The following is a 72,089-nucleotide window of genomic DNA, read 5'->3' as shown; positions in this document are numbered from 1 at the left end:
TGTAATATGTGAGCGAAAGCTTATATATTTGAGGCTTTTAACTGAGAATAATTACAAAGTCTTAAGCAACTTTTGCCATTTTTTATCATTTTTTCTTTGATTTTGCAGTAGAAGCCAAGATGTAAGAGAACCTAAAAGAATGGAAGCAAAAAAGTTGAAATTTGAAGCAAATAGAAGAGAAGTGTGGCTGACGACATTCCTGATAAGTCGTCATCACTCTGATAAGTTATCAGCTTCATCGTCAACCTTAGATAGAGATTGGTATATGGCTGGTGTTCATGATAACATTCTTGATAAGTCATCATCCCTATGATAAGTTATCAGAGACACTATCAACCTTAGAGAGAGAATGGACCTCAGCTGAAAGTTATGATGATATTTCCTGATAAGTCGTCAAAGAGTTGATAAGTCATCAGGTTTCGTCATCAACCTTAACCAGGAAGTGCTAAAACTAAAGAAGGAGGTGATGAAATTTATGGTTAGTCGTCAGACTCCTGATAAGGTGTCCTGGTAATCGGTTGTCCTTCCTACTATGATAATCTTGAATCACTGTTAGCATCTATCAAGTACTAAAACCCATAGTGAACATAATTTTGGTTTTCCATAAACTCTTGATTACAAACACTGAAACTAAAGTGACCAACATTTATTGGCTAATCTCCAAAACCCCCATTCAGGAAACATCCAACTATCAATTGATTAAATCGCAAACAACTTAAGTTCACACCATATTCCCTGTGGGATTCAACCCAAACCTAGTTGGTTTATATATTGACAATGATAGATTACATTCTCATTAGAGAGATGTAGTTTGAGCATTATCAAAAATAGAGTCGTTGCCGGGGAATACGATTGTAATTGAAGTTTGTGTGCACTAATTGACTGTTAGTCAAGTTTCATAGTTTTACGTTTATTTGTTGTTTTTATTTATTGCAGGATCTTTGTATAGTATGCCAAGAACTAGAAGTTCTAGAAAACTATTATTACCATTTAATCCAGAACCACAACGAATTAGAAGAATGGTAGACCAGTAGGAGGCTGGCAGGTTAGCAGCCTCAACTAGAGCTCAGGTGAATGTGCAGAATGTCTCTTAACAAGTAAGGCATCCAAATCCTGACGATGAATATTTGGGAGACGGAGAGTTGTTAAATCCTAGTAACCCAAGGCATGCAAAGCAAGTAGCTGCACCAGTATAGCATAATGCTAATAGGAATCGTTCGTTTCAAGGCAAGCAATATTACCATCCCGTCTAGTATAGCCTTAATGATGATGATGATGGAATGGATGGAGAAGGTGCAACAGGTCCAATTATTCCTCCACCATTGGCACCTGGGGCAAAATTCAACATTATGAGTACTATGATTCAAGTCCTTAATCTAAAAGGGTTGTTTGATGGCCTTCCTGGGGATGACCCCAACTTGCATCTGGTAAACTTTGTCACCATCTGTAAATCTTTTGATAACCCAGGAGTGGGTCAGAATTCCATTCAATTGAGATTATTTCTATTTTCTCTGTCTGGGGAGCCAACTTATGGCTTAATGAGATGACACCCGATTCTATAACCAATAGAGGCAGTTAAAAGGAGCTTTCCTAGAAAGGTTCTTTTCTCTTTCCACGAGGGTACATTTGAGGGATGAGATCAGCAAATTTAGGAATCTCCCAACTAAAGCCTTGAATAAAACCTAGGGGAGATTCAAAAAGAAGCTGACGCAGTGTCCGAACCATAATATGACGGACATACACTTGAAGGAGACTTTGTACATGGCTCTTAACTTTGTGACAAAACCAATTGTAAATAATGCTTATGGTGGTTCATTTGTTGATCTTACATTCCCATATGCTTTAGAAATGCTGGAGAGAATGACCAAATAGAGTCAGGCATGCCATACCAGAGACTCTATGGTAGCCAGCCCCACTATTTCTATAGGTATGATTGTGGAACAACACAGAAGAGACGAGGAGCATGACTAAGACATGGCTTACCAAAAAACACAGATGGACTTGGTCTATATATCCCTCCTAGAAATTGTGAGGCTGCTTCAACAAGTTCTAAAAATATGTCCATGGAGGACACGATGGCTAAGTTACTGAAGGGAGTGGAGGCTACCAACTCTGGTGTGACCACCATAAAGACCGATCTGTTATCTATGAGTCAGTTGGTAAAATCAAACTCCACCATAATCAAATAGTTAGAGCAGTAGATAAGCCAACTCTCTGTAGTATTTAACCAGAGGATAAGTGGAATGTTACCAAGTAATACGATCCATAATCTATAGAATGATGGCTAATGTATGGAGATTACCACTAGAAGTGGTAAGATATTACCTGGCCCTTCTGTGGGCAAAATTTTAGTTAAAGATGTGACTGAGGCAGAGAATGAACCCAAAGAAGAATGTCCAGTAGAGTCTGAGAAGCTAGATGGTTTTGATGATGCTCCAAAAAAAGGGAAAGAGGAGGAGAAGGAGGTAGTGCTGAAAACTCTTCCAAGACCACTACCTCCCTTTCCTCAATGATTGATGCAAAAAATTGAAGATGCAAAATTCAAAAAGTTCATGGCAATGCTCAGAAAATTAATGGTGAATGTGCCATTGGTTAAGGCACTGGAGAAAATCCTTGGATATGCCAAATTCATGAAGAATCTAGTAACAAAGAAGTGGGCAGCATGCTATGAACCGGTGGATAATCTCTACCATTGTAGTGCCATTTCTAAATAATTCTTAGTATAGAAGAAGGCCGACCCTGGAGCATTCACTATTCCATGTGCAATAAGGTCTCTAAATTTTGCTAAGGCCTTATGTGATCTAGGGGAAACTATAAACCTAATGTCACTCGCTATGTACAAGAAGTTGGGTATGGGGGATCCTACCCCAATGAATATATGGTTGGCGGTGATGGATAGGTCGATAAAGCGGTCGGTGTGCATATTATATGATGTATTGGTAAGGGTGGCCAACTTTATACTTTCTGCTGATTTTGTAGTCCTAGATTGTGAGGTGGACTTTAAAGTGCCCATCATCCTGGGTAGACCATTCCTTACAACTAGGAGAGTGATAGTGGACATGGAGCTGAATGAGCTAAAGTTCAGGCTAAATGACAAAGAAGCAAGATTCATAATACACTCATCCATGACACAGAAAAAAGAGATGAGTGTTTTCTGAATCATGGATGTATTCTATGAAGATGGTAAAGAGGTATCAGCAGTTTGTCTTGGCGAAGTCTAAAGTAATCGGATACCTGATTCGATTCACGGCATCAAATTAGGTGCTACATAGGAGGCAACCCATGATCCCAATGCTTGATCTACTCTAGGTATACACTAACCCTTAGTTCAATTTTAGATTTATTTAAATTTGAGGATGTAGGGTAAATTATTGTTGTAAAATTTTGTAACTGACTAAGAGAAATATAAGTAAATAAGGTAGTTAACTTGTTTTTGTGATTTTTCAGCTCCTCTCTAATGGTCTGAAGGTTTAAATGTGTGATTTTCATCTAAGTGTGACCTCTGTGAATCGTTGTACGGAATTAGTTCTAGTAATGCAACAATCATTGCTAAACAGCTACATGAACTGCATGAGCAGTAACTTGTGATATACTTGTGTGCCATGTGTGTGTGAGATCTTACTTAATCCATTCTGTACATTGAATCCAAAACTTACCCGGTTAGTCTTACCTAAGTTGAAGGATAGGGGTTAGGAAAGGATCATAGGTCGTTTCGATATTAGCCCACTTTTAGTCTAAATGACCTTCCCTATATATAGAATATCCCTTGATCCCTAATTTGAGCCTGATTAGACTATTTCTTTTTATGACACCTGATACCTTCCCGTTTATATCACAATGAACCTATTTTGTCCCTAGTCCTCCTTGGACATTATGAACCTTGACATAGAAAAATGGCCTAATTTGAGGGTGGCTGTCATAGAGGTGCGTAATGTCAAATGAGTATGAAGAAAGGTAGAACAAAATAAAAGAATAAAAATTTAGGTGTAGTGGAAAAGAACAAGAAAAGAAAATTTGTGAAAAAAAAAGAAGTGATTGTAGAAAAGATAGCACCCTTACATAATAAGAGTGATCAAGAAAAGAGAAGAATAGAAAAAGGCTAATAAGTGAATCCCAGGAGCTAGTGTAGTGTGAAGGAGGCTTAGTCACTTTAAATATCATCAAGTATCATAACATCCCTAGCTTGCATTACAAGCCAAAGAGAAGACCTATAGTGATCTTAGCTGACCTGTCTGAAAACTTTGGTAATGAAAATAAGGGCAAGCCTATGGTACTTGACATACATTGATTTGAACTTTATTCTGAGAGTGAGTGTCTTTTGATTGTCCCCATGGTTACATATATGATTGGTAATATGAGAAAAAGGGGATTTCATTGTTGTGAGGGCACACCAGATATGTTGCTAGTTGCTAACTTGTTCGGATAGTTTAATACTGGTCTATGTATGGTTGTTATAGCTGAATTAATGTCGTATCTGGATTCCTATTTGTTGCACTTTTGTTCTTCAATAATATACACAGTTGTTCTTAAATTGACTTACCTTGGAGATGGTAAAGATGTTTTGAGATAATATGGATAATTGACGCCCGAACGTACTTTGTATCCTCTCAGTTGTGTTTAGGTTGCTTGAGGACAAGCAATTATTTTAAGTTGAGGGTGTTGATGTGTGAGCAAATGCTAACACATTTGAGGCTTTTAACTGAGAATAATTGCCAACTCTTAAGCAACTTTTGCCATTTTTTATCGTTTTATCTCTGATTTTGCAACAGATGCCAAGATACAAAAGAACCAACAAGGATGGAAGCAAAAGAGTTAAAATCTAAAGAAAATAGAATAGAAGTATGGCTAACGACATTCCTGATAAGTCGTCAACACTCTGATAAGTTATTATCTTCATCGTCAGCCTTAGGCAGAGATTGATTTTCAGCTGGAGTTCGTGACGGCATTCCTGATAAGTCATTAGCCCTATGATAAGTTATCAAAGACATTGTCAACCTTAGATAGAGAATGGACCTCATCTGAAAGTTATCACGACATTTCCTGATAATTCATCAAAGAGTTGATAAGTTGTCAGGTTTAATCATCAACCTTAAGAAGGAAGTGCTAAACATGAAGAAGAAGCTGACGATATTTGTGATAAGTCGTCAGAATCCTGATAAGGTGTCACAAATACCGTCATCTAATCTGAGAAATTTCTAAACTCTGTGATTTAGTTTCCATAATTAGGGTGAACTATTTAAAGTATAGTTTAGGGTTTTCTAAGGGTCCGAAACCTGTTTTGGGGATACACGTATTTTGTTATTTTTCTCTCTAGTTTTTTGGCTTGAAAAACAATAACTTTGAAGAGATTTTCATTAATATTTTGGTATTTCTATTGTGATCTAATCTGAGAATCACTAGTTACTATTCATCTTGTGGTAAGTTCATCTATCAAATTATGAATACATCTAGTTGTTTCGCTTATTACATTATAAGTCTATAAATCTCTTTAACCTGAATTATAGGATCTATGGGTTAAGTCTTGGTAAGATGCTATGTGTTTAATATTCTAAAGGTAATAGGACTCCTTGATAATTTTGAGATTTTAATTATTGTTTATTAGTTGCAAACGACAGATAGCACCTGTTTTGATTTGCTTGAGATAAGAAATCAAATATAGTAGGAAGTGAATTATTGACAGGGACTTGGAAACACTAAAATTCCATTTAATAATTGACGTTGTAATAGGGTTGATTAACCTGAGGTGAAGTCTGGTTAGTAAATATAAATTCCCTAAGTCGGAGAAGATTAGGTAATTAAATTCTTAAGTAGGTCGAGATACAGTTAGGCATAACTTTGATAAAGATAATCTGTTGTCCTACCCACTTTGAGAATCTTGAATCATTGTTAACATCTGTCAAGTACTAAAACCTATAGTGAACATAATTCTTATTTTTCATAAACTCTTGATTACAAACACTGAAAGTAAAGTGACCAAAATTTATTTGCTAATCTCCAAAACCCCCATTTTAGGAAACATCAAACTATCAGTTGATTAAATTGCAAACAACTTAAGTTCACACCATATTCTCTGTGGGATTTGATCCTAATCTAGTTGGGTTATATATTGACAACGATCGCTTAAATTCTTATTAGAGAGGTGTAGTTTGAGCATTATCACCGTGCACCATTCTTCTCATCAAGAATTTGTCGCCTCAAGTCATCTACACTTGGAACACAGAGTCGACCGTGGCAGCTCAACACATTATCTCCCCCTTGTGAGAAAACCTCTATCTTCTGATCTTTGACTGATTCCTTCAACTTGACTAGACTGGGATGCCAATCCTTCTTTTCCTTTACCTCAGAAACTAAGGATGATTCTAAACTAATTTGCACCCTTACACTACCTTCTGAAGAATCGACTAAGCGAACACCTTATCGGACAAGCTGATGAACTTCCTGAGCTAACTTCTTCTTACCATCCTCTAATTGAAAACCACTCCCCATAGACATCCTACTAAGAGTATCAGCCACTACATTGGGTTTACCTAGATGATACAGGACACTCATGTCGTAATCCTTTAACAACTCCAACCACCTTCTCTGACAGAGGTTTAGGTCTTCTTGAGAGAACACATACTACAGGATCTTATGGTCAGTGAACACATCAACGTGCACCCCAAACAAATAGTGCCTCCAATTTTTAAGGAAAAAACTATTACTACTAACTCAAGATCATGAGTAGGATATTTCTTTTCATGAGGCTTAAGCTGTCTAGAAGAGTAAGCTATGACCTTCTCTCTCTACATCAAAACACACCCTAAACCAACTCTGGAGACATCATAATAGACCACAAACCCATCTGAACCATCTGGTAGTGTCAAAATTAAAGTTGTTATGAGTCGAATCTTCAACTCCTAAAAACTCTTTTCACAAGAATCTGACCACTGGAATTTCGCTTTCTTCTAAGTCAATATGGACATAGGGGATGCAATAGATGAAAATCCCACAACAAACCATAGATAATAACCAGCCAAGCCCAAGAAACTCCTGATATCTGATAGAGAGATAGGTCTAGGCTAGTTTCTCACTACTTTGGTCTTTTGGGGATCTACTCTAGTGCCATCACCAAAAATGATATGGCCATGGAAGGCTACTGACCTTAGACAAAATTTGCCATTACCAAACTTGGTGAATAGCTGATGATTTCTTAGAGTCTATAACACTATTCTGAGATGGTCTGCATGATCATACTCACTGCGGGAGTAGACAAGAATGTCATCTATGAAGACTATAATGAACATTTCCCAGTACTGCTTGAACACATGGTTCATCAAGTCCATGAAAGCTATTGGGGAATTGGTAAGACCAAAGGACATAACTAAGAATTCAAAGTGACCATACCAAGTTTTGAAGGATTTCTTTGGGATGTCACATTCTATGACTCTGAGCTGATGATAGCCTGATCTTAGGTCTATCTTAGAAAAGTAACTTGCACCCTGGACGTGGTCAAACAAGTCATCAATTCTGGGAAGTGGATACTTGTTCTTGATCGTGAATTTATTTAGTTGATGATAATAAATACACATTTTGAGAGAACCATCATTCTTACGCACAAATAAAATTGGAGCACCTTATGGGGACACACTGGGTACGATGAATCACTTATCTAGGAGATCCTATATCTATTCTTTTAATTCTGTGAGTTCTACTGGAGCCATTCTGTATGGCGGAATAGATATGGGTTGAGTATCTGAAAGAAGGTCTATTCCAAAGTCCATTTCCCTTTTGAGAGGAACTCTGCAAAGATCTTCGGTAAACACATCTATGAATTAACATTCTACTGGCATTGATTTAAGAGAAGGGGTTTCTGAAATAGAGTACTGGAATCAAATGATATGGTATACACATCCCTTAGATATCATTTTTCTTGCCCTTAGGTAAGAATCAATCTGACCCCTAAGTGCTAAAATACTAATTCTCCACTCAAGAATAAGTTCATTCAAAAACTGAAACTAGACAATTCTATTTCTAAAGTTGACTGAGGCATAGAAGGAATGGAGCCAATCTATGCTAAGAATGACATCAAAATCAGTCATCTTTAATTCGACTAAGTCTACTAAAGTGACTTTCTGAGATACCATAACCAAATAGTTCCTGTATACCCACTGAAATATGATAGATTTATCCACTGAGGTAGAGATGGAGAAAGGCTCTGCTAGAATTTCAGGACTGACTCCAAAGTCCACAGTTATATAAGGAGTAACAAAGGACAAAGAAGCTCCTGGGTCTAGCAAAGCATAAACATGCAAATGATAAACTTATAACGTACCAATGACCACATTAGTAGAACTCTTCTAATCCTTTCGAGACTGAAGTACGTAGAGTCTATTTGGGCACTACCCCCTGGTGGCACTGGTGTGTCACCCTACTTATTTGGGCGATTGGACTAAGCTGGGGGCGGTTATACTGACTCTAAGAACCCACCTGAGGACACTGTCTAACCTTGTGGCCTGACTTGCCACATTCGAAACACACATCACAGCCAGCTCTGCAGATACCCTGGTGGTTTCTACCATACTAATGACAAAGTTGATTGGTTTGGGCACTACTAATGCTACTCTAGGGTTTAGGGCCTGATGCCCAATCTCTGTTTCCATCTCTATATTTTGATATAGAAGCATTGGCTGAGGACAAAGCTAGAACTGAGGAGTTTGGGCAGAACAAAGAACGATTCCCACTCTCTGACTTAGGATGAGTGAAGTCGAAATTGCTTGTCCTCGCTCTCTTTTTCTCCCTCTCCTTCTTTTTATTCTTAAATTTCTCTATTTGCTGAGCATGGACCATGAACCAGGATATGTCTACTTCCTTAATCAACATTGTGGTCCTACACTCCTTAACTAGACTATTAAATACGCTAGACATAAACTTACTCATCTTAGATCTGCTATCTGCTACCACATGAGGAGCGTATCTGTGTAATTGAGTAAACTTAAGAGAATACACTTGTACCATCATGTTGTCCTGCTTTAGATTTATAAACTCCAAAACCTTTGCTTCCCTCAACTATATCGGCAAGAACCTATCTAGAAAAGCAACAACAAACTCCTCCCATGCTATGGGCCTTGCATCTGCGGGCCTTTCTGCTTTCTATTTAAACCATGAGTGTTCCACATCCTATAACTGATATGCCAATAACTTATCACTCTCAATAGTCATCACTCCCATAATGTTTGTACCTTTCAGCACATAATCAAGAATTTCTTGAGGGTCCTTATCTGACTAACTCCACACTACTAAAATAAGCTGAACTACTAAAATAATCATCATGTCATCAAAACTAAGGGGACTCACCACTAACTCTATCAGCTGAATATCTGAATTGCTAAATATGATTGGTGGCCCGCACGTCTGAACCTATGATGTAAAACATCATTGCGCAAAAGAAAGGTATGTATCGGTACTTTGAATTTACTAGTATGCAATTTGAGGTAGGCTAAAATGCATGGATTCATACTCATGAACTATATTGACTGAAAGACAAGAATATAACTAAATAGGAGTACATACGGAAATATGCATAATGTAATCTGAGGTCATGATAAAACTGGATACTGAGTTTTGAATTACTGATTTACTGATATCTAAGTTTACTAATACTGTGTAACTTATAACTGAGTGATTGTATCTGACAGTCTTGATCCTGTGGAACTATACTGAGTTCCGTACTAAACAGAATGACTTTATCTGACAGATCTAAATTTGTAGAACTGAACTGAGTTCTATTCTGAGGTTGGAACTGAAACTGAGACTATAGGAGGTAATCATCTAATCGACATGCCCCTTTATGAATAGATTAGGGTCCAATCTGTAACTCCATTTAGAAGGATGTTAGTACCAGGCCACGGATAAAGACAACTGTAAGTTAACCCTCTTTGACACGAACCTCTTTCATCAACCCTCGCTGGAAGGAAAACTCATATGAGATGTATCAACGCTATTATGGTAAAAAGATATGACAACCTACGCTGGCTATGTAGTTCTATTATGCATAGATTGTTATGAAGGGTCAAACCCTCTGCTGGTAGGAATGCCCCAATCCCTGGGTTCGCCCGGTGCTGAATCCTACTACCAATGGAATAGACACTGAAATGATTCCTGGTTTATAATAGGCTTGACTAAACTTTTACTGATTATACTGTTTAACTGAATTGAACTAAGTTCACTAAGTTCCATTGACTGATGGAATACTACTAAATTCTATTAACTGACTGAATTTATTGGGGTCTGAACTAAATTTTGAACTAGACTGGACTGATACTGAGTCTACAGAGTTTTTCCTAAGTTCTGTAACCGACTCAGAGTACTACTGATCATGACATGATAGATACTATCCTAAGACTCACCATGGCTCTAGGTAATCAGCTACATTGTCAGGTAGTAATACCCCAAGGACTTAATAGCATAAATTATAAGACATGGCACAATCTTGAAACATGATAAATAACTACTTGATCATCATTCATTCATTGGGACAATCTAGCAAATACTTGCATGACATAAACTTGAAAACATGCTAACATGATATAATTTCATTATTGGGACAAGAAATCAAACACTTGGAATGCATTGTATATGCACATAGTACTAACCAATATATGAGCATCACAATGTCTAGGTTTTAACATGAATTCATAGGATACTATATACATAATAGTTGTTTTTACATAAATCTTGCACTTAATCATGGAAAAGAAATCCAATCAACATTATAATCATGAATACACTTTAATCCAAATCATGGAACACATGAAATCAAGCTACTTGAAGTTTAAAAAAGTTTCTTGGACTCCAAGGGTGGAAGGAACCCCTACAAGAACACTTGACATACCTTTATTGCTAAATTCTTGAAGAAAAATTATGAAACCTTGAGCCTTGTCTTTGAAATTAAATCACCTAGGGTTCTTCTTCTTGAGCAATTTTAGAGAAAGTGAGTATATTTTGTGCAATGTTGGTTGAATCTCGTGTTTTAAGGATGAATAGGGGTGGGAAAAAGATCCTAATACCCCTGAGGATGCAACTTTTTAATTGCTGAAAACTGGACAGTTGAGGCGCAGGATGACGCGCTGCATTATTAGAATCGATGTGATAGCCAACGCACTACGTTGAGTCTGCATTAGTTCACTTGAAATTACCATTGGGATTCAAGAAAAATATTGATCAACCCGATGGCTGACGCATTGCACCGAGATCTCGTCGATCCACTATTTTGGGTTCCCAAACATGGTTCAAACGAGGTTCGAAAAATACAAAACTCGTCCGGGAACACCTACTGACATTCTTGATCATGAATCAACCTAAATATTGACAATTTAAGGCCATAGAGGCTGCAAACTAGAGTTTCCAACTTACGAAGGCCAAAATAATACTAAGTCAGAATACTTAGCTTGAATTTTCTAAGTATGGGACCCCTTACCAAGCTTAAAATACTGAGTTGAGCATAGGAATTTGTGGGGTCTTACAATATCTCTTCCTTGGGAATAGTCATCCTCGATTGAGACTCATTAAATAGAGAATACTGATAGACTAGATTTAGATACTGTACATGCACAACTGAAGCATAATTTTATGACTAAAATTACTGATATACTAAATTATCATACTGAACATGCATATCTGATACATGAGTGTATAGCTAAACATGATTCATAATTGTATGTCTGGGATTACTGATAAGGTGAGTTTATATACTGAACATGCATGTCTGATGCATGAGTACATGATTGAACTAATCCATTAATGCATGACTGAGTATGCAATGTTAATTGATAACAAGTTGGCAACTATATCAAAACATAAGACTGAGTAAATTCTAAGGAAAACTGTTACCTTGAGCTGAGTCTGAATTTGCAGAAAAAAGGTGAGGATACTTGGTCTGTATGTCTACCTCTGCTTCCTAAGTAGCTCCCTCAATGGACTGATTCTACCATAGAACTTGGACAGAGGGACTTCTTTGTTCCCCAGTCTCTGAATCTGATAATTAAGGATTTTGATTGGGATCTCCTCATAAGAGAGGGTGTTCTAAATATCTATGCCCTCTATTGGGACTACAACTGCTAGATCACCTATGCATTTTTTTAGCAAAGAGACATAGAACACAGGATGCACTGAAGCTAAGTCTGAAAGCAACTTAAGCTCGTAAGCTACCTTTCCAAAACAGCTGAGAATTCAGTAAGGAACAACATATCAGGGATGGAGTTTCCCCTTCTTTCAAAACCTCTTCACTCCTTTCATAAGAGAGATTTTAAAATATATAAAATCACTAATCTCAAACTCGAGATTCTTTCTACATACAGCTGCATAAGATTTCTGTCGGCTCTGAGCTGTTTTAAGTCTCTCCCAGATTAACTGAACTTTCTCTAGGGTATCAAATACCAATTAGGCCCTACCACTGTGGTGTTACCCACTTTAAACCAACTGATGGGAGATCTACACCTCTTTCCATAAAGTGCTTCAAACAGAGCCATCTAAATATTGGAATAATAGTTGTTGTTATAAGAGAATTCAATCAAAGGCAAGTGGTCATCCCAACTACCTTTAAAGTCTATCGCACACACTCGTAGCATATTTTCTAAAGTATGAATGGTCCTTTCTACTTGACCATCTTTCTGAGGGTAAAAGGTTATGCTAAAATAAACTCGGGTACCAAGACACTTTTGGAATGCCTTCCAGAAATGAGAGGTGAACTGGGTACCTCTATCTGAGATAATGGACAGCATAACAAACACCATGCAATCTGATCAACTCCCTGATATAGAGTTTGGTCTAATCCTCAACTGAATAAGAGGTATGGACTTGTAAGAAATGAGCTGAGTTGGTCATCCTATCTACAATGAACGAAACTGAATCATGTTGACGACAAGTATGAGGCAAACTCGTTGCAAAGCCCATGTTCACTTCTTACCATTTCCAGGTGGGAATGCTGAACTCCTACATAAACCCACTAGGCTTCTGATGCTAAATGTTAACCTGCTAACATATTGAGCACCTATCCACAAACACTTCAAAATCTCTCTTTATCCTACTCCACTAATAGATCTCCTACAAATCACGGTATATCTTAGTGGCCCCTGGATGAATAGAGTAGCATGCATCATGCGCCTCTACAAAAATTTGCTGCCTCAAGTCATCTACACCTGGTGAACATTGCCTACCCTAGCAGTGTAACACACTATCCCACCTTAGAAGAAAACCTCTATCTTCTGATCTCTGACTAATTCCTTCAAATTGACTAGACTGGGATCTCTATCCTACTTTTTCTTTATCTCAAAAACTAGGGTTAATTCTGATCTACTCTGTACCCATATACTACCTTTTGATGAATCAACTTAGCGAATACCTAGTCGGTTAAACTGATGAACGTCCTGAGCTAACTTTTTCTTACCATTCTCCACATGAGCAACAATCCCATAGACATCCTACTAAGAGCATCAACCACAACATTAGCTTTACCCCGATGATACAAGATAATCAAGGACGGGTTTATTAAAAAATTAAAACTGAACAATTCTATTTCTACAGTCGACTGAGGCATAGCAGGAATGAAGCTAATCCATGTCGAGAATGATATTAAAATTAGTCATCTCTAATTCAACTAAGTCTGTTGAAGTGACATTCTAAGATACCATAATTGGATAGTTCCTGTATACCTATCGGGATATGATAGATTTACCCACTAGGGTAGAGACTGAGAAAGGTTCTACTAGGATTATAGGTTTGACTCCAAAGTCAACAGCTGTATAAGGAGTAACAAAAGACAAAGAAGCTCCTGGGACTGGCAAAGCATAAATATGTAAATGATCAACTTATAACGTTCCAGTGACCACCTCAGGAGAACTCTACTAATCCTATCGGGATTGGAGTATGTAGAGTCTATTTGGGTATTGCCCACTGATGGCACTAGATGCGGCACCCTACTAATTTGGGAAACTGGAGTGAGCTGGAGGACGGTTATGCTGACTCTAAGAACCCACCTAAGGACACTATCTAACACTGTGTCCTCGCTTGCCACATCTAAAACACACATCACTGCCAGCTCTAAAGATACCATGGTGATTTTTTCCATACTTCTGACAAAGAGGATTAGTTCGATCACTGCTAACACTACCCTGGGATTTAGGGCCTAACACCTTATCTTTGTTGCTGTTTCTAAATTTTGGCATAGGAACACTGGCTGAGGATAGAGCTGGAACTAAGGATTTTGGGCAGAAATGAGAATGATTCCCACCCTCTGAATAAGGCTGAGCGAAGTTAAAACTAACTATCTTCGTTATTTTGTTCTCCTTCTTCTTTTCTTTATTCTTAGCCTCCTCTATCTGTTAAGCATAGGCCATGAACCTAGATATGTCCATCTTCTTAATCAACATTGCATTCATACACTCCTTGACCATACTATTAGACATGTTGACATAAATGTACTCATCTTAGATCTGCTATTGGCTACCACATGAGGAGCGTATCTGGTTAATTCAAAAATCTTAAGAGAATACTCTTGTACCATCATATTACCCTACTTTAGATTTATAAACTCCAAAACCTTTGCTTTTCTCAACTCTAGCAAGAAGAACCTACTAAAAAAGCAATAACAAACTCCTCTCATTCTATGAGCCCTACATTTGTGGCCCTTTCTGCTTTTTGATATTTAAACCATGGTTGTGCCATATCCTGTAATTGATATGTGACCAACTCATCCCTCTCAATAACCATCACACCTAAAATATCTGTAAATTTCTGCATCTGATCAAGAAACTCCTAAAGGTCTTCATTTGACTTAGACCCAATAAAATATGGCAGGTTCATTCGGGTGAAATCCCAAATCTTGGCTATAGTAGCACTGGCCACTGATTTGTCCAAAACAAAAGTTGGTTATTTATTCTGGGCTGCCACAGAGTGAGCTAGGGTGGTGAAAGTGCTCTGAATTTTGCATGGGAGATGTGTTCATCCAGAGGATATGGCTGGACGGGCGGGGGTTCTGGCTGGTCTCTCATTCCTCTTCCCTTAGTCCTCTTTGGAGTCACATTCTATAAATAGAAGATAAATTTGGAATAAACAGGGATTTTAACTGGAGCTCATGCTCACTCGCACGACATCAATACTGAAAAAAGGGAAACTTTTCCTAAAACACCTCACAGCCTCCTATCTATAAATGTAACGCACTACAAACCCATGCACAAGATTCTACTAGATGTGCTTTCAGACTTCCTAGGACTCTGTTGAACCTTAGGCTCTGATACCAAGTTTGTAACACCCCAATTCTGAATGCTGGACACTACACGATGCTCATAATCCTGAAGGATAACAAGCTATCTTATGACTGGTACCTATTGTAATAACTAAATAATAATATTGTAATTATGTATAAATTAGGTAGAAAAGTTTAATACTATAATAATACTGAATACGATATAAAAAATACCAAATCTGATACATTTGTGTGGAAATACTCTACTCTGAAAAAGCCTCTAAAGTTTCTAAACTATGGAGTTAATGGGAAAAATCCCCAACTAACTCTGAAATACTGAAATACTAAAATAATCATTATGTTCTCAAAACTAAAAGGACTCACTACTAGCTCTATCAGCTGAATATCTGAACTGCTAAGTATGATCGGGAGCCTGTGCGTCTGAACCTATGATATATAACATCATAGCGCAAAAGAAAGTTATATGTCAGTACTTTGAATCTACTGGTATGGAAAGTGAGGTAAGTTAAAATGCATGGGTTCATATGCATAAACAATACTAAATGAATGACATGAATATTTACTGAATAGGATTACATGTAAGAATACATATACTATAATATGAGGTCGTGATAACACTAGATACTGAGATCTAAATTAGTCATTTACTGATATCTGAGTTTACTAATATTGTATAGCTAATAACTGAGTGACTGCATCTGAGAGTCTTGATCCTATAGAACTGTACTGAGTTTTGTACTGAACTAAGTGACTGTATCAGACAGTCCTTAATCTGTAGAATTGAACTGAGTTATATTTTGAGACTGGAATTGAAATTGATACTATGGGAGGTAATCATCTAACCGACATGCCCCTTTATAAATAAATTAACCAGAGTTGGAAGAGTGTCAATACTATGCCACGGGTAAAGACAACTTTGAGTTAACCCTCTCGAATAGGAAGCTTTTTCGTCAACCCTCGCTGGTAGGAAAACTCATCCGAGATGTATCAACCATAATATGGAAAGAGGATATCTCAACCTACACTGGCTATGTAGTTCTGTAATATAGGGAGTTCTACTGAGGGTCAAACCCTCTACTGGAAGGAATGCCCCTATCCTTGGGTTTGCTCGGTGCTAAATCCTACTCCCACCTAAATAGACACTGAACTAATTCCTAGTTCACACTAGGCTTGACTGAAATATTACTGATTATACTATCTAACAAAACTGAATTGAGTTCACTGAGTTGATTTGACGGTTGAAATACTACTGAATTCCGTTAACTAACTAAATTTACTGAGGTTTGAACTGAATACTGAACTGGACTGTACTGATACTGAGTCTACTAAGTTTTTTCTGAGTTTTGTAACTGACTGAGAGTGCTACTGATTGTGACATGACTGATACTATCCTAAGAATCACCATGGCTTTAGGTATGCTAAATTGTTGAGTATTAAATACCCTCAAGACTCTATAGCATAAATAATAAGACATGGCATAATCTTGAAATACGATAAATAACTACTTGATCGTCATTCATTCATTGAGACATTCTAGAAAACACTTGTGTGACATGAATTTGAATACACTCTAACATGATATAATTTCATTCTTTAATTCTCATGAACAAGTCATCAAACACTTGGAAGGCATTGTATATGCACATAGTACTAATCAACACATAAGCATCACAATGTCAAGGGTTTAACATGATACTACATACATAATAGTTGTTTTTACTTAAATCTTGCACTTAATTATGGAAAAGAAATCCAATCAACATTATAATCATGAATACACTAGAATCCTAATCATGCAAAGCATAAAATCAAGCTACATGAAGTTTAAAAGAGTTTCTCAGACTCCAAGGGTAGAAGTAACCCTTGGAAGAACACTTGACATACCTTTATTACTAAATTCTTGAAGAAAAATTGTGAAACCTTGAGCCTTGGCTTTGAAATTAAATCACCTAGGGTTCTTATTCTTGAGCAATTTGAGAGAAAGTGAGTATATTTTGCTCAATATTGGTTGAATCTCGTGTTTTTGGGATGAATAGGGGTTGGAAAAGAACCTAATACCCCTGAGGATGTAGCTTTTTAATTACCGAAACCCAGAATGTCGACACAGGATGACGTGCTGCATTATTGGAATCAATGTGTTAGTCAATGTGCCGCGTCGAGTCCACGTCAGTTTGCTAGAAATTTCCACTGGGATTCAAGGAAAATATTGATCGACGTGATGACCGATGCTCCACGCTGAGATCGCATCGATCCACTATTTTGGGTTCCTAAACAAGGTTCAAACGAAGTTCAAAAATATAAAACTCATCCAGGAACACCTACTGACATTCCTGATCATGAATCAACCTAAAATTTGATAATTTAAGGCCATATAGGCTGCAAAGTAGAGGGTCCAACTTACGAAGGCCAAAATAATACTAAGTCTAAATACTTAGCTAGAATTTTCCAAGTCTGGGACCCCTTGCAAGCTTAAAACACTTAGTTGAGCTTATGATTTTGTGGGGTCTTACATGTACTATGCATTAGATTGAAACATGGTGCTAACACTGGCTTGGATATTTTGGGTATTACATAGTATCCACTAAATTAAATATAATAGAATTATATTTACAAATCTACCAACATTTGATAAATCTAATGTTGGAGTAAAATGTTATGGCCATTTTACTAAAGCACTATCAAAGTGGTTAATGGAGATGACTCAGACCCTATCAGTCATAAGGTGACCCTACAAGTCCTAAAGATACCCTATAATTCTTAGGTTGACTTGTTGGGAAGGATTTTGGCTGTTAAAATTGATTCTAAGGTGATGACTCAAGCTACAACTCATAACAGACCCTACAAGTCATTGGTACTAATACCAACAACTTTTTAGATGATTTTAATAGGTTTGTTTAGTCTTTTTCCACTCTTTTAAAAACAAAATTATGTTTTATAAGATATCCTAAGGCGGATTAATAAGCCTAAACTGCATCAATACCACAATTTACTAAAATATTAGGACACTTAGAATATTAAAGCAAACATGGGATTTTTCTTTGCCAAGGCAAAAATAAGGATTCTTCGACTTCAGGACCCATGTCCAAAAATTTTACTATGGATTTAATTCAAGAATGTGGAATTAATATCTAAATTTCCTTTCACCCATTGAGTCCCAAAATTATATTAAAATGTCAGATTAGTTCACTCTTCAAGCTTAGGGTTTTTCATGAGAAGTGTGAATTCTATTATCTTTTAGTTTCTTTCCTTGACTAAACCATCAATATATGTTTTTCCATAAAATTGAGAAGCTTTACATACTCATGAATATGAACACTTATCATATTAATAAATAACCAATTTTAGACTTGAGTTATAAAATTCCTTATTACGTTCAAATTACAAAATTGACATTAGTAGTTGCATGCTTCAAAGACAATGGTTTATAAAATCTATATGACCTTGGATTTCTTGCATATGTTTAAGAATACTTAGTCCTCCATGTTTACATGATGCAGAATGTTTTTCAGATAAAGTGTCTACTACTCCAGTCTCAAATAAAAGTATTATGAGTTTGTCAGTTTTTCATTCTAAATGAATAATCCTCTTATTAGTGGCAATAGCTTACAGTGGTGTTTAGGTAATAAAATTATGTATTTGGATGACTTCTATATTGATTTCTTATAATCCGTCTATGAAGATAATATTGGTGTCATTAATTACAAGTGAGTGCAACTATAGTGTTACAAAAAATTAGGTGGGATTTGAGAAAATTCTAGCTATGTATTCAGACTTACTGATATTTTAGCCTTCGTAAGTTGGTGACTCTACTTCACGGCCCTTATGACCTTAAAGTATCAATCTTTAGGTTGATTCATGATTAAGATTGTCAGTAGGTGGTCTTGGTCAAGTTTTGGGTTTTTTAAAATTCATTTGAAGCACCTTTAGAAGCCCAAACCAGTGAATAAATATGATCTCAATGTGCCACTTCACATATTGCATTGATAAATATTTTCCACAGCTCTCAGTGTTAATTTCCAGTGAGCCAACACGGCGCGTCGGCTATAGCATCGACCCCATCGACGCGATGCATCTATCTACGCGTTGCTGGCCATGTTTTCAGTCTTTTGAAAACTCATGTCCAGAGGGGTAAATAGGTCCTTTTCCCACCTTATATGAACCGCAAAACATATAATTAAGCCATTCGCAAGGAAAAATTTACTCATTCTCTCAACATTACTAAAGAGAAAACCTTAGGATACTCAATTTGAAGATCCAATCTCCAAGAACACACCATCAAGTCTCAAGGATTTGATTTCCAAGGTATGTAAAGTGTTCATCCAAGGGTTTACATCCACCCTTGAAATTCAAGAAACTCTTTTAAAATACAAGTTAATTGATTTCATGGATTTTATGTTGGATCTTGAATGTATTCATGATTATGATGTTAATGGTGATCTAATTCCATGATTTGTCACAAGTTTCATGCAAATTAGTTAATTGTGAATTGAATTTTGTGAACTTTATGTTGAACACTAGAATTGCAAGTTGAATGTAGAATCCATCCTATTACTATATGTTTATTGATATGTGAAATACCTATGCTCCCCAAGTGTTTGTCAAAATGCTCATGTGAATTGAGTAGTCTAAGCATAACATGTTATGTGATTTCAATCATGCACAAGTTCATGTATATCAAGTGTATGACAAAAATTTCTAAGTGAATGTATTATTAGCAAGCTAGTACCATTATGCTACTAAAGTCATGCAGTGATTTACTTTACATGCTATCGAGTCCTGGAGGGAATTGAATACCCAACAATTTAGTTATATAGGTAAAGCTAGTGTCAGCTACAGAATACTATCAGTCATATCACGATTAGTAGTTCAGTAATCAGTTCTGAACTTAATCATTAATTAGTTTAGAGCTCAGTCAGTAATCAGTTCATAACTCAGTTAGTAATCAGTTTAGAACCCAGTGAACTTAGTTCAGTTTAGTCAGTTAGTAGAATTAATAACAATTTAGTCCAGCCTAAAATAGTTTAGAAATTATTCCAGTGTCTATCCAATTGGGAGTAGGATTCAGCACCGAGATATCCCAAGGATGGGGACATACCTGCCAGTAGAGAGTGATCCTTAGAACCAGTCCTTCCAATCCAGAACTACGTAGCTAGCGTAGGTTGAAACATCAACCTATCAGTTGAGGATTGATGAGGTATTTTAACCTGCCAATTAAGGGTACCACCATTCTCATTCATGGCACCTGCCAGATAAGGGTGACTCAACTTGTCTTTACCCGTGGCATGGTACTGACACCATTTCAGCTAGGGCTACAAGTTGGAACCCAATCAGCTCAGAGAGGGGCATGTCGATTAGATGATTACCTCCCATAGTCTCAGTTTTAGTTCCAATCTCTGTATAGAACTCAATTCAGTACTACAAAAATTAGGGCAGTCAGACACAGTCACTAAGCACAGTACCAGTCATACGTTAACTTATGGTCCCTCGGGATTATAATCTTTGTGTATCATCTAGAGTACATACTTGGGGCATTACAAACTTTGTATCAGAGCCTAAGGCTCAGTAAAGTCCTAGAAAGTCTGAAAGTTATATCTAGTAGAGTCTTGTACATGGGTGTATAGCGTGCCATACTTATGGACAGGAGGCTACGAGATATTTTAGGAAAATTTTTCCTTCTTTCAGTAATTATGTCATGTAAGTGAGTATGAGCTCAAGTTAAACTCTCAGTCTAATTCATCTCTTCCTTATGCTTCCAGAACATGCCTTCAAGAGAGGCTAACGAAAGAAGTAAAGAAAACCAGTTAGCCTTTCTGCATGTTCAAGCAAATCTCCTAAATGAGCATATTTCTCATGCTAAGTTTAAAGGTATTTTCACCGTCTTAGCTTATTTAATAGTTGCTCAAAATAATCAGTTGGCTGTTATCCTATCTAGGCTTATGGCTTATGCTCTATAGAGTAAGGAGGAGAGGCATAGAAAAAAGGGGAGAAAGAATAAGAGGGCCATAAAATCTAGGCCAAAGAGTGGTCGAACCAATCCCCTTTGTCTGAAATATGGCAAAAACCACTAGGGTATCTGCAGAGTTGGTAGTGATGTATGTTTTGAGTATGGTAATCCAGGTCATAGAGTCAGTGATTGTTCCCCAGCTCAGTCCAGTCGCAAGAATCAGTAGGGTGCTAGTTCTAATGCTACCAGTGGGCAATGCCCAAATAGACTCTATTCACTTCAGTCCCGACAGGATCGGTAAAGTTCTCCTGGTCTGGTCACTGGTACGTTACAAGTCAATCATCCACATGTTTATGCTTTGCTAGATCCAGGAGCTTCTTTGTCCTTTATGAGCCCTTACAAAGCTTTTAATTTTGAAATCAGTCTTGAAATCCTAGCAGGGTCTTTATTAGTCTCTACCCAAGTGGATAACTCTATCATAGTCCGAGGGTATACAGGAACTGTCCAATTATGGTATCTCAAAAAGTCACTACAGCGGACTTAGTATAATTAGAGGTGACTAATTTTGATGTCATTCTCAACATAGATTGGCAATATTCCTGCTATGCCTCAGTTGACTATAGATACAGAATTGTCCAGTTTCAGTTTCAAAGTGATCCCGTCCTAGAGTGAAGGGGTAGTACTTCAGCACTTAGGGGTCACCTTGTTTCCTACCTAAGGGTAAGAAAAAATGATATCGAAGGGGTTTATTTATCATCTCGTTTGATTCCAAGACTCTAGTTCAAAAACCCCTAATCTTAAGACAATATCAGTAGTATTTGAGCTCCCAGATGTATTTCTCGAAGATCTTCCTGGAGTTCCTTCCGAAGGGAAATCAACTTCAGAATAAACCTTCTTTCTAATACTCAGCCCATATATATTCTGCCATACAGAATGGCTCCAGCAGAACTCAAAGAGCTAAAAGAGTAGTCGAAGGATCTCATAGATAAGGGATTCATCAGACCAAGTGTATCCCCGTAGGATGCACCAGTTCTATTCATGCGAAAGAAAGATGGTTTCCTCAAAATGTGTATTGACTATCGTCAGCTAAATAAAGTGATGGTTAAGAACGAGTATCTACTTCCAAGAATTGATGAACTTTTTGGCCAATTTCTAGGAGTCAGTTACTTTTCTAAGATAGACCTCGGATCAGGCTATCATCAGCTCAGAGTTAGAGACTGTGACATTTTAAAGATAGCTTTCAGAACTCGGTATGGTAACTTTGAATTCTTAGTCATGTCATTTGATCTTACCAATGCCCCAATAGCTTTCATGGACTTGATGAACCGCGTGTTCAAGTAGTACTTGGAAATGTTTGTCATAGCCTTCAGTAATGACACTCATCTATTCCCATAGCGAGAATGATCACATAGATCATCTTAGAATCATATTCTAGACTCGCGAAACTCATTAGTTATCATGATATCTATTCATATCTTATATGTCAGCTCTATGATCATATCCTATACTTGTGCACGTTAGCAATCATGCACGCTTATAGTTTCTAGTATATGGAGTTAAAGTTCACTCAATGTTACGAATCATGTTCCATGATTATATAAACTCTAGAATCAGGTCATGCATCTTATGACCCATGTACTCATGTTATGATTTATAGTATTTTCAGTTCCCATGACTCAGTTATACCCCTAACAATCAGCTAAATTCAAATTATGTCATGTATATCCTCAGTTTAGGTCTCTTGGTGCATCTATGATGTTTTCATTCTCTTTCTTAGACCTCAATTGGGTGTCGAATTTGGTATAACATTCATTCATGCTTTAGGTCCTCATGTTTTAACCCTTCAGTGAACTCTTCTTATGAAATGATGTAGTGATGAGCAATCTCTTAGGTGGGAGAGAATAAATGTTTCATGTTAAGAAAATATCTTTGCATACTTGTGTTACACGAGGCTGTAGTCATGAAGATGGGCTTTTATTCTAGGTTAGTATCCATGTAAATGGCTAGCAAGAAATCGTATTTAGTTGCTAAAGAAAAAGAAGGAATTCAAATTTTGATGAGACGAAAAGTTGAGAAAATATAGAGTGTGAGTGTCTATACAGATCCTCGATTTATATCAATCTTCATCGCATAGTTATCAGAACTCAACATTTAGTTCTAGAATGAGTCTCAGTTACAGCCTCAATTATCGTCTTAGTTACAGTCTCAGTCACAGTCCCAGTCTAGTAATCATATCAGTAACTTAGTTCAGTTTTAGATTTGCTTGACCATAATGTATAGTTATCAATATTGCAGTACCTCATTTTTTAGACTATTTTGAAGTCATGTTATACGCTTGGTCTTGCATTCTCAAATAATGCAGTTTTCACGTATCCATGCTCAGTATCTTTTGTTGCTTAGTTATCCCATACCTCATACATAAAATACTTTATAGTTTTAGTCCAGGCTAAGTACAGTTCAATCTTACATGACCAGTGTTCAGCTATTATCCATTTAGCTAATTAGATGAGTTAGTATGTTTATCCATTCGTGGCCAACGCCCATGTGAATATTTTTAGTAGTCTCAGGTGAAGTGTCATAATGAGGTGGAGGGTAAAGTTGAGACAGTATTTGAGGAATATGTCTAAGCTTGAAAATTTATAGTTGTAGTGCACAAGGCTTAGTCACTCTATCTTAGATAATGATTCGTAGTCCTCGCCTCATATTACAAAATTTTAGCCAGGATGTAATTTTTTATTCAATTGTTTTATTCAGCCCAAGAAACGATTCCTTGCTCCCTGGAGTCACTAGAACTCCATAGAAGAGTGTCAAGGAGATGCTCTAGTCGAGTATTAGTTTTCAGAATGAGTTAGTCTGTAAAGCCAATAATTCAGTTTAGCAGTCAGGTAGACAAGTTCGTATGGTTTGGTTTCCTATCTTTCCATCTAGTTGCACTATCCAAAGCCTTATAAATGTAACTATTCAAAGATGGAGCAACCAGGTAGTTGTGTGTTCAACTCAATTCAAGTATCATGTCCAAGTTTTAGATCCCAGATACTCAATCACGATTCAGTTCGGAGGTGCCTTGTGCATCGCTCTAATTTTTCCTCAGTATCTCAGCCAAGTCAAAATTCTTCGAGGGACACAATATCCCAAGGGCTAGATTCACCATAACCCTTAAAAATTAATGTCATAAATCTCCCAATATCTCTTCACATAACAAATCCAGTTTGGAGTAGTGGGTACTCATGAGTGGACCCTCAAGTTCCAATCTCAACCATAAGCCATGTATTCAAGGGGCTCCATTCAGTTAATGATATTTAGTTTATGTGTCACATTTCAGGCTCAGTCATGTTCTCATGTTCCCATTCATATGTGTTCATTAACTGATGTCGAGTAGAGATCGTTGATTTTGAGTTCTTGAAAATTAATCCAATGAAAAGAGTGAAGAGGTTCTGCAAGAAAGGAAAAGTTCAGTTATTGTAGCAGGTACCACTCATGGGTTAGCTTGTGGTTCCTTGGGATTATGAGCACCGTGTAGCGTCTGGAGTACAGACTTCGGGCGTTACACCTTTATTTTACATCTTTTATTTTTTCCCTTTTTGCTCTACTATTTATCTTTGGTAGTAATTTTCTTATTTGCTCCTTTATATAATCTCTTTATTTCTTTCATTTTTCCTCCTCTATATCCACTTTATTTCATTCCATATTTGCAACAATATTTATCCTCTTTATTTCTTTCATTCTCATCTCCAATTTTCCATATTTGTACATGATGTCTTTGTGCATAAATACTGAACCATTTTCACTATGTCATTCATCAAAACTAAAAACACATTCTTCTTTTTCCCCAACAAATAACTTATATGTGATGTTTGAAGAAAAATCTAAAATTGTTAATGGAATAGATAATTCAGTGGAGGGTTCTTTTATTGTGTGATAGTAGAACTTTGTGAGATGCAATAGATCATGACAAAGAGTTTATTTCTTTGATGATTGATTTGTCAGAGTCATTTGAATATTAATGTGACATATTTTTTGAGATTTCAACTTTTATTCGTAAGACTTTGCTAATCAAGCATCTTAGTAACAAAAATATTTGTCAATTTCTACTAGCATTGTACCAACTTGTTTTACCACATCGTAATTGGGATCTGCCATTGAATCATATATGCCTTTTGAAGTTTGAGAATTCTTGTATTTTCTTAAACGAAAATGTTTAATTTACCTAAGAAATTCTCAACTCTTTATACGTTTGTTTATTGAATCTATAATACAATGTTCATTTAACTATACTTGCGAATTAACATGTTTAGTGTTTTCCAACATTAGCATGTTTAATTTTAGTGATAAATTTTTTTTGACCTATTTTTCTTTATTTTTTTCTTTCTTTCTTTCTGTAAAGATAATGGTAAACTTTTGGGTTTTTTCTTTAAAATTTAGTTTAATATGGTGGGCAATCTTTTCTTGATAAAATCATTATCAGTGTGTAGTAACTTAAACAGATTTTTCAAGAAATGTGTTGCAGTCTAAAGAAAAAAATGACTTATCCCACTTATGAGATCTAAATGAGCACATAAAGAAAATCATAGTTATGTTCTTACTTTTTCTCAATTGTTTCAAGTAATACTTACATATTATTATCAATAATTAATACTTAGAAAAGTCATAACATCATTATCTCTCTATCATATGCTCCAAATTATCCTATAAATATACTTTGAAATAATATAGAAAATATTTTTCCTTAATAAAATATTTTTTATATTCTCTAATATCATTCACAATGATGGCTGGTGAAATGCTCATATATTCAGGAATAATTTACTTAAATTTTATATTTTGTATTGCTATTATGAAGATGTTAGGATATTTGTTTCACTTGATTTAAATTTATTTAAGGCAGAAGATTAATTTAAGGTGAAAAGAAGTGAAATGGGACAAAATAAAAGCTATAATGGGCTGAAAATTGAAAAAAAAAAGAGAAGATATTTGGTCTCGATTATCACAAATATCAACAAAGACTAGCAAAACCAAGATTTATAGGAAAGAGAAACAAATGAAAGTAAAAGTCAAAAACTAAATTCCTATATTGCAAAATTGATACCTGGCAGATAACAAAAGTCATAATTGCGAGCCCGATGTTTGCATAAGAAAACTCAGTGAAGTGTCGTGAATGAATAGGATTTAAATTAGTTCTCATTCTTACCTCTATATAAGGTGACCTAAATTCCTACAGAATAGATATTTTACATATTTTGAGAAAACCTTACACATTTGAAGGTTTAGGACATAAGAATTAGAGAAAAGACAAGTCTTGAATAATGGATTCTACAAAATCTTAGAGATTAATTGTTATCTTTATTTCCATGACACTTTTAAATTATAAATTTTTAGTATTGATTTTTTCTTTTCAACTTGAATCTTGTCTGTGAGTTTTCTTATTTGGATTATAACTCTTGTTATATTGTTGCTTCCATGGTTATTATTTAGTATTTAGTATATTATTTACATCTTTAAGTTAATCTCATCCTTGAATTATTCCAAGGAGAGTATATAATCCAAGAACTCACTCGTCTACTTTAGGTTATGATCAAGAGATACAACATGTGGATGAGAAGATTCATTAATATGAATTTGGAGCACTAACCCTCATCTAATATTTTCTATTATGATTGTGAATTTACTTGAAATAATGGTTCCCTCTTATGTTATCCATACACACATACATATATATGTCTGTATATATATCTCCTTAACTAACATAGTCGTTCTACACTCTTTGACCATATACTTAGATACACCTGACACAAATTTGCTCATTCGGTCCCTAGAGTCCGCAAACATGGCAGGAGTAGACCTTGATAACTTAGTAAACTTAAGAGAATACTCTTTCACACTCAAATTTCCCTGCTTCAGGTTTATGAATTCTTGAACCTTGACTTCCTTTAAATCAACTGTGAAGAACTTATCAAGAAATGCAGCAACAAAATCATCCTACTCTATAGACCCTGTATCTGCACCTCTATCATCTTTTCATTGGTTGAAACATGTGTGAGACACTCCTTGCAATTGATAAGCATCCAAATTAGCACTTTCTCATGAAGTGACACCCATGATTTTAGTAACTTTCTGAATGCTATCCAAGAACTCCTATGGATTCTCTATAGACTTAGTCCGAAAGAATACTAGAGGATTTATCAGAGTGAAGTCTCAAGCTCTAGTTTCTTCCATATTCATATTTGGAATGGATGGTATGACAACCTGTTGATTATTCTTGGTGGTCATAGACTTGGCTAATGCTATGAAAGCAGCCTGAAACTCATCATGAGAAACATATTCACTTAGAGGGTTTCCTAGAGCTAGTTGGGGTGCTTGCTGATTCCCATTCCTCCTTCTGTTAGTTCTCTTGAGAGGCATTTTTTGTAAATGTGTAGAGAATGAATTATAACAAGATTTTAATAGAGTCCACACTCTATCACATGACATGAATATGAAAGAAGTGAAACTTTTCCTAAAAATTTTCATATTCTCTAGCTCATAAGTATGGCGCGCTTTACACCAATGACAAAAATCTACCTAACACAGCTTTCAGACACCCTCGGAAACCTTAAATTTGATGCTCTGATAAGAAGTTTGCCAAAACTCGACACTGCCCTTTGTCGTAACATGGTGCTCAGAGTCACAAGTTATCTGAAGATAACCCTGGCTTGGCAAAACACTAAGAATATTAAAGAAAATAATGAGATACTGAGTGGAAACTAAATTTAAATGACCTGATTATAGTAAAAATCAAAATCAAGACTAGATATCAAAACCAGGACTGTCTGACATAATTAACATACTGAAAATATAACAGTCTAAAAGACCCTAAATTATATGAGTTATTGGGACAAACACCCAACGAACTCCAAATGTTTAAAACTAGAAAAAAATATTGAAAAAATTCTAATAATTGGCCCTCGAATGATGAGGATTCACCAATCGTTGCGGCTGATATTATGCAGAATCGTACTAAGTGTAATCTAAATATTGAGTGTTAGAACCTATATTATGATACACTATAGAACAAAAAAAGTATGTAATCAGTACTTTTAATGTACTGAGTATATAAGATGGGAAAATAACTGATATAGGCTAAAATTATGCATGTGACATGATAAACTGATATAAGACCAAGTATTAAACATGTACTATATGATAAGTTGAACAACTGAATACAAGGTCATTGTAACACCCCAAAAATACACCCTGAATGCCACACGGTGCTTACGGTCCTAAAAGACCACAAGCTAAGCCATAAGCTAGTACCTTTTGGGAGCACTCAATAACAATAATAAAATGCACATGTGAGGAATAATTGAATACGCCATAAGGTTTTCAGTACTAAAACATTTCAGAATCATAAGTCTAAAAATAACTGCCTAAAAATTGATAAAAGAAATAACAAAATGACTGACTGCCTGAAGTGTCCAAAAGTCTCAAAAACTAAATGAATAAGAGTTAATGGGACATGCCCCAACTAACTCCAGTTGACTCCTAAATTAAAAAAACTAAAATAAACATAATCGGTCCTCAAAATATAAGGACTCGCCACTGTTGTTGATGCTGGTGTGCTGGGATGTCTATGTGTGGTTAGGAACCTGAGTATTCGAATCTATGATATGAGATATCATAGCGCAAGAAACAAGTATGCGGTAAGTACATTAAATGTCCTAGTATGATAGATGAGTTTAGAATGATATGCATGGGTTATGTGCATGAGTAATAACTGATTAAATAAATAGCATGAGGTAACTGAATAACTGATAAGAATGAGTAAATGCAATAAAATCTAAGAATATATGACCAAGCATTATAACATGATTCTGAAATAGTTTGTCCACTAAAATACTAAAAACTGATAACTAAATATTTGATTATTGTATGCTATTTTGAATGTAAACCTGAACTGAATCATATTGAATACTGTACGTAGATTGTAGGACATATCATCTAACCGACATGCCCCAATATAAGCTAATTGGAGTCCAACCTTTAACCTTGATTGGAATAGTTTCAGTACCATGCCACGAGTACTGACAATGGTTGTGTGGATCCACTAAACTGGTGTCCTGAAGGACTAAAGAGTCACCCTAATCTGAGAGGAGCACTCATAAGATTTGAGTCAACCCTAAACAGGAGGAAGACATCTCAACCTTTGCTGGCTATGTAGTTCCGTAACTCAGGGATTGCTACTAAGGGTCACACCATAACCTAGAAGGAATGCCCCCATCCCTAGGTTTGCTCAGTGATGAATCCTACTCCCAACTAAACTGTCACTAAACACTAGATTGGACCAAGCTTAACTGAACCAACAACTGACTGAATGTTATTGCTCATAGTATGACTGAAATCATTTTGTACATATTGAAAACTAGGTAAACAACTAAATTTTGGGTATTCATAACCCCCATGACTCAATAACAATTATAATAGGACATACTAAAGCTTTGAAAAGACATAATAAGTAGTCATTGTTCAAACTCAATCGTTTAGGCATTTCATCAACCATTAGGAATTCATGGGCTTAAGCATGGGAATAGTTCAAATATGAAATAATAGCATCATTGCAATACTAAAATCATTGATAGAGATTTAACAAGCGAATAAGCACCATTCAAATTTGTCAAGGCTAATTCCAACGAAACTACATGATAAACATAATTTGAAATCCAAGTTCATAGTATCTTCATGAAGATAACTTACAATAACAAGTAAAAATCATAACTTTAATCTTGAAAACGGGTTCTTGGACTCCATAACTGATAAGGACCCATGAATGAACATCTAACACACCTTTATTGAAGAATTAGTTAAAGTTCTTGGTGATTTCTTAAAGTTTGAGCTTGAATTTTGAAGAGGCTAGGATTTGAATTTTAGAGAGGATTACTCTTTTTTGAGAGAATTTGTGAAAGAATGATCAATTTTACCTTTTAGGACCCTAAATCCCATGTTATGGCTATGATAGGGTGAGGAAAATGACTCAATTACCCCCTCCGAGGACCCAAACTTATTAAACTAAAATAGACTGCCCAACGCAAAAAGAGACATCCCATATTGCTCTATCAATGCGATAGGCAATGCACCGTATTGCTCCCCACTGATGTGATATCTGATATTCCATGTCCATATTACAGAGCCTCACTGTTTTGGTCATCCAAAAAAGTCTCAAACGTCATCCGAAAAATTTGAAATTCACCCAGAATGAACTATCGATAACCCCAATCATGAAATAACTTAGAAATGGTGACTTACTGAACTGAGATTACATCCTGAACATGCATAATTGGAAATATGATTACATGACTAAGTCTGAAAAATGGTGACTGATTGAACTGATTAGTGAATGTATGCATTGATATTAAGATAATCATATGGCTGGAACTAAAACTAGAAAAGAGACAATGTAAGAATGTCTGTTTTTGCTTCCCAAGTATCTCAGATATTAAGATATTTTGAGTTTATGGAGAAAAGATGAGGGTACTTGGTTCGCATGTCTGCTTTTGCTTCCCAAGTAGCTCCCTTAGCGGACTGATTTCGCCAAAAAACTTTGACCAAGGGAACTTTTTTGTTCCTCAGTCTACGAATTTGATGATCTAGGATCTCAACTAGGATTTCCTTGTAAGAAAGGCTATCCTGAACATCTGTACTTCCTAAAGTAACAACCATAGCTAAATCACCAATACATTTTTGTAACAAGGACACACGGAATACTAGATGTACTAATGCCAAATCTGCAGGCAACTCAAACTCGTAAGATACCTTTCCATAATGACTCAAGATCATGTAGGGGCAAACATATCGGGGAATAGATTACCATTCTTGCCAAACCTCTTCACTCTCTTTAATGGATGAGATTTTCAAATAAAATAAATCGCCAACCTCAAACTCAAGATCTTTTATTCTCATATCTGCATAGGATTTTTTATGACTTTGGGATGTCTTAAGCCTACCCCTAATCAACTGAAATCAAATGAACCTTCTCCATCACATAAAATATAGAATTTGGCCCTATAAATGCGGTCTCACCTACCTCAAACTAATTGATGGGAGATCTACACCTCCTTCCATAGAGAGCCTTAAGCAGAGCCACCAAAATACTAAAATGATAATTGTTATTGTAGGAAAACTCGATAAAAGGGAAGTCATCATCCTAACAACCCTTAAAATCAAAAACACAAGCTCTCAACATGTCCTCTAGGGTCTGAATGGTCCTTTATGTTTGACCATCTGTCTGAGGATAAAAGGTTGTACTGAGACAAACTTGGGTATCAACACCCTTCTGAAAAGATTTCCCAAAGTGAGATGTAAACTGAGTACCTCTATTTGAAATTATAGACAAGGGGACTCCATGCAATCTAACCAACTCTCTAATATAGAGCCTGGTGTATTCCTCAACTTGATAGAAAGTATGAACTAGAAACAAATGAGCTGACTTGGCCATTCTATCTACAATAATGCATATTGATTCATGTTGTTTACCTCTTTCCACTTCCAAGTAGGAATTCTAAACTCCTGCATCATGTTAGTAGGCCTCTGGTTCTCAACCTTTACCTACTGACAATTAGAACACTTAGCTACAAACTCTACAATATCACTCTTCATGCAACTCCACCATTAGATTTCCCATAAATCATGGTACATCTTAGTGGCTCCTAGATGAATAGAATAATGCATACCATAAGCTTCTACAAGGATTTGTTGTCTCAAACCATCAATGCACGACACACACATCCTATCCTAACATCACAATACACCATCTCTACCTTGGGAGAAAACCTCTATTTTCTGATCTCTAACTGACTCATTTAACTTAATTATTCTGGGATCCCTATCTTGCTTCTCCTTCACTTCGACAACCAAAGAAAATTCCAAACTATTTTGAACCCATACACTACCCTCAGCTAAATACACCACCCTCGTACCTAATGTAGCAAGCTGATGAACCTCCCTGACTAACTGGTACTTATCAGCCTCTACATGAGCAACACTACCCATAGACAATCTACTAAGGACATCTGCCACTACATTGGCCTTGCCCGGATGGTACAAAATACTCATATCATAATTCTTCAACAATTTTAACCACTTTCTCTGATGGAGACTCTTAATGTAAAAACATATACAGTAAATTTTTGTGATTCGTGAGCACACCAACATGCACCCCATAGAGATAGTGCCTCCAAATTTTTAAGGCAAAAACAATAACTACCAACTCAAGATCATGGGTAGGGTAATTCTTTTCATTCGGTTTAAGCTGTCTAGAAGCATAGGATATGACCTTACCTCTCTGCATCAAAACACAACCCAAGCCCATTATGGAAGCATCATAGTAAATAATAAACCCATCTAAACTATCTGGCAAGGTCAAAACTAGGGCTAAGGTGTGTTGAGTTTTCAACTCCTGAAAACTCTTCTCATGAGAATCTGACCACTGAAACTTGAATTTATTCTGTGTCAATCTAGACATGGGGGATGAAATATACTAAAACCCTTTAACAAACCATCATTAACAGCCAGCCAAACCCAAGAAAATCTTGATATCTAACAGAGAGATGGGTTTGGGCTAGTTTCTCACAGCTTTGGTCTCTTAAGTTTCAACTCAAATACCAACACCAAAAATAATAAGGGCAAGGAAAGCTATTGATCTTAGCCAAAATTCGCACTTACTAAATTTGGAGAACAATTGATGGGCTCTAAGAGTTTACAAGATAATTCTGAGGTGGTTTTCATGATCATTTTCATTATGAAAAGTAACAAGAATATCATTAATGAAGACTATGATGAACATATCTTAGTACTGCTAGAACACTCTATTCATCAAGTCCATGAAAGCTGTTGGGGCATTTGTTAGACCAAAAGACATGACTAGAAATTCAAAGTGACCATATTGAGTTCTAAAAGTTATTTTCAGAATGTGACATTCTCTGACTCAGAGCTGATGCTAGTCGGATATAAGGTCTATCTTAGAGAATTAACTGGCACCCTAAAGTTGGTCGAACCACTCATTACTTCTAGGAAGTGGATACGTATTCTTGATTGTCACTTTATTCAACTGACAATAATCGATGAACATTCTGAGAGAATCATTTTTCTTTTACATAAAAAATACTGGAGTGCCCCATGGGGAGACACTGGGCCTGATGAAACCTTTATCTAAGAGTTCTTTCAACTGTTCCTTTAATTATCTAAGCTCGGTAGGATCCATTCTATAGGGCAAAATAGAAATAGGCTGGGTATCTAGAAGGAGGTCTATTTAGAAGTCAATATTCTTTTTGGGAAGAACTTTAGGAAGATCTTCAAGGAACACATCTAGAAATTCCCTTATTACTAAGACTGACTCAACACTAGGAGTTTGTGAACTAGAGTCTTTGACTCAAACAAGATGGCCAAAACACCCCTTGGATATCATTTTTCTCACTCTAAGGTATGAAATAAGCTGACCCATAAACGCTTAAGTACTACCCCTCCATTTAAGGATTGGTTTATTTAGAAATAGAAAATAAACAACTCTGTTTCTATAATCAACTGAAGAATAGCATGAGTGGAGCCAATCCATGCCGAGAATGACATCAAAATCAGTCATCACTAACTCTAAAAGGTCCACTAAAGTAACTCTATAGCATATTGTGATCGGACAGTTCCTGTATACTTACCTAGCTACAATGGAGACACCTACTGGGGTAGATACAGAGAAAGGTTCTGTTAAGGTTTTTAGACTGACTCCAAAGTTGACAGCTATATAGGGGGTTACAAAAGAAAGAGAAGCTTTGTTATCTAACAAAACATAAACATGTAAATGAAAGACCTGTAATGTACCTGTAACTATATCAAGAGAACTTTCTTGATCTTCTTGGGACTAAAATTCATACAGTCATTTTAGGCGCTGCCCACTCGTTGCACTGGATACAGCACCCTGCTAAGTCAGGCAACCGGCTGGAACAGAAGGACGACTATGCTGACTTTGTGGACTTACCTTGGGACATTCTGTGATTTTATAGCCTGGCTTGCCACAGTAGAACCATACATCACTGCTAGCCCTACATACACCTAGATGGTTTTTACCATATTTCTAGCAAAGGGGATTCAAACAACCACTATTTATGCTTCCCTGGGATTTAGGGCCTAGCGCTCAATCCCGATTATCATTTTGGAAATTTGGTACAGGCACACTAGATGAAGATAGAGCTGGAGCTAAAGATTTTTTATGGAACTGAGGATGATCACCACCCTCTAACCTTGGCTGAGCAAAGTTAAAACTACCTGTTCTAGCCTTTTTGTTCTCTCTTTATTTGTCCATAACCTTCTCCTTCTTAATCTGATGATCATGGACCATAAGCCTAGACAAGTTCATATCCTTCATAAATATTGTGGTCCTACACTCCTTGACCATACTATCAGATACACCAGACACAAACTTGCTCATGCTAGACCTATTATCAGCCACCATATGAGGAGCATACCTCTCCAGCTTAATAAACTTAAGAGAATACTCCTTCATACTCACACTACCCTGCTTTAAATTAATAAACTCCAACACCTTAGATTTTCTTAAATCTAACGGAAAGAATCTATCTAAAAGGCTTTATCAAACTCGTTCCATTCAATAGCCTCTGCATTTATGCCTCTATCCCCCTTCTACTTCTTAAACTAGGTGTGAGCTACATCCTGCAACTGGTAAGCAGCCAACTCTACACTCTCACTATATTTTACACCCATGATATTTGTCACCTTCTGCACTATATCAAGGAACTCTTGCAGATCCTCATTAGACTTGAATCCCCAAAAGAAAGTAGAATTCATTCGGTAAAGTCTTGAATCCTAGCTGCGGTGGTGTTAACCACTGGAATGGTTAGGATAGTAGCCTGCTGATTATTCTAAGATGCTATAGAGTGAGCTAAAGTGGTGAATGCAGCTCTGAACTCACCATAAGAGACATGCTCATTCAAGGGATCATCCTAAATAGGTGGAGGTGGGGGCTGATTTTTATTTCTTCTTACATTATTCTTTCTAGGAGGCATGTTCTGTAAATAAAAGGAAGATCGAATTAGAAGGAGATTTTAAAAATAGCTTATGCTCAATCGCACGACATGAATACTTAAAGAAGGGAAACTTTCCTAAAATGTCTTGTAGCCTCTTGTCCATAAGTGTGGAGCACTTTACATCCATGCATAAGACTCTACTCAACGTAGCTTTCATACTCCCTAGGATACTTTAAAACATTAGGCTCTGATGTCAAGTTTGTAACACTTCGAAAATACACCCTGGATGCCACACGGTGCTTATGGTCTCAAAAGACCACAAGCTAACCCATGATATGGTACCTACTGGGAGCACTAAATAACAACAATAAAATACACATGTGCAGAATAACTGAATACACCATAAAGTTTAAATAATAAAATATTTCTGAATTATAAGTCTTAAAACAACTGCCAAAAATTAATTATCTAAAAACTAATAAAAGAAATGACAAATTGAATGACTGTCTGAAGTGACTAAAAGCCTCTAAAACTGACTAAATAAAAGTTGATGGGACAAGCTCCAACTAACTCCAACTGACCACTAAACTGAAAACATTAAAATCAACATAATCGGTTCTCAAAATATGAGGACTTACTACTACTGCTTCTGCTAATGCACTGGAATATCTATGTGTGGTTAGGAACCTGAGCATCCAAACCTATGATATGAAATATCATAGTGCAAGAAATTAGTATGTGGTCAGTACTTTGAATGTATTGGTATGCTAGATTAGGTTAGGATGATATGTATGGGTTATGTGTATGAGTAATAACAGATTGAATGAATAGCATGAGGTAACTAAATACTTGATATGAATGTGTAAATGTTGTAAACTTTGAGAATCATGACCAAGCGTATAACATAATTCTGAAATAGTCTGTAAACTAAAATACTAAAACCTGTTAACTAAATATCTAATAACTGTATATGGTCAATACTTTGGGAATGTACTGATTATCACAGGTTGAATACAATAAGTAAAACTAAAGCTAAACATAATTTTAAATCATGCCTGCTAAGTGTAAAAGGGATCACCTTAATCATGAATAAACGTAAAAACTGAAATCTCATAAAGAATATCTCATAAAATAAAATATGAATAGCAATTGTGAGTCATTACAATTAGTTTCCAAAATACTCTCTTTTCTACGAAAGATTCTCATAACCAATATAAAAAATGCAAGTAATGGGGAGTTCGGTGATTTAAGCCCTTATAAAAAGGGCATGATGACTCAAAACTTTACTATAATAGCCTAATATTCTTGTCAAGGTATAAAGGCTAGCTGTGGTGATCACCTAAACATGTTCAATTGGATAAGCAAAATAATATAAATGGTATGCTCATTAGAACAAGCTAAAATAACTAACGGTGGCACGTAATTTCTGCAAAATAAAAAGCGCTAAACCTATATTTTCCTCTCGGTGCTAGATACTAGTCCCGAAACTTATACTATTGCTCGTACTCTATCTGTGAAGTTCAACTTAAAAATAAGCATATGAGCTGATAAGTTTGGAAACACAATATGTTTCTATTTCTATCTCAAAATCTTGATTTCTTTATGAACTTCATAGCTTGTCGGAAATATCATATCAAAATAGAAACTGTGATTATAATGCAATGCTTTGAAACTCAAACTAGTAAACTTGAACTTCTTGTAATCTAAATACTCAATGCTCAATTTGTAATCTTGTATCAACTCATGGAAACTTCATATCAAGATGTCATAACTCAATTCTTGACATCACTTTAGTAGATAAACTTAATAAGCATGAAAACATGTATAAAACAAGGTGTAACTAATAACAAACCATCATAAACTCAAGCATAAGGAAAATGGCTATGAACCCTAGCTATAAAAAATCTAAAATTCATGATAAAAACTTAATTTTTGGGCACAAAAATGAAAGGTTATACTTTTTCAAACCCCACATAACTTGACTTAGTGAATATCTTGAGGGAAACGCGAATTAGATCCCTACAAGCTTGAATTTTGGTGAAAACTCTTTCTTTGAGCTTTTAAGAGTCTGTAAGGAGAGAAGACGTTTTAATTTGGGTTATGAGAGAGGGAATTATGATAAATATGATTGAAAAGTAATTTGGCAGGGAAAAAAACAAAAAGCCCTTAATCCAAATTGAAAAAAAAAACTGGAGTTTCTGCTCCTATGGGCGTGGCATGCCTTTATCGCTCCACGCCAAGGGCGTGTCACTCCCTTATCATGACATGCCAAGAGCTTTGCATGTTCTTTTTGTGAACCTTCACTGGTTTCTGTGTAAGGGCGTGCCTACCCTCCATGGCATGCCTTTAAGATGGACCCTTACTATTTTAACGTCCCGAAATGTCCCAAAATATATTCCAAAATATTTGCAACACTTTCTAATGGTCCCGTTAGTATTACTTCTCCTAATTCAACTTAGAAATCACCATAACACATGAAGCAGATACCAAAAAAATCATAGAAATTCTAGGTTCTTACAAAAGGCAATCACACAGGCCCTTAGCGTATCTTCTAAATTCCGAATAGTACGCTCCTCTTACTGATCCATTTGAGGGTGGAAAGCGGTGCTAAGGTTCACCTGAGTCCTCATCCCTTTCTAAAAATCCTGCCAATAGTGAGAAGAAAATTACATACTTTGATTGGATATGATAGACATTGAGGTCCCATGCAATCGAAATATCTCCTGAATGTATAACTTCACATACTCCTCTCCCAAATAATTTATCCTTAAAGGCAAAAAATTAGCAAACTTGTTCATTCTATCAACAATGACCCAAATGTAATCATACTAGTTTTGAGACAACGAAATGCTGAACAAAATTCATGTTAATCATCTCCCCCTTTATATAAGTATAGAAATATCTTGGGAAGTTCCATCCAATCTTAAAATGTTCAACCCTGACTTGCTGACAATTCAAACACTTGGAAATAATATTAGAAACATCTCTTCTCATGTTATTCCACCAATATATCTTCTTCAAATAATGATTCATTTTTTGTTGAAGTGGGATGAACCATATATCTTGACACATGAGCTTCGGTCAAAATCCTCTCTCGCAACCCATTACATCGGGAACACACAATATTCCTTGATACCTTAGGATACTATCTTCCCTAATTTTGAAAGCCATAACATTTTACTAACCCACATCTTTCTTGATTTGCATAAGTATGGGATCATAAACCAGTTTCTTCTTAACATCGTCCCCAATAGATAACTTAACTACTTCATGGACAACCCCTCCTCCATCCTACAAATCCAAAACTCGAACTCCTAAATTAGCCAGTTGGTGAATGTCTTTCACCAAACCTCTATTTTCTTTCTCAACATAAGCTAGGCTCCCTATGGACAACCTGCTAAGAGCATCAGTAACAATGTTAGCTTTACCTGGGTGGTAGTTCAGACACAAGTCTAATTCCTTTAGCAATTCAAGACACCTCATTTGCCTAAGGTTCAATTATTTAGGTAAATACATATTACAGACTTGTGATCTGAGTAGATGTCCACATGTACTCCATACAAATAAGGATACCAAATCTTAATTGTAAAAACCGTAGTCGTCAGCTCAAGATCATGGGTTGGGTAGTTTTTATCATGGTCCTTAAGTTACCTAGAAGCATAAGACACAACCATGCCATATTGCATATGAACACAACAGGGTACCACTTAGGACGCATCGCAATACACTACAAACCCCTAGTTCCCTCCAGTAGGGTAAAAATTAAAGCAGATGCCAATTAATCTTTTAACTTCACAAAACTTCCCTCACAAGCATCGAATCACTGAACTTCACCTTTTTCTTAGTCAACATAGTTAATGGTGCAACTATAACATAGAAACTTTCTATAAACATTTTTTCGTAACCTGCCAAACTCAAGAAACTTCTAATATCAGTTAGAGTTGTAGGTATGGGCTATTTCTTTACTGCCTCAATCTATTGGGGATCTACCTTAATCTCTTCACTTGAAATAATATGACCGAGAAAAACCGCAAAATTCATCTAGAACTCACACTTAAAGAATTTTACATATAATTCTTAATCCTTGAGGGTCTAAAGAAAAATCTGGAGGTAATTGGCATGTTACACCTCACTGTGAGAGTAAACCAGTATGTCATCGACAAACACTATAATGAATAATCTAATAACTACTTAAACACCTTGTTCATTAGATCCATGAAGGCCGCGAGGGCGTTAGTTAAAGAAAAGGACAAAACCAAAATTTTAAAATGGTTGTACAGGTTTGAAAAGCAGTCTTGAGAATATTAGTTTCCCAAACCTTTAACTGATGGTAACCCAAATGAAGATATATCTTGGAAAAACATTTGGTTCTTCTTGCTTTCCACTTTGACCTGTGCTAAACTCCACTTTTGTTATTGCCAGGTGGAATGACTCATTTAACCTCGATACCAAAAGCCAAGACACCCTTCTCTATTGAATGATCTTTAAATCATCATCTTCAAATCACGACTCCGATCATGGTTTCCAGTTGACATTATCTCAGATGACAGAGGTAGGAGAACACTTCACAAAATTTTCTTTGACAATGAGCGATATCATTCAAAATTTAATCAGAATAGCACTGGGTGGGTAAGATATAGTCTTCTTGTCTGAGTTGTGTAGATAACAAAATGGATCTATGATTTTAAGTCCACTTTTTGATTTTGAGAAAATCAAATCAATTATCTTTCAGCGATGCCTCTAACTTGAGATTTTGATTCATTGAACTGGCCATCAAATATATATTCATCTGTCTATCAGTTGCATCTTCTTTAGTGAATGAAAGAGAGACTCATTTCATAGGTAGTGAGGATAGGAAAAAGGGGGAAGGCTGTTATTGAGGTTCTTATTCAAACTAGCGAGGAATGGCCTCATTTTGATCCTATAGAATTAATATGAAAAGCAGAATCCTCAAAATTGTATGATTCAGATACCTGGTGAAATGAGTAGATAAAACATCGGGATAGCCAGGATGACCTATTTCAAGATCAGATGATCCACCTCTTATCCGCTTCGAAGGGCTAACTCGGATAGGTCAGATACAAGGGAAAGACCCCATAAAAGAGAGATCGAAGGCATTTATCTTTCTTTTTCACAAAAAGCACAAAAGTACCCTAATAAGAGAAACTAGTATGGATAAAACTATTATCAAAGAGGTCTCATAGTTATTCCTTTAACTCTTTCAACACCAAGGAGCCATTTAATATGGAGGAATAGAGATAAGACGAGTATAGGGTAAAATATCATTCCCAAAGTCCATATTCCTATAGGGAGGAATTATAGGAAGTTCAGCAATATGTACTTTGAGAAACTCATTAACCACAGGAACAAACTACAAAGAGGGGTTTTAATAGTTAGAATCGTTAACTCTAACCTAATGATATAGGCTCTCTTTAGATATCAACTTCTGAGCTCTAAGATAAGAAATGAACTTTCCTTTATGTGCTTAGGAACTCCCTACTAACCTATCATTGGTTTATTAGGAAAATGAATAGTGATCTTTTTGATTCTATAGTACAAGGTAGCATAGCATGAGTGAAGCTATTAAATCCAAAAATTACATCAAAATCCACCATATCAAGCTCTACTAGATCTAACACTACATCTTGATAAAGAATAGGCACAACCCCTATAGATTCTCCTAGCAATAGTGGACTCACACACTAGGGTAGAGGTTGAGAAAGGGTAAGAAATATTTTTGGGACCAAAACCAAAGTGTACACCCATATACAAAGTCACATAAGACAGGTAAAACCGCAATCAAGCAATAAATAAATATCACAGGAGAAAATACGTAACATACTCTTGACAACATCTAGAGATACCTCAGAATCCTGATGAGTAAACAATTCATATAGATGATTAAGGCTATTTACCATCCGCGAAGTAACATTCTTTGCAGCAGGAACTGAACAAGTAATAGTCTAGGCCTTGTTAACCCCATATATACCCCTAGTTGTAGGGTGGACCTTCTAAATACGACCTAGATGGCCACAGCCAAAGCACAAATTGCTTTCCAAATGACAAAGCCACGATGAAGCCTCCTAAAAATAAGATAAGGGGGGCAAGATAATATCGACTAAGCTACACTAGCTTAAGACTGGGCATCATGTTCCCTAGAGCCATTGATAGATAGAAATCACTAATTACCCAAAGGTTTGGGGACTAGATCACTAGCTGATGGATGAGAATTACCCCATGATTTCTTCTTGAACCATTGTCATCCCTTTTTCCCTTATGTTGCTGACTCGCATCCTAATCTACATATTTTAGCCTTTTAACTCTGCCTCTACCTAATTTTATTCTCATCCTCTATATGTTGCATATAAATTATCAACCTGGATATATACATGTCATTACTCAGCATGGCACCCTTACACTTCAGTACCAAATCACTAGAAAGGCCTGAAGTAAACTCCCAATCTTAGACCTCATGTTAGATACCAACTCAAGAGCATAATGAGAAAACTAAGTAAAATTCATAGTCTACTCCTTAACAACATCTTTCCCTTCTTTAAGTTTAAAAACTCCTCATCCTTGGCCTACCTCAATTCCTAAGGGAAGAAGTGATCAAGAAAGGCAACAAAAAATTCCTCCTAAATAACAAGTTCAGAATCTTCACCCATAATCACTTCCCATTTATCATACCACTAATAAGACACCCTTTTCAGCTGATAATCCACAGACTCTACCACCTTAGTATCATTAGCACGCATCAACCTAAAGATCTTCTCCATTTCACTAAGAAACTCTTGAGGGTCCTTCTCGACTTTGGACCTAGTGAAGGTAAGGAGGTTCAGCCGTATAAATTGGCCAACCCGAGTAACATCAAAAAGAACCATTAACATGGACAATAATATCTTACCAACAGTAATATAACTATATAATCTAAGCCAACATATGAATTATCTATCTGAACTCAGCATTAAAAACCTCCCCTTGTTAAGACTAGGTACATGAGATACTGATCCTAAGAACACAAGGAGGAATGGTAGAACCCTTGGAGGAGCAATAAGGTCGGGAGTACGGTATCTATACTAGTTTCTCATTCCGTGGGTAGGATAAACCTTCTTAGTATTTTTCCCAATAGGTATGGAGGCACCAGCTGAATTCTTATGGCCATTAGATCTTTGAGGACACATTATCTAAAATAAGGGAAAGTTAGGAGTTAAAAAATTCATTGTAACCAAAATCTCTAACAGGAATTAGAATATAAATAAAGGGAAACATTCTTAAATGTATCATAGCCTCCCTCTTATAAGTTTGGCGTACTGCATACCCATAAAAGGGAGTCTACATAACATGACTTCATAGACACCCTAGGACCCTAAACTATGCTCTGATACCAAGTTTTTCATGACCCAAACCATAGCCCTATCCATGACGAGAATCTCACACCAATATAGGTCTGATATGACCACTTAATATCATATCATAAGCATAGTCATATCTAAAGTGGAAAAACAAGCCCATAAAGAAAGAAGTTCAAAACTTTAAATAAAGTACTATCAATATCTTAAGAACATAATCAAAATAATTGCCCAAAACCATCTACAAAGCCTCTAACTTTAAGAATAACTCCTAAGTCGGTACATGGACCCAACTATACCATAAAAAACAAAAAATTCCAGAATAGAAATATAAGTGAAAAGTACAAATGCATTTCAAATAATAGAGGGCTCTCCACTTATTACCAGCTGTCCAAAAGAGAATACAAACACTCTGGTGTTGCACAAAATCATAGGAAAATGCCTCCAAACTCACATCATGAAATGATGTAGCATCCGAAAACGGTCAGCACGGCAAGTACTTGTATGCAAACCAGGGAAAAGAAAATAAATATTTTATAAAGCAAGTCATAATTCATTTTTATCATCCATGATAAAAATAAAGTAAGGGTCCGGGGAAATGGGATATAAAGACATTACCATTTAAAAACTTAATCCTAACCATAGCATCCAAGGGATTTCAAGATACATTAACCTTTCATCATTTTATGCCAAACATCATTTGAATGATGGAATAAACATTATAAAATCCTCATTAAAAGCAAGCTTTCAAAATGGGTTGAGGGACATAATTTCAACGGACATAATCTTAAAAGTTGTGAATCCATGTTACCAAGTTCATCATTTTCATATATATATATATTTATGTTTCAAAACCCATTAATGAAACTTAGAAAATCATTAAAATAGAAGGAAAATCAATGTAAGACTTTTCACAATCAATCTCCTCAACCCTAGTTTCAAACAAACATTAAAAAACATGTAGTACCAAGTAATTTAACACTATATAATAATACTTGAAATAAGAAGTATTTGACAAGCCTTTTAGATGAAAAAATTTGACACACCTTGAATCTGAGCCTTCAATCTTGAACCCTAGGTGTTCTTGACTTTTAGAATATTTTGGAGGAAGAAGGGTTTCAAATCATATTCCCATTTGAAAATAATCATAACTAATTGTTCAAAAGGGATTTTAAGTATATAAAGGTTGGACCCCATAAGAAAAATAATCAAAATTACCCTCAGTATACCCCAAAAAAACTCTTAGAATTAGGCTTCCATGACTTAGTCCACTGGTCGTGGGTTAGAGTCATGGAAATCAGAGGGATTTTTTAGCTTTCAGGAATTTATCCATAACTTGGTCTATGGGTCATGGGTCAAGTCCATGGGCCGTGGGTTAGAGTTTTGGAAATGAATTGGAGTTTTTCAACTTTCAGGACCTAATCTATGACTTGGTCCATAGGTCGTGGGTCAAGTCCACAAGTCGTGGGTTAGAGTCGTGGGTCATTGACACCTTTGATAAGGCTTCAGTAAAGTAGCTAGAAATTGTTGCTCCAATATTGGATTAAGGCGAATCTAGGAGGTATTCCTATTTAAAGTTGATTATAGCAAGATACTTCACGAGATATCAATTGGTAAGGGGGTTTTGACTTGGCTATGAGCTCAGAGTTACTTGTGGCCTTAATATATGTATAAATCACTTCGAATAATATAAAAACATGAAGTTTGATTGTTACATATACTTGTAATTTATAAAACATTAGGTGCAGAAAAGTTCTAAAAAAAATTAAGGTGTTATAGATAGGTAGTATAAGCAACTCCATGAGACTCAAGGGATCCAAGATTACGTAACTTCTCCAAGAAGTCAATTAGAAACTCATAGGTATCCTCTCCAATTGCGCCACTAAAACTGGGAGGATCCAAATAAATAAACCTCTTCTAATCATCAGAAGATACCATAGTACCCGACGTAACAGAAAGAATACTAAGCTGATAGGCATTGAATCTACATGTGGGGTTATCGTAAATGATGTTTGTACCCCTAAAGTATGAATACCATAAGTAGATGGAGGAACACCACTCAAATCCTGGGGATACCATAAGTAGATGGAGGAACACCACTCAAAGCCTGGGGAATACTAGGTACACTTAATAGAACACCCTCCAAGCAACTACAAAGGTGAATCAACAAGTCCTAAACCATTAGGGTATCAATTAAACTCTATGGAACTTTAGTTAGCCCCGTATTTGCTATCTAATAGTCGTATCTAGTATTCATAACCTCAAGCTTAGGAGATGCCTCCCTATCATATCCTCTAGTTGAGGTAGCTCTTCGTGCCAGTTCTCTGCCTATGGGTCGACTATGACCCCTGCCTCATCATCAACTGTATCTCCTCGATCAGGTGTCGGTTTAGTATTCTTACCATCTCTAGACCTAGTCCTCACCATCTGTATAGAAAATAATTGAATACAAGTTTAGAACATTGGGTATGAACAACCCACATGACAAGAAATCAAATTAGAGAAATTTTTCCTAAAGACATATTGTAGCCTCTCAAAGATAGATACGGACATCTATGTACCAATCGTGAGATTTTACTAGACATACTGCTTATACTTATGAGATTAGTGAACCTAAATCTGATACCAATTTATCACGATCCAAAAATTATGATCATCATGGCACTTATCGTGGCCCAGCCTTGATAAGTAAGCCAAGTTTATAATTTAAAGAAAGTTCAAAAATAGCAATAAATAAAATAAGGCAAAACTCCTAGAATAATGTGAGGCCATAAATAAAGGTAAATGCAAAAATCGAAACAAAATACATAACCATCCCAAAACATAAAGTGATATGAGTAAGAGCATCTTATACATAATCAAAATTAAAATAATGCATAGTCTATCTCTAAAACTAAAATCAAGACATGACAATAGATTCGATGAGGCTTGGAGTCAACTCTAATAAACTTAGAGCATGTTAGTACTTCAGAATTATCAAATTCTCAGGCATGAACTCAGTCGTCGCATGTCGTACTCATACTAGCATCTACATTGAAAAGGAATAGTAGAAGTGAGTACGATCAACTTGTAGTCAATAGGCATAATACATTGACTGAGAAAAGTAGAAAATAAGATAAGTAAAAAAATACTATGAGCGTGCAACCTGCAAGCAGAAAAGTTCCTAAGTGGTTGCTCACACCTTTTTCACTAACACTTTTAATACATACATATACATATTTATATATATATATTTATACATATACATATTTATATATATATATTTATATATATATATATATATATATATATATATATATATATATAACAACAAAAGGACAAGAATACATAAAAAATAGATAAAAGCTAACTACATGACAAGTAACACAAATAATTCCTGATATGCAAATGCAATGCCATGCAATGAATGATGAAATGAATAGTTGAAAGTCATTGCACGAGTATCTGTATACACCTGTCAGCCTCAATACTTCCAAAATAGGGGTTCACAAATCGTATATTATCTCAATTTTACACAAATCTCATTCTCACGTCTCAATCTACCCGATCGGCACATCACTCAATCTATGCATTTTCAAAAGTGTTTCCTTTGATTTTAAAAATTAATGCTCCTCAATGGTACCGATATCCCATGAATGTGTATGTATGACATGAGGATATAATTCTCATAATCAAATCAGTATAAAGATATCAAATCCATTCAAATATATATACAAGTGAGTTCAGAAAATCAACTCTATATGTCACTAATGTATGATATCAGTTCTAGTTGGGAACCAATAGAACAAATATGCATGTCAGATATCATTAATATTATATTAATCCATAACCCATACATCTCTATCATGATAAAGGAAAAAAGTTCTCTAAAAATCCTATTATATAACTCGAGCCCCCACTCGAGAATCCCAACTAGGGAATAAGACATTCAAATGCATAAATAAAGTTAATGATGTCAAATAAAGTCCCTGCATAGGAAATGCGTAGTATATAACATCGTAAGTCAATAACAATAGAAAATAAGCACCCACACAGCATCACAGAACATATAATAGCTCAAAATTGCATCATATAGTTATTTTTCTAAATTCATAGCATGCTTTACTTATTCATTAACTACCCACCCCAATCTGAAAAAAGTTAGGCTATTAACTACCTCGAAGCATCAGAATTCAAGCCTAAAGTCCTTTACATAGAGCCTTACCTTTTCGAATGGCCTCTAAATCAACTACAACATTCAAATATAGCATCTATGCATTAAAAAAAGCTAATGATATCCATATTTCCCATATTTAAATAGGGACCAAAACGGGTTCCAAAAATGAGTTAAAAATGAATGGGGTAAAACTGAAATTTTAGTTTAGAAATACATTACCTAAGGTTAAAGGAATTTGTAATTGAAAATCCAAGTGAAAAATGAGTTTAAAATGAGGTCCAAATCAAAGAAAATCCATTTTTAAGATTTTTCAGAGAAATCCTCAATATCCCATGTTCAACAACAACAACAACCTAGTATATTCCACAAAGTGGGCTCTAGGGAGGGTAGAGTGTACGCAGTCCATACCACTATCCTTAAAGAGGTAGAGAGGTTGTTTTCGAAAGACCCCTGGCTCAAGATACAAGGCAATATACAAAAGCATCAAAAACATAGAACCTGATAAAATAACATAGGTACGACATCCACAAAACATTTTACATTGCCAAAGAAAGGACACCAGCGTCCATCTAATTACTAACTATGACTCATCCACACCCTTAGCCCTCTATCCTTATGTTTTTCCTCCATATCTTCTTATCTAGGGTTATGTCCTCAGTCAACTGTAATTGCTTTATGTCACGTTTAATCACTTCTCTCCAGTATTTCTTTGGTCTACCCCTACCCTGCTTGAAACATTCCAAGGACAACCTCTCACACCTACGAATTGGGGCATCTGTACCCCTTTTCATCACATGACCAAACCATCTCAACCTTACTTCCCGCATTATATCCTCAACAGATACCACTCCCACCTTCTCCCAAATAATTTCATTCCTAACCCTGTCAACCCTTGTGAAACCATACATCCAATGCAACATCCTTATTTCCGCCACTTTCAACTTCTGGATATGAGAATTCTTAACCGGACAACACTCTGCTCCACACAACATAGCAAGCCGGATTGACATTCTATAGAATTTGCCTTTCAGCTTGGGGGCACCTTCTTATCATATAAAATTCCTAAAGCGAGCCTCTATTTCATCCAACCAGCTCTAATACGATGAGAGACATCCTCATCTATCTCTCTATTCCCCTTAATTATAGACCTGATTACTTAAAACTACCCTTTTTGCAAACCGCTTGAGAATCCAACTTCACTACCACCTCCTCTTCGCACCTGGAGTCACTAAACTTGCATTCCAAGTACTTTATTTTGCTCCTGCTCAACCGAAAACCTTTAGACTCCAAGGTTTGTCTCCAAACCTCCAACTTATCATTAACCCCTTATCGTGACTCATCAATCAAAACTATATCATCCGTAAAAAGCATACACCAAGGTACCTCACCTTGTATATTCCATGCCAACACGTCCATCGCCAAAGCGAATAAAAATAGACTAATACTTAATCCCTGGTGCAACCCTATCCAGACCGAGAAATTCAAAGAATCTCCTCCTACTTTCCTTACCTGAGTGTTTGCCCCCTCATACATGTCCCTAATCGCTCTGATGTACGCCACCGACACCCCTCTCACCTCCAAGCATCTCCAAAAAAGCTCCCTAGGGACCTTGTTATACGCCTTTTCCAAGTCAATAAACACCTTATAAAGATACCTCCTCCTCTCTCTATACTTCTCTACTAGTCTCCGCATAAGGTGAATTACCTCAGTCGTTGAGCGATCAGGCTTAAAATCAAATTGATTCTCCAAAATAGGCACAATCTTCCACAACCTTTGCTCCACTACCCTCTCCCAAATTTGCATTATATGACTCAGCAACTTAATACCCCGATAGTTATTGTAACTCTAAATGTCACCCTTGTTCTTATATAAGGGAATCATCGTGCTCCATCTACATATCCCAGGGATCTTTTCTGACTTGAAAATATTATTAAATAAGTTAGTCAACCACCTCAAACCTGCCCCGCCAGAGAACTTCCAAAAATCCACCAGAATCTCATCGGGCCCCATCGCCCTACCCTTTTGAATCTTGTGAATAGACTCACTGACCTTCTCTACCTTAAAATGATGACAAAAGCCAAAGTTACGACACTCCTCGAAAAGATCCAACACCTCTATCCCCCTCATCATTCAAGAGCCTATGGAAATATGACTGCCATCTTTTCTTAATGAGGGCGACCTTTATAAAAATCTACCATCCTTCCCCTTAATGCACTTCACATGGTCCAGATCACGACCTTTCTGCTCCCTAACCTTGGCAAGCCTAAACAATCTCTTCTCCCTGCCTTTCTCCTCTAACCCCTTATGCAAACTTTCAAAAGCTGTTGACTTAGCAGCTATAACTGCTAACTTAGCCTCTTTTTTTAGCTAACTTATACTCCTCTCTGCTCACACACTTCTCTTATTCATCCTTACTCTCAACCAACTTAGTGTAAGCCGCCTTCTTCATCTCTACCTTCTTCTTAACATCTTTATTCCACTACCAATCCCCCCGATACTAGCCAGACCAGCCCTTCAAAACACCCAACACTACCCCAACAGACTTCATGATGCAACCAGTGGACATATCCCACATACTATCCATATCCCCCTATACTCACATACCCCCTTCCACTCTAACTTCACCTCTATCTCTAAAGCACTAACCAGAGTCATACTGCCCTACCTAACTCTAAGTCGACCCTTCCCACCTTGCCTCAACTTGACATTCTTGATAATCATGTCCATCACCAAGAGTCTATGTTGGTTCACAAGATTCTCACTCGGAATTACCTTACAATCCTTACACAAAGCTCTATCTCCCATTCTAAGTAGCAAAAAGTCAATTTAAGTCTTGGCTATCCTACTACAAAAAGTAACCAAATGCTCTTCCCTCTTTAGAAAGCTAGAATTCACTACCACCAATCCAAACGCCCTCACAAACTCCAAGAGAGCATCTCCCTCATCATTCCTAACCCTGAACCCAAATCCCCCATGCACATTATCGTACCCTAACTGCAAATACCTGAAGTATCCATTAAAATACCCTCTTATGAAAATCTTCTCCAAATTAGGCATACCTCTAACCGCCTTATCGAAAACCTCCCAAAATCTCTTCTTCTCCTCCTTGTCCAGGCCCACCTGTGACGCATACGTACTATAGATGTTCAAGGTAAAGCCCCCCAAGACCAACTTGATAGTCATAACCCTATTACTAACCTTTTTAACATCCACTACCTACCCTTTAAGCACTTCATCACTAAGATGCGTACGTTATTCCTACGCCTATCACTACCTGAATACCACAAATTTTACCCATATATATCCCTAGCATTGTAACCTACCCACTTGGTCTCCTGGACACACACAATATTAATCTTTCTCTTCCAAAGAATCCTAACCAGTGCTATCGACTTACCCTGCAGGGTCCCAATATTCCATAACCCTACCCTAAAACCATCAACTCTCTTATCCCCTCTCTTAATACCTTACACTCCATATCTCGAACCTAACCCAACATCAACCCCCGATCCCACCCTCAGCCCCCCAATACCCCCAGTCCCAATAACTTATGTTAAAACCAAGAATTAAGTAACATAATGGAAATAAGATTTTGGACCTTACATAATCTCAAATAGTGATAGAAACCCTAAAACTCACTCAAACCTATAGCTCAAAGTCTAAAAATGGTGAAAACTATTAAATGGTGTTTATATATATCGGTGGCCGGTAAAGCGGCTATCACTTAAATGGTACGAGGCCACAAAATCATCTACCACTAAAGAAATGTCTGGCCGCTAAAACAACTACCTCTTAAGTGTTCTTGGACCACTTAAGTGGTTGCACCAGATATAATAAAGTGTTGATTTTGGTGCAAGCCAATAATTCTTTGAATGGACCCTCAAAATTTGATCAAGACTACACAGAAAAAACATTTATGCTACTAGATTATTTTGACATTTTGGGGTCAATTAGAAAAAATAAATACAAGTGATACAATTTGGTCACAATAGATATAGAAAATGGATATGAGTGAAATTAGAGCGAATGATTACAATCTCCTTTGTTTTTAATGTTTGCATTCTTGTATATGTCTATATATTTTCTATATTTTGCCTTAGTTGTATTTAATTCACGAACGAATATAGTTGTTACATAGTGTATTCATTAAGGATCTTGGGTTACATTATATTTCCCCTCCTAGTCATCAGAAGTTCATGCAAGTTGATAGATCCTCCAATAATCGTCAAGTACACTATCAACTTCTCACACTTATCATGATATTATCATTGATCTTCGGAACTAATGGGGAATTCTATTGTACACATGCACTACCAGAGTCTTTATAAAAACTTTGGGAGGGGGAAAGGTAAATCTAAATTAAGGATAAAAAGCACTCAAATCAATGTACTCTCGCATCTACCTTTACCTATTCCTATATGTCATGGCCTAATAATGGGTCATGATGGTAACTCTTGCGGATTAGCCTTGATAAGTAAGTCAGCCACCCAAATATAGAGAACAGTTGGCTATAACAATAAAATTAAATAGGGCAAGACTTCGAGAATAGAGCCAGCCCATAATATAGATAAATATGAATGTCTAAAAAGAATAGCATAAAAATCTCAAGAATAGTGTAACAAGTGTTAGAGCATATAATACATAATTGAATTCTAAATAATACAAAGTTGATAAAGCTCAAACTATACCTGTCTTACAAGAATGTAAGTGATCGTTGTCAATATATAACCTAACAAGGTTGGGATCGAATCCCATAGGAAATAGGGTGTGAATTTGAGTTATCTATGGGTTAATCAACTAATAGTTACAAGTTTCCTATGAATGAGGGTTTTTGGAAGTGTAACAAATAATTACTTCTCAGTTTAGTGTTTGAAATCAATATGATAGGAAAAACAAGAGTTATGTTCACTATAGGTATTGGGAAGTAACAGATGCTAGTAACAGTTCAAGATACTTGTGGTAGGTAGGAACAGTAGACTATCCTTGTCGAAGTTATGTCTAAATGTTTCTCAACCTATTTAGACATTTAATTACCTAATTCTCTCAAACTTAGGGAATTTATATTTCATAACAGGATGTTATCCCAAGTTAATAAATCTTGTTACAACATTAATTATTAAATGGAAGTTTAATGCTTCCAAGTCCTTGTTGATAATTCACTTCTTACTAGGGTTAATTTCTTATCTCAAGCAAATCACCCGTAAGCAAAGTCTATTATTTGTAACCAATAGTCAGGATGTAAAATAATGGAATTAACAAGAAGTTCCTACCACCGTTAGAATCTTGAACACTTAGTTACGTTACAAACCCAAACCCATAGATCCCACAACTAGGGTTAAAGGAATATAGCTACTCATAATAAAATAATCAAGACAACAAGTTGAATTCATACTTTGATAGATGATCTTACAACAATATGAATATCAACAAGTGTTTCTCAGATTTGATCCAGTAGAAAATCTCAAAACAATTGTAATAATCTCTCTAAAGAATTAAAGTCAGAAGATAGAGAGAAAAGTTCTCAAAATGTGAGTTCCAGATGACCAAGACGATGAATGAAAACCCTAACATATGATTTAAATACTTTAGTCTAATTATGAAAACAAAATCACAGATCACAGTATTTTCTCGGATAGGTGACGATGTGTGTGACGGCTTATTAGGAGTCTAACAGCTTATCAGGAATGTTGTCAGCTCCTTTTCACTTTGATAATCTCTTCCTTGGGCTGACGATAAGGTTTGACGGCTTATCACACATGTGACGACTTATCAGAGATATCGTCACTTCTTCACTGCAAAATCCATTCCCTGCCTAAGCTTGATGGCTTATCAGACATGTGATGACTTATCAGAGATGTCGTCACTTCTTCACTTCAAAATCCATTCCCTGCCTATGCCTGACGATGAGCCTGATGGCTTATCACACTTCTGACGGCCTATCATAGATGTCGTCACACATTTTAGCTGAAGGCCATTCTCTGTCTAAGCCTGATGGCAAATTTGACAGCCTATCACAAGGCTGACAACTTATCAGATAAGTCGTCAGCTATTCTTCCTTCTCTATTTTCTCAGAAATCAACTCTTTTACTCCCATAATTGTTGATTCTCTTATATTTCAAATTTTACTGTAATATCAAATAGAAAACAATAAAAAATGACAAAAGTTACTTAAGACTTTGCAATTATTTTCAGTTAAAAGCCTCAAATGTGTTAGCATCGACTCACACATCAACACCCTCAACTTAAATTAATTGCTTTTCCTCAAGCAACTAAAACACAACCAAGAGGATACAATGCACATTCAGTATTCAACCATCCATATTATCTCAAAACATCTTCACCATCTCCAAGGTCAATTAATATAAAAATAACTGTGTATGTTATTGAAGAATAACAATGTGACACATAGGAATTAAGATATGGCATCAGTTCAGCAACAACAACTATGCATGTACCAAGACTACACTATCCAAACAAGTTAGCACTTAGCAATGTAACCAGTCTACCCTCACAACAAAGAAGTCCCACTTCACTTATATCAGACATCACCTATGTAACCATGGGGACAATCAGAAGACACTCACTCTCAAAATGAGGTTCCAATTAGTGTATGCCGAATATCATAGGCTTGCCCTTATTTTCATTACCAAGATTTCCAGACAAATCAGCTAGGATCACTATAGGTCTTCTCTTTGGCTTGTAATGTAAGCTAGGGGCTAGTATGATACTCGATAATATTTAAAGTGACTAAGCCTCCTTGACATTACACTAAATTTTTGAGTCCCACTCATTAGCCTTTTTCTATTCCTCTTTTTTCTTGATCACACATATTCAGGATGGGTGCGATCCTTTCTACAATTACTTTTTCTTTTTTACAACCTTTTTTTTCTTGTTTTTTTCCACCGCACCCAGTTTTTTATTTTTTTTCTTTTATTCTACCTTTTTCATACTCATTTTACATCACGCACCCCTATGACAGCCGCCCTCAACTTAGGCCATTTGCCTAAGTCAAGGTGCACAATTTCCAAGGAGGACTAAGGCCAAAACATGTTCATTATGACATAAATGGGATGGTGGTAGGTGTCATAAAAAGAAATAGGTTATTCAGGCTTAAAACAAGGATCAAGGGATATTATGCATACAGGGAAGGTCATTTAGGCTAAAGTGGGCTAACATCAAAACGGCTTATGATCCTTTCCTAACCCCTATCCTTCAACCTAGGTAAGACTAACCGAGCAAGTTTTGGATTCAACATACAAAGGGAACTACGTAAAATCTCACACGCACATGGCACACAAGTATATCACAATTTACTAAGTAAAATCTCACACGCACATGGCACACAAGTATATCACAATTTACTACTCATCCAGTTTATTCAATAGCTTAGAAATGGTTATCAAGTCACTAGAACTAATACCATACAAAGATGTACAGTGGTCACATTTAGATACAAATCACACAATTAAACAATTAGACCATTTGAGAGGTGTTCACAAAATAACAAAACCATGTTAACTGCCTCATGTACTTGTATTTCTCCTAGTCAACTACAAAATGTTACAACAACAACTCACCCTACACCCTCAACTTAAAATCAAAGAAAAATTGAACTAAGAGTTAGGGGATACCGGAGTAGATTAATCATGGGGATCATGGGTCTCTGACCCTTCTGCTGCATCCTCAACTACCTTATCTCCATTGGGAGTCTCTCTCCATTCTAACGCATCTGGCCCAGCAGTTGTTAGGGGCTTACTAGTTGAGGCACCTATGACTCTTGGTCGAATGGCTGCCTCCTATTTCTCATTTTCAACTAAGGACTTGATCATCACCTTTTTCGTCTCCTTTTTTTAGCCTTCTTTCTCACTCTTTTCTCTATTTTTCTTCCTTTATTGCTATCAGGCCTCTCTTTCTTACCCTTACCTTTCTCTTACCCTTCTTCTTCATTTTCTTTACTGGTTCCCCCATGAGATCAAGCAATGGGATTTTACCTTCAGACTTATAAACAGCCGAATCTACCGACACCATAAGTTGGTGCTACTGTAATACCCCAACATCTGCCTTTACCTTGTCCATGGCTGCTCTAAATTGTGAAAGGTCTGAGCCTGACATTTCTCATACCCGTGTATTAAAATAGTTTTCAAAATCATCAATCCAATCGAGCAAGGCTCAGAAGAGCTTCAATGCGACCTTAATCATCTTGTCTACTACAGAGGTAAATTGTTTAGCAATAAGTTAAAGCTGAGCCTCACACCACTTGGCTTGTTTTACCATTCTCCTAAAATTTATCAGATTAAAGCTGATGGATTTGTTTCATTTCTAGGCACTGATTCTGCTATTGCTTTTGATGTCGGTGCTGCAGCTTTAGAATCCTGCACCGCTATATTAGGTGCTGAGCTGGTACCTATAATTGGCAAATCTGTTTCAACCCCTGCTCCTCTTCCAAGTGTCAGCCTCATCTAATTTTCATTATATCGGATGGGGTTTTGGGTCTTCTTAACAGGAAATTTGTTATCTATCCCTGCAACTTCAGGTACATTGGTTGCCTGACACATCCTCGTGATTAGACAAGGAAAAGGATATGTCGTGTCGGGTCTTGAGACCTAAATTTTCATCTCCTCAGCAATGATCTCTCCGAAGTTTAAACTGAGTTTAGCCACAAGAATTGCGACCAGTATTGCTCTATCATCTCTAATAATGTTATCTCCTTCAGTAGGTATCAAATAGGTATGCACTACACCCCACCAGAACCTTGTCTTTTGAATTAGGGAGGCCTTGAAAATCTTTTCATTTGGGTGAGTCAGCTATTCAGGTTTCCCTTCAGCTATGAGAGTGGCTAACCAAGACCATTGATTTGCACAATGCTTCAACCAAGCATAGAATGCAAGTGAAGTGGCCTGAGGAGTGAATTTAGGGCCATGAAGAAATTTGTTGATTGTTGTTTCTGTGAGATCCACCATCACACCCCATACTGGAACTTTATCCAACAAAGGTTGATCCACTGATTTCTCTCTTTCTTTGCACATGTTCTCCAGTTGAGCATGATAGTTTTCATAGAACTCCCAAACTAGTGTAGGGCAAAATGATCTTTCTCCTTTTGGGTCCATCCCAAGTTATAGTCTTGGAATTTCTGCTCAACTTCAGGGTATTTCCTCAACCCAGTGGTGATGATATTTTTTTCTTCAAAGATTGGCCTTTTAACGGTTCTTCTTTTAGTTCTGAGAACACCATCATAGAAGATTTTTGTGCCTTAGGAATTTTCCACCTAGCACTGTCTCGAACCCCAGGCTTCTTATATTTAACCAGAGTTTCTTGAATCAGAGATTCTTCATCATCTTGTTGCTAAGCAGAAGGGGACTCAAATAATGGTCCCTCAGATTCAGGTTGCTTAGAATCAGAATACTCTGACTCAGGCTCCCCAGACTTAGAATGCACAGACTCAGGCTACTCAGAAGTCGTACTGTCAGGTGGCGTTGTTGCTTCAATATCACTTTCTTAACTCTCCTCCACCTCAACTGGTGGAGGTAGAAAATGCTATTTTGGTATTTTCTTTTTCCTTTGCTTCTTGAGTAGTAGCTCCTCCTCCTCGTAATTGGATCCCTTGTCGAAGAGTCTCCGAGGTACACTCCGTTTTGTCACTTTCTGTGTAAGTTTGGTGCTCTTTCCTTGGGGTGCCATTATAAGACCTGTAGTAAAAGAAATCAATCATTTAGAACTCATGATCATACAACTCAAAAAGTTCAATCATTATAATTCCACATCCCTCAAAAGAGGTTCACCATTATATTAGAGCAAAGTTGTGATGACATATTCTGATAAGTCGTCACAAATGGGATAGCTTATCGGGCATGTCATCACCTTAAGTAGAACAGACTTATTTTTTCTAACTTATGACGACATAGTCTTATAAGCCGTCACATTCATGATAGCTTATCAGGTATATCGTCAGCCTTATACAGAACAGGCCTATTTTTCCCAGCTTGTGACGACATAGTTTGATAAGTCATCACATGAGTGATAACTTATCAAACATGTCATTATCTCAGAATACAACCTATAGCTCAGTTTTAGTCTTGATTATCAAACTATTTTCTTTTAAGAAATGCATGGAGTTGTGTTCTTGAGCTAAGCCCTAGGTTCTTTTACACAATGCAGCGCTATAAACCCTAGATGTCTTTTTTCATACAATTATAAGTTAAGCTTACCTCAATCCATTTGAAACTAAGATTTACATTAGTTACATCACTTAATAAATGAATAGAAGAGTTAAGTGTTGAGCATACCTGATGAACGACTTTCACGTAGTTACTCGAGTGAAGAAGAGTTCGCAGATGAAAGAGGGTCCTTGATTTTTTGGAATTCAAACCCACTCTCGCAAAAAGGATATTTTTCTTATTTTACTAGGAAATAATTTTGAAAAAGAAAGGTAATAAACTATGTTAGGAAATAAAACTTAAAAGAGAGAAAAAGAAGTATGCGGGAAGGTAAAAAGGTTGACTGGGCTGGGTTGGATCCTTTTTTTAATTTTGGGCACGAATTTCACCTGACAGCTTATCAGATGTCTTATAAGTCGTCGATGATGTCTTCAGCTCAAATTAGTATATTGCATCATTTTGAATTCTCTGATGCTATCTCTAACAGCTTACCATAGGTATGATAGCTTGTCACAAACGTCGTTAGCCTTATCAGAACATGTCTCAACTTTCTTGAGCTGACTATATTAGTTTTACCTTCTTTGTACTAGAACCTAACTACATAAATAAAAACATTTTGCTTGAAAACATAAAAATTTTGGATTGCCTCTCAATAGCGCCTGATTTCGTGTCGCGGCACGACTCAGTTATCTTGACTACTCAGACTTCATCAAGACAACCTGCTGATACTTTTTTACCATCTTCATAGAATACATCCACTATTGATAAAACACTCATCTCCTTTTGATGTGTCATGGGTGAGTGCATTGCGGATTTTGCTTCTTTGTCATTGAGCCTGAACTTTAACTCATTCAATTCCATGTCTACTATCACACTCCCAGTCGCGAGAAATGGTCTACCCAAAATAATGGTTACTTCAAAATCCACATCACAATCAAGGACTATGAAATCAGTAGGAAGTATAAAGTCGGCCACCTTTACCAATACATCATGTAGTATTCCTATTGGCCGCTTTACAGACCTATCCGCCATCACTTGCCGCATGTTTGTTGGGGTCGGATCTCCCAAACCCAACTTTTTATACATGGCTAGTGGCATCAAATTTATGCTCGCCCCTAGATCACATTGGGCCTTAGCAATATCGAGAGGCCCGATTGTACAGGGAATAGTGAATGCTACAGGGTTGGCCTTCTTCTGCACTAAGGATAGTGTAGAAATGACAATACAATGGTGGAGATTATCCACTGGCTCATAGCTTACTGCCCTTTTCTTTGTCAACATATCCTTCATAAACTTATTATATCCTGGTATTTTCTCCAGTTCCTCAACCAATGGCACATTCACGGTCAATTGCTTAAGCATTTCCAAGAACTTGCTTAGTTTTGCATCATCAGTTTTTTTCTTCAATCATTGAGGAAAGGGAGGTGATGGTTTTGGAATAGTGGTAACCACTACCTCTGTCTCCTTCTCTTTTCCCTTTTCTAAAGCATCAGCACGGTTTTCCAGCTTCTCGGCCTCTACTAGACCACCTTCTTCTGGTTCATCATCAACTACCTCATCAACTACATGTTTTCCCACAGAAGGTCCAGGTAATATCTTACTACTTCTAGAGGTAATCTCCATACATGAGCCATCGTTTCACGGATTTTGGACTGTATCACTAGGTAATGTTCCACTCTTTCTCTAGTTCAACGCTGCAAAGAATTGGCTCATTTTCTATTCCAATTATTTGATCGCAGTGGAGTGCGAGTTTACTAACTAACTAATAGAGGATAGATCGGTCTTCATGGTATTTACCCTTGAGTTGGTAGCCTCCACTCCCTTTAACAATTTACCCATCATGTCCTCCATGGATATCTTTTTAAAACTTGTTGTAGCAGCCTCATGATTTCCAGGAGGGACATATAGCCCGCTCCTATCATTATTGCTCCTCCAATTTCCTTACTCCTGATTCTTATATCCACCCTTGTCATAGTAATTTCGACCTTGATTTCCTTGGAAAATTCCTCAGAAACCCCCCTGATTGTTTACATAGTTTGCCTCTTCTTCTGAGTCAAACTCCACTTTGCCCTGCGATGCCACAGCCTTCACTTTTTTAGTTTTACCTAATAGTAAATGTTTGGTTAGAAAGTCCACCTGTGTTTTTAGGTGATCCATGTCTTGATCATGCTCCTCATCTTTTCTACGTTATTCTACAGTTATACCCACAGAAATAGTGGGGCTTGCTACCACAGAGTCTCTAGTATGCCATGCCCAACTCTGTTTGGTCATTTTCTCTAGCATTTTTGAACCCTCTGGGAATGTAAGATCAACAAATGAACCACCAGCAGCATTATCTACAATTGGTTTTGTCACAGAGTTAAGAGGCATGTACAAAGTCTCCATCAAGTGTATATTTGTCATATTATGGTTCGAACATTGCGTCCACTTCTTTTTGAATCTCTCCCAGGTTTCATGTAAAGCTTCAGTTGGGAGATGTCTAAAATTACTGATCACATCCCTCAACTGTACCCTCCTGGAAGGTAGAAAGAACCTTTCTAGGAAAGCTCCTTTTAACTGCCTCCAGTTAGTGATGAATCAAGTGTCAGCTCATTAAGCCATAATGTTGCCTCCCCAGATAGAGACAACGGAAATAATCTCAAATGGATAGCATTTTGACCCACTCCTAGGTTATTAAAAGATTTACAGATGGTGACAAAGGTCACCAGATGCAAGTTCGGATCATCCCTAAGAAGGCCACAAAACAACCCTTTCAGATTAAGGAGTTAAATCATAGTACTCATAATGTTGAATTTTTCCCCAAGTGCTAACGGTGGAGGAATAATTGCACCTATTTCACCTACTCCATCCATTCCATCATCATCATCAATGAGGTCATACTGGACCGGCTGGTGATCTTGCCTTCCTCAGAATGGATGATTCCTGTTAGCATTACGCTATACTGGTGTAACTATTTGCTCTGCACGCCTTGGGTTACCAGGGTTTAGAAACTCCTCATCTCCCAAATCTTCATCCTTAGGATTTGGATGTTGTACTTGTTGACCGATATTTTGTAAATTCACCTGAGCTCTAGCTAAGGCCGCTAACCTGTCGGCCTTCCACTGGTCTACCATTCGGCCGATTAGTTGTGGTTCTGGATTAAATGGTAATAATGGTCCTCCAGAATTTCTGATTCTTGGCATACACCCCAAAAGTCTGGCAGAAAAAAATAACAAATAAACGTAAAACTAGGAAACTTGACTAATAGTCAATTAGCGCACACAAACTTCAATTTACAATCGTATTCCTCGATAATGGTGCAATTTTTGATAATGCTCAAACTACCTCTCTTACAATAATGTAAGTGATTGTTGTCAATATATAACCCAACTACTTTGGGGTTGAATCCCACAGGGAATAGGGTGTGAATTTGAGTTATCTGTGGGTTAATCAATTGATAGTTACCATTTTCCTATTAATGGGGGTTTTGGAAGTGTAACAAATAAATAATTCTCAATTCAGTGTTTGAAATCAATATGATAAGACCAAAGTTATGTTCACTACGGGTATTGGGATTTGACTGACACTAGTAATGGTTTAAGACTCTTGCAGTAGGTAGGAACAACAAACTATCCTTGTCAAAGTTATGTCTAAAGGTTTCTCAAACTATTTAGACATTTAATTACCTAATTCTCTCGAACTTAGGGAATTTATATTTCATAACAGGATGTTATCCCAAGTTAATTAATCTTATTACAGCATTAATTATTAAATGGAAGTTTAATGCTTCCAAGTCCCTGTTGATAATTCACTTCTTACTAGGGTTGATTTCTTATCTCAAGAAAATCACCCGTAATTAAAGTCTATTGTTTACAACCAATAGTCAACATGTAAAATAATAGAATTAACAAGAAGTTCCTACCACCTTTAGAATCTTGAACACTTAGTTATGTTACAAACCCAACCCATAGATCCCACAACTCGGGTTAAAGGAATTTAGCTACTCATAATAAAATAAGCAAGACAACAAGTTGAATTCATACTTAGATATATGATCTTACATCAAGATGAATAGCAACAAGTGTTTCTCAGATTTGGTCCAGTAGAAAATCCCAAAACCATTGTAATAATCTCTCTAGAGAAATAAAGTCAGAAGATAGAGAGAAAAGTGCTCAAAACGTGAGTTCCAGATGTCAAAGATGATGAATAAAAACCCTAACATATGATTTAAATACTTCAGTCAAATTATGGAAACAAAATCATAGATCACAGTATTTTTTCGAATAGGTGACGATGTGTGTGACTGCTTATCAGGAGTCTGACGGCTTATCAGGAATGTCGTCAGCTCCTCTTCACTTTGATAATCTCTACCTTGGGCTGATGATGAGGCTTAACGGCTTATCAGACATGTAACAACTTATCAGAGATGTCGTCACTTCTTCAATTCAAACTTCATTCCCTGCCTAAGCCTCACGGCATATCAGACATGTGACGACTTATCAAAGATGTCATAACTTCTTCACTTCAAATTCCATTCCCTGCCAAAATTGATGGCTTATCACACTTTTGACGGCCTATCACAGATGTCGTCACATATTTCAGCTGAAGGCCATTCTCTGTCTAAGCCTAACGGCAACTTTGATAGCTTATCACAAGGCTAATGACTTATCAGACAAGTCGTCAGATATTCTTCCTTCTCTACTTGCTTAGAAATCAACTCTTTTACTCCCATAATTGCTAACTCTCTTGTATCTTGACTTTTACTAGAATATCCAAGAGAAAAAAATCAAAAATGACAAAAGGTTCTTAAGACTTTACAATTATTCTCAGTTAAAAGCCTCAAATGTGTTAGCATCAGCTCACACATCAATAGTCTCTCTCCAAAATAAAAATTAAGACAATTAAGAAATAGAGAAGGTCTGAAGTAGACTCTAAAAAGCCTAGAGCGGGATAGAACCTTAATAATCACCAACTCAACTGCACGAATCAGCATCCGTAATTCGTACTCGTGCTAGGATCTATACCAAAAGGGTATAGTAAGAGTAAGTAAGGTCCAGTTGTACTTAGTAGGTGTCATACGCTGACTGAGCAAATCAGAAATGGTATAAGTAAAGAAAATTTTGTGTGAAAGTAACCTGCAAACAGAAAAATTCCCAAATGGTAGCTCATATTGTCTCCACTAATAGTTGTAATATATAAAAAGTATCAAAAATGTCAAACATACACAAAAGTATAGATAGAATCTAAATACACGACAAGTAACACGTAAAACAAACACATGAGTTGTAAATGCAATGCAATGCCATGAATAATGATATGAATAGGTCGAAGTCATCACATGACTTCCAGTATATACCTATCGAGCTTCAATTCTCCCAAAATAGAATTCATAGGGGATTCGTAACCTGTACACTAACTCAAATTACTACCAATCTCAAGTCTCATGCCTAAATATTCCTAACCAGTACATCCCTCAGTCTAAGCATTTTCCAAAATTCCTCATTTTCTTTCAAAAAGCAATGTTTATCAATGTTATCAATATCTCATGAATATATATGTATGCAATGAGGATATAATGTTCACAATCAAATAGTATGAAGATATCTAATCCATCCAATACGTATACCAGTGAGCTTAGAAATCAACTCAATATGTCACTAATTCATGGTATCAATTCCATTTGTACGCCCTTGGAAAAAATGCATGTAAGACATTATTAACATTATATGAACCCATAACTCAGGCATTTCTATCATGGTAAAGGAAAATAGTGCTCAATAAGGCATATAATATCTATTCAAGCCCCTATGGGCATCACATTAACAAATAAGGTAGTCAAATACATAGACAATGATATCAAATAAAGCCCTCACATGGGTAATACCTCGTATAATACCATAAGTCATCAACAATAGAAATAAAGCCCCCACCCAGGCATCACATGATGCATAATAGCTCAAAAAACACATCCCTTAGGTATTTTTCCAACCCATAGCATGGTTTACGTATTCATTAACTATTCAACTTAGTTTGGAGAAATTTGAGTCATAACATACCTCAATACAATAAATTCAAGTCTAAAAGTCCTTCAACACGGAGCTTTTTCCTTACAAATAGCCTCAAAATCAACTACAATATTCAAATATAGCATCTACACATTAAAAAAGGTATGGTACCCATATTGGCCATATTTGAGTCTAATCCAAAATGAATTTGGAAATGAAAAGGGTAAAAATAGAATTTTACTTTAGGAATAATTTTCCAAGGTTAAAGAAATCTACAGAAGAAAATCAACACAAAAAGGTTTAAAATGAGGTTCAAATCTAAGAAAATTTATTTTTAAGCTTTTTCAAAAATATCCTCAAAATTTCATGTTAAACCCAAGATTAGAGAGTGTTTGATGATATAAATCAATGTAAAATAATAAAATTAAGGTCTTGGAGCTTACCTAAGCTTAAATGGTGAAGAAAACCCTAAAAATCGCTCAAATCTGAAGCTCAAAATCCAAAAATAATTTTAAGAAATTGTGAAAAGGGATTTATATACATCAGTTACCACTGGACAGTTAAGTAGCTAAATGATTGCTTAAGTGGTACCAACCGCTAAATCGGCTACCACTTAGGAGACATTGGGCTGCTAAAGCGGCGACTGCTTAAGTCGCCCTTGGCCGCTAAAGTGGCTACTAATTAAGAGGTCCACGGTCGCTTAAGCAGCTACACCAAATATCAGCAAGTGTTAATGTTGGTGCAAGCCAACAATGCACCAAACGAATACTCACGATTTAATTGGAACCCCACAGAAATAAATCATATATGTTATTAGGCAAATTTCGATGTTTCAAACTCTATAGTGACATTGAATCTAATAATCATTCAAATTTTCATCTGGCACTCAGAATAATAAATGTTGATCGAAGTCATCTATGTGATTTTTAAAGCCTCTAAAAATCTCAAACACTCTCAAATTATTTTTTATCACATTAAGAACCGTGTCAACCATTCTCGCACTCTAAAATCAACTTGTATCAACTACAATAAAGAAAAAAAATGGTCAAATCATATCAAAAGTAAAATTTCACATATTAGATATTACACTACGATCCTAAACTAGGACTTTCATCCTTGTTTTTCTAACCAGGATTAGGGGCAGGTAAATTCATGAATTTAGCTAACACGTGTTATATTTGTTGTATGAATTAATACACCGAATATATTCACTCAATAATAAAATTTTGCTATAAATGGTCATTACTGAAACTTGCACTGCATTTCATAATTTTCTTCTTATTTCTGAAAATTTCCCATTTTTAAAGTCAAAAGTAAATGTATGGTACCTCGTGCCAAAAACTAGAAGTTGACATATTATATATCACTTCCTATGTCAAGTTTTCTTGTAACACCAAATTGTGTTGTTTTTGGGGCCTTGATCGCTTTAAGAAAAAATGTCATAATATTACACCTTTACTTATCATTATTATCTAAAATCCTAATCCTATAAAATAATTACAAGCAGCAAAATCTCTGATGGGTTGTCAACAGAATCAACAACCAAAAAGACAAACACTATTTTCTAATCGATTCGGCACACGTTAGCAAGAAGCTACTTTCATCAAATCTATACACACACACTTTTCTTGTCGGAGTTTCATCAGAGTTTGTTCAACAAATCAGACTTTCATCATCATTGATCTTTTCCCAGAGTTGGTTGTTGATGGTGTTTTAGTGGTGGAGTTCACCGGATCTGGAGTCACGATGGTGGCGATATGGTTTGTAGTGGTGGTTTTGGATGGTTAAGGATCGGAGATTATCATTAAGAATGATATATCTGGTTTAAAATACATCAAAACATATGTATTGAATTCTTTACTGCGTTAATGACATATAAGACTTATGTATCAGAATGAAACAATGTTACTGATACACAAGAATTTTATTTTTGTGTACAGATACATAAGAATGATGGATCTTGTTGAAAATATGATTAAAAAATATGTATCAAAATTTGTTATTGTGTTACTAATACATAAGACTTATGTATCGGAATGAAATTTGTGTTACCGGTACATATTTATTTGATTGACTAGTTATGATAATATATATTGAAAAGTGATGTATCTGACCTTTGATAATATATTTAAAACTTTAAAATATGGGCCTTTATGTAATTTTGAAAAAAATAGGGATAAGATGTATTAAGGTACTAAACAGCTGGGTTTATGTTGTTTTTTAAATGGGTCATAACTTTTGGGCTTTCTTATCCATTGGATTACATATGCAATGGATGCCAGCCAGATAAAACCTCAGTTATCTAAAGGAAAAATTACAGAAAGTAGCATTCCTAAGACTATAATTACAATAAATATATAACGACCTAAAAAATTGATAAAATATGTAAAATTTATAATTTCGTACAATTTGACTATTTTACCCCTTTTCGTAGTTGCATTACGATATTTCTAGGGTGAAGGAGTGATTGGCATGATTTTTGATGCATTTTGGTATCATTTATGTAATATTGTGGTTTTTGATGGCTTCGAGAGCCTTATTTTGGACTTATGTAGATATCTTTTGATCTGTACAATGGATAGCCAAATGAACTACACTAGCAGCTCTAGAATATCAATTTTTGGCTAGGTAGACCTTTGTTTCGGGTCCTAGTGCATTCGAGCTTATTTTGATCTATTGGTCAGAAAGTTAAAAAATTAGAAATTTGGGTGTGGGACCCATATTTTGTCGAAACGACCTTGGATGGAAAATCTTACTTCGCCGGCAGATCCAGAATATTGAATTTAAGGTTTTAGCATTATTGGTATGATTTTACAGCTTTTAAATCTCATTTCAACCCCCGGTTTAGAAAATTATGATTTTAAATTTTTTGGGGTCAATTTTGTGAAAATGATGTTTTTTCAAAATTTTGATATCGCTATCATGTTCAAAATATCAAATTTAGTATGGTTACATAGGTCATTCAGGGTGGCTGTTTGGGCCCAATTATACCTTCTCCTGTTGAGACTGGTCGTAGAGGTTGCTATGTATGTGATGAGATTGTCCATGTGGCCAAGGACTGTCCCCATCGGGTGATTCAAGCTACTTCTATTTTATTTGTGAGGGGTAAGGGTGCTACCAAAGGTGCAAGGGGTAGAGGTAGTGGAGCTCATGGGGGTGGCCATGGTGCCACTCAGGCAGTTCGTGGTCTTGGGGCTACCTAGGCAACTGGTGGTCATGTTCAGTGTTACACTATACCATCCAAATCTGAGATAGAGGCTTCTGATGCTGTGATTATAGGTACTATCCCCATTTATTTCAGACCTATATCTATATTATTTGATCTTATATCGACTTTCTCCTATGTGTCTGTATATTTTGCTTAGGGTTTTGATTCTGTTAGTGAGCCTCTTGCCATGACTATTTGTGTATCCATCCCGGTAGGTGATTTTTTAGTAGTGGATCAAGATCATAGATCTTGTGTTGTGACTTTTGCTGGGCATGAGACTTAGGTAGACTTGCTTGAGTTAGATATTATCGATTTTAATATTATTTTGGGAATAGATTGGTTGGATCCTTATCATACTGTCTTAGATTTTTTTGCCAAGACCGTGACTTTAGCTTTGCCGGTTGTTCCAAGGATAGCTTGGAAAGGTGTACTTCATTTAGGTCCTAAGAGGATTATATCTTATATTCAGGCTCGTAAATTGGTTGAGAGGGGATGTTTATCTTACTTGGCCCATATTTGTGACACCAGTGTTGTTTTACCTCCTTTTTAAGATTCTGTCAGTATTGTTCTTGAGTTTATAGACGTGTTCCCTATGGAGTTGCCTAGTATGCCAACAGATCAAGATACTGATTTCGCCATTGATGTTGAGCCAGGCACCAAGCCTATTGCTATTCCTCCTTATAGGATAGCCCCAGCAGAGTTGAAGGAACTGAAGGATCAGTTACAAGAGTTGCTGGATAAGGGATTTATCCGACCTAGTGTTTCACCTTGGGGTGCGCCTGTCTTGTTTGTGAAGAAAAAAGATGGGTCTATGCATGTGTATTGATTATCGGTAGTTGAATAAAGTGACATTTAAAAATAAGTATCCTCTTCCTAACATTGATGATATATTTGATCATCTTTAGGGTGTTGCGGTGTTTTTGAAGATTGATTTGAGGTTCGGTTATCACCAGTTGAGGATTAGAGCATCGACTATTCCAAAACCTACTTTTCAGACTCGATATGATTATTATGAATTCTTGGTCATGTCCTTCGGGTTTACCAATGCCCCTGCCGCATTCATGGAGTTGATGAACTGAGTTCTTGACTCCTTTGTTATTATATTTATAGATGATATCTTGGTTTATTTGAAGAATGGGGTTGAGCATGAGGATCATTTGCGAATTGTGCTTTAGAGATTGAGGGATGAGAAGTTGTATGCAAAGTTTTCTAAGTGTGAGTTTTTGTTGAAGTTTATTTCTTTCTTGGGTCATGTGGTGACTAAGGAAAGTATTATGGTTGATCCAGCCAAGGTAGTAGCGGTTTGTTATTGGGATAGACCTACTTCGCCCACTGAGATTCTAAGTTTTGTTAGCTTGGTCGGGGATTATCGGTGTTTAGTTGAGGGTTTTTATCCATTGCAGCTTCATTGGCCAATTTAACCCAGAATAAGGTTTCTTTTCAGTGGTCCAATGCTTGTGAGGCAAGCTTCCTAAAGCTCAAGGATTTGTTGACTTTAGTTCTCATATTAGCTTTGCCTAATGAGGGTGTGGCCTTTATTGTCTTTTGTGATAATTCAAATGTTGGGTTAAGCGTTGTGTTGATGCAGGATGGTAAGGTATTTGCGTATGCATCTCATTAATTGAAGCCTTATGAGAGGAATTATCCTACCCATGATTTGGAATTGTATGCAGTTGTGTTTGCCTTAAAGTTGTAGAGGTACTACTTGTATGGAGTCCGTTGTGAGATCTTCTCAGATCATCATAGCCTCCAGTACTTCTTTACCTAGAGAGATCTTAATATGAGGCAGCACTATTGGCTTGAGTTTCTTAAGAATTATTACTTGACTATTCTCTACCATCCGGGCAAGGCTAAAGTTATTGTGGATTCCTTGAGCCAAAAGTCGAATAGCATGGGTAGTTAGCCTTAAAGGTTCAGTCTTTAGCTAACCAGATAGTTAGACTTGATATTTCAACATCGGGGCATGTTTTGGCATATATGGATGCTAGATCTTCTTTGATGGAGCAGATTCAAGCTTATCAGTTTGATGATATTGGATTAAGGTTGATTCGAGATAAGGTATTGAGAAGGGAGGCTAACGAAGCCTTACTTAATTTAGATAGAGTTTTATGGATTAAAGGGCGAGTTTGTGTGCCAAAAGTGGGTGATTGGATTAGGTTGATCTTGGAGGAGGTCCATTGCTCCAGATATTCCATCCAACCAGGTGTGACTAAGATGTATTGTGATTAAGATAGCACTACTGGTGGGGTGGTATGAGGCGAGATATAGCAGATTTTGTGGCTCGTTGCTTGTGTTGTTAGCAGGTGAACGCCGAGCATATAAGACCTAGTGGTTTGTTTCAGAGGTTACCCGTTCCTGAGTGGAAGTGGGAATGCATCACCATGGACTTTGTGACTAGTTTGCCTCGTATATCTTATGGTTCTGGCAGTCTTTGGGTCATCGTGGATCGATTGACCAAGTCAGCTCATTTTATTTTGGTTCAGGTTTTATTTATTGTTGAGAGGTTGGCACGTATCTACATTCGTGAGATTATGTGTATTCATAATGTGCCGGTGTCCATTATTTCAGATCGAGGTCATGTTTTCATATCTCACTTTTGAAAGACTTTTCAGGATGAGTTGGGTACTCGAGTAGATCTTAGTACAGCATTTCACCCCCAGGCTAATGGCCCGTCCAAGCGGACTATACAAGTTTTGAAGGATATACTCCGTGCATGCGTGACGGATTTTGGTGGCCAGTGGGAGCAGTATTTGGCTTTAGCAGAGTTTGTATATAATAATAGATGTCATTCCAGTATTGATATGGCTCCTTTTAAAGCGTTGTATAGTAGGCGTTGTCTCTCCCTAGTAGGTTGGTTTAATGTTTCAGAGGTGAGACCTTGAGGTATGAACTTGCTTCATGAGTCTTTGGATAGGGTCTGGGTCATTCAGGACAGACTTAGAGTGGCTCAGAGTAGGTAGAAGTGTTATGCTAATCATAGACTTTGTGCCTTAAGATTTGGTGTTGGTGATTGTGTTTTTCTTCGAGTTTCACTCATGAAAGGTGTGATGAGGTTTGGGAAGAAGGGCAAGCTTAGCCCCAGGTATATTGGTCCATTTGAGATTTTTTGGACTGTTGGTGATATGGCTTATGGGTTGGCTTTGCCCCTACTCTATCAGTTGTTCATCCAACTTTTTATGTTTCTATGCTTCGTCGCTATATTCCTGATGAGTCTCATGTCATTCGTTGCGTTCTAGAGTGATCCCTATGGTTGTCCTTTGTTGAGGATCTAGTTTCCATTTTGGCTAGTGATAGTAGGCGGTTGCACTCTAGAGTGATCCCTGTGGTTAAGGTCCAATGGAGACATCGACCTGTAGATGAAGCTACTTGAGAGGTCGAGTCTGATATGTGTAGTTCTTATCCTCAACTCTTCATTGATTCAGATATTTCTTTGCCTTAGTTCAAGGACAAACTAGATTTTTAGTGGTGGATGCTGTAACGACCTAAAAATTTGATGAAATATGTGACATTTGTGATTTTATGTGATTTGACTATTTTACCCCTCCTCGTAGTTGCATTACGATATTTCTGGGGTGTGAGAGTGATTGGCATGATTTTTTATGCATTTTGGTATCATTTATGTGATATTGTGGTTTTTAATGGCTTCGACAGTCTTATTTTGGACTTATGCGGATATCTTTTGATCCGTACGATGGATGGTCGAACGGACTACACCAGCAGCTCTGTAATATCGATTTTAGACTAGGTAGATCTTTGGTTTGGGTCCCGGTACACCTGAGCTCATTTCGATCAATTGATCGGAAAGTTAAAAAATTAGAAATTTAGGTGTGGGACCCACATTTGGTCGAAACAAGAGTCTCGAATTTAGGGTGTTTGCATGTTTGGTATGATTTTACGGCTTTTAAATCTCATTTCGACCCTCGATTTGGAAAATTGTGATTTAGAATTTCGGGGCTCAAGTTTGTGAATGATTGTTTTTAAAAATTTGATATCGCCAACGCATTTGGAACGTCGAATTTAGTATGGTTGCATAGTTCGTTTGCGTATATTGGACTTCAAACGAATTCCGGGCACCCCGTCGAAATCCATTTTGACTTGTAGTGAAAAAAAACGGCAGTTAATATTGCAGAAAAACTGCAATATAACAGCTTTTTTCACCTATTTTTGATCCATTTTACATATTTTCATCTTGCCTCTTGAGATTTAAACCCTAAAATAGTGTGGGATCTTAAAAGTAAAGTTTGTGGGAGCTTGGGAAGCTTGATTAACATCTATTTCTTGGTTTTATTATGGATTTAAGGTAAGAATTCAACCTTTTCTTAGTAATTTCTTGATTAATTTCTCAAAAACCAAAAATCTTAGGGCTTGACTTTAAACCCCAGTTTCACTTTTTTCACTTAAATAATGTTATTTTCTTATAATTACTAGTTTTTCATCAATTTAAACTTCAAAACAACTCTGATTCTTGATTTTAACCCGGATTTTAAAGTTTTACCCAGTAAAGCTCAAAAATGATTTTTCTTCGATTCGAACCTCATTTTTTACTCTATTTAACTTGGATTTTAAGTTTTAGGTTCCTAAAAATATGAGGAACATGTTTTTGAAATAGAGTTTTAATTTTTTCCTTTTTTCGAAAATTCGTTTTGGGTCTGTTTTAATCCCGAACCAAAAGTTGTCAATATCGGTGTCATTTGTTTTTCTTTGACACGTAAATTTCATATTTGATACTTTTAGTGAAGTTCGAGATCATTCATGAAAAGTAAGGCAGCGGGTTTAAGTATGGCGGATCGGTTTCGGCTTACGAGATAGGTTATGGTTTAACTCTTTCAGACTGGGTTGGGTAGTAAATAATGGTACAAAATACATGTTAAGGGAGGGAACTAATCATGAAAAATGACTATCTATGTGTTGTGCCCATGTAGGGGCCTATATGTGATGTAATTATCGAAATTGTGTTAGTATGTGATATGTGCAACCGTGTTGGGTCCTATGTGATATTAATAGCCTTGATTACATGTGAATAATTGTATTGTGTTGTTAAGATGCTTAATATGGTACCATTGGTGTATTATGATTATATTCATACTTTATTTGGCATATGAGACGTGGAAATTCGTGTATGAAAATGAAATAATGAGTGGATATTGGCTCACATGGTTGTGAAAATATATCATTGTGGTTGGTTGTAAAAATACTCATTGTGATTGGTTGTGAGCATTACATCCTCATATCACACTCATTCGTGAAATATTGGTACCACCGTGGTAACATCTAAAAAACACTGGCAACACCTTTTAAAGCCCTCTCCGAGGGACGTGACGGAGAGAAGATATTGTAACACCTATAAAACCTTTTTCGAGGGATATGTCGGAAAGGAGATATGAGATATGTGGATTGTATACAGGTTGACGAACCCCCCATGGGTCCTATGTTGGAAAGCTTTAGCTCTATAGGTGTATACGGGAATTGTACGATGATCCCAGAGGTTGTGCGACGACCTCGTGCATCTTCATCATCATCATATACATTGCACATACTTTATTGTGTTATGTTTTGTTGTATTGGCATATTGACTTGTCATCTATGTATTTATCGTATCTTCTTTTACTTGTATTTGATGATCTTTTATGTGTATATACCCTTTGTTCTTTTTATATGTGATATAATAGGTACTTTTGTTCTATCTTTGTGTGATGTTGCAATATATATGAGATATATTAGAACTGTTAGTGCAAGCGGTGTGGGCTACTGTTGTGGGATTTTTTCTGTTTGCAGGTGACGTGCCCTTAGTGTATATTTTGTATGCTTTATTTACTACTTTGCTTGGTCGGCCTATGATACCCACAAAGTACAAGTGGACCGTACTCATGCCTACTGCACCTTTTCGGTGCAGGTCCTAGCTTGAGTGTGCCTCAGCTTGCTTGAATCGGGAGATTGTTGGAGCTTCCAAGGTAGCGATTGGACATTCATGCATCCGAAGTTCACCTCTATATTCTATAGTAGTTATGTCTTAATTAGTATTTGGAGACAGATATTACTCCTTTGTTATT

This window comes from Capsicum annuum, chromosome 7 (genome assembly GCF_002878395.1).
Source record: "Capsicum annuum cultivar UCD-10X-F1 chromosome 7, UCD10Xv1.1, whole genome shotgun sequence".
In the NCBI taxonomy this organism is placed as follows: domain Eukaryota; kingdom Viridiplantae; phylum Streptophyta; class Magnoliopsida; order Solanales; family Solanaceae; genus Capsicum; species Capsicum annuum.
The sequence above is the reverse complement of the archived record's forward strand: the minus strand, read 5'-3'. Positions refer to the sequence as shown.